Genomic DNA, 71925 nt, shown 5'->3' on the forward strand with positions numbered 1-71925 from the left:
AAAAAATATTGAAAAGTAGTTGCATTTTTTATTAACTACGGTGTTTATTTAGTTATTTAATTTAGTTTTACTGAAAACAAATGCAAATTAATTTTGTAGTGACTAATATGCAAAAATAAATGATGAAAATACTGAAAAAATACTCATATGCAAAAATTACTGAATAATAAAGAAACTCAAAAATCTAAAATCCTAAAACTTAATTAAAATACTGAAAAAATACTCATATGCAAAAATTACTGAATAATAAAGAAAAAACGCCAAAAATTAATTAAAAACTCAAAAATCTAAAAAACCTAAAACTTAATTAAAATACTAAAATTAATTAAAAATTAAATTAATTTTATTTTATTGCAAAAAATACTGAATACTAATGAAAAAATAATGTATTTTAATTATCAATAGTAATATAATTAACAATAATTATTTTTAAACTGTAATTAACAGTAATTATAATTTAAGCTATAAATAGTAGAAAATTACATTTAATTACCAAAAAGTTATATTTAATTACTAGAAAATTATATTTAATTAGTTTTAGCCAAGAAATTAACAATATTTTATATTAAAGAGTACAATTAAAAGTATTTTATTATTAAAAAATACCAAAAAATATTACAAAAATACCCAAGCCATAAATTATTTTTTATGAACTATGGTATTTATTTAGTTATTTAATTTATTTTTACTGAAACCAAATAGAAATTAATTTTGTAGTGACTAATATGAAAAAATAAATGATGAAAATACTGAAAATTATTGAAAAATACTCATATGCAAAAATTACTGAATAATAATGAAAAAAAACACCAAAAATTATTAAAAATCCAAAATTTCTGAAAAACATAAAGCTTAATTAAAATACTAAAAATAATTAAAAAATTAAATTAATTGTATTTTATTGCAAAAAATACTGAATAATAATGAAAAAATAATGTATTTTAATTATTAATATCAATATAATTAACAATAATTATTTTTAAACTGTAATTAACAGTAATTATAATTTAAGCTATAAATAGTAGAAAACATACATTTAATTACCAAAAAGTTATATTTAATTACCACAAAATTACATTTAATTAGTTTTAGCCAAGAAAGTAACAATATTTTATATTAATAAGGGTACTTACTGAAAATAATTAAGTATTTTATTATTAAAAAATATAAAAAAATACACAAGCCAAAAATTATTTTTTATTAACTATGGTATTTATTTAGTTATTTAATTCATTTTTTATTGAAAGCAAATGCGAATTAATTTGTATTGAATATGCAAAATTAAATGATGAAAATACTGAAAATTATTGAAAAATACTCATGCGAAAAATTAATGAATAATAATGAAAAATCACAAAAAAATAATTAAAAAACCAAAAATTCTGAAAAACCTAAAGCTTAATTAAAATACTAAAAATAATTGTATTTTATTGCAAAAAATACTGAATAATAATGAAAAAATAATGTATTTTAATTATTAATAATAATATAACTAACACTATTTATTTTTAAACTATAATTAACAGTAATTATAATTTAAGCTATAAATAGTAGAAAATTACATTTAATTACCAAAAAATTACATTTAATTAGTTTTAGCCAAGAAATTAGTAATTTAATAATTATAATATTTAATATTTAATATTAAATATAGTAATTTAATAATTATAATATTTTAATATTTAATAATAAAAAGTAACAAATCGTTTATAACTTAACCTAACCCGATTAGATTTATAAATTTGTAGGTTCAAACAACTATTTTCTTTTGATTTAGGTCTAGTTGAGATATGCACCATGCCCACACATTATAAGGGATAATCAAATTCAAAGTCTAACTGGGTGTCAAACTTTTGGAGTCCAATGATGGCTTTAGCAGATAGGGCCCAAGCTAAACAGCCCCTAATAAGCTCAACTTGGAAGTTATATGCATATATGATAAATATTATTATATAATATTTAAATAACAAATTTTATATTAATATATATAGAAATGTTATATATTTTTTATACTAGACTAGAATTAAATAAAAAATTTAATTTGTAAAAAATCATAGTTTTATAATTAACATGGGCCTCTTTATCAACAGAAAATGTGTAAACCCGAGCCCAAGACTAGTTCGACCATCGAGCCTAGATCTTGAGCCCGAGCCCAGCCCTTATATAAAGCCCAAAGCCCGATCTGTACACAAAATATCTTATTTTCATTATACTTTTATAAACTAATATTATATTAATTTAGTAATAATTTAATAAATTAATAAACTAATTTATATTTCCTAATAGTAAATTGATATTTATTAATAATTTAAGAAGCATATATATATGTATATTATATTTATTATATATAACATAAGTACCTTTTTATATATGTAATAGTATCGGGCTAGGCTTATTTGAGAAAGCTCGAGCTCGAGCTCACGAGCCTAAAATTTTGTCCAAGCCTAAAAAATAACGGGTTAGGCCGGGTCATCAGGCTACCTAGCCCATGAATTGGTCTAATTGTATACATAAAAAATCATATGAAATAAAAATTTAAACATATTTTTCATTTTTTTTTAAAATGGGCCTTTCATAGGTTGGCCCAATCCGTGGTCTGGCTTGGCCCAAGGCTCGGTCCAGCACGACCTAATTTACACCTCTACTTGAACCCGCAATATTGGGGACGGGGCAGGGAAATTCAAAGATTCCCCATCTTTGATGAGAAGTGTGGTGCCTTGCCCTTGAACTCGCCCGACATTGAGGAGTGATTGCCTTGCCTTGAACCCGCCTAACACTGGTGACGGGGTGAGGATGGGGTAAAGTGTCTTGACCATGGGGCAGGGACAGGGGTGGGGTGCCCTGCCCTAAACCCACCCCGTTGTCATTCCTATATAATTGTTAATTATTAGTGAAATTAATAAAAATGTTCTCTTTTGTAATTATTTTTATTTATTTAAAGTTAATCAAAATTTCATTTAAAAATAATAAAAAAATAATTATTAAAATTACTATAAATTATTAATAAAACTAAATTTATTAAAAAAATATTTATTCATATTAAATTAACAATAATTATTTTTTGTAAGTGAACATTAAATGAAAATATAATTGTTAAAATTTTAGATATTAACAATAAATTTGAATACGTTTAGTTAATTAACAACAAATTTTGATTATTAATTTAATATTAATTAATAGTAAATAAAATTATTAAATCTTTCAAATTTTTCCGTGCATCGCACGGGTCCCCACTAGTATGACTAATAACATGTAAATTTGTTGAGCTATAATTAACAACAAAATTTAATTATTAATTTAATATTAATTAATAGTAAATAAAATTATTAAATCTTTCAGATTTTCTCATGCATCGCACAGGTCCCCGCTAGTATGACTAATAACATGTAAATTTGTTGAGTTGTGCAACCTAATAAAAGACCTGATAAGCTTGACAAGCATAAGTGTCAACTTAGCTCTGGGCATAGACTAGAAATTTTTAGTTCATGATGGACAAGTTTGGGTAAGGAGTGATGCTACTACTACCAAATGGAAAATTTTGATTTATAAATACATTATGTTTTTATTAAGAATCTAGAGATATGAAAACTTTAAAAATCTTAAATTAAATTTTCCATGAAAGGAGTACTTGGTAATTTCTTATTTGGTGCACTTACAAAATTATGTATAAGTGAAATAACTGAAGAAATGATAAAAATAACATGCAATTTTTTTTGGTAGAACTATAATGAACATTTAAAAGGAAGACGCAACAAAGTGTGACAGCTATTATGTAGTCCCAATTTAGAAAACCAGTCTGATGTTCCCATAAACATTTGAGATGTGACCTTCAATTTGGACAGTCAAAAGAAGTATAACAAAGGATTTAATGGAAGATCCTCTGGGGGAGATGGTTATTCGTCCTTGAAAAAATGTCACTTTGAGACAAGTTGTCCATCATACAACCTGCTGAATGATGGGTTAAACTCTCTAACTTCCAAGGCGCATGTGTAGGTTAGAAGCTGTTGTTGACCATAAGGAAACTGATATCCACTTTGTTACTCAGATGTCATACATGAAATAAGCTGGTTAATATGATTGTCAATTAATTATTAAATAGAATGGAATGGTGAAATGGGATTCATGTAGCCAACACCATATAGTTGGGATAAGGCTTGGATGATGATGGTGAATATGATTGTCTACTTAATATTGTTTGACTGCAATCCTTTAGGTCGTATTTGAAGCTGTGGTAAATAACCCAAGTTCTAATGGATGGAAGTTATTACCAACATTGGGTAATGGCCCTTATATGAAGTGACAAGACCTGGTTTATATTTCAGATTGATTTTGGAAAGCTTTTTGCTCTTTCTTGGTCAAAACAATCCAAAAAAATAAAATAAAATAACAGTGGAAATATATGGCTATTGATGTTCGAACTATGTTTTTGTTAAGAAGAAATAGACTCCACTATCTTGGCAAAAAATAAAAAGGGAAATAAAAATATGAAAGAAACAACAATTCTGATTTTCTGAGAATGTTGTATAGTTTAACACCAGAGATAAATTCATCTTGGTTCATGTCTCAATCGAACACAGATAGCTGCATGGCATACACTGTACAAATTACAAACTACAAATGGGTTTAAAAAAGAACCATATCTTCTTCATCAATAACAAAACCATGTCATGAAATAGAAGGCATTATATTCATTCAGCTTTGTCTAAATCTATAAACAACATAGCTTTAATAATCTCATAATTTCACATTACCAAAGTGAAGTAGCACCTGAAATATTAGAGCTCTCCCAGACCTCAATGCCTTCCACATCTTCTCGACTGACAAACAATCTATCTCCTCCACCTTCCATCCTGTTTATGATCCCTCTCTTTGAGTCCTCTACCTTATCTACAAAATTCCTTCTATATGACCCTTGCTCAAATACATTTTCTATCATTCCTTCTCTCTCCTTGATGCGAGACCATACCTCCAGCTCTCCATCTTTACTCACAAACACCTGGCCTCTGTAACAGTTTATTATGCTATTCCCTACTCCAACTGAATTTCTGATACCTGGATTGTTGTCTTCCAAATAAACCCAGGGATCATCACTCAAATTGCGTAAATCAGCTACCCCTATGTCGCCTGACTTTGAGCACACCTTGAAGATGGCAGACTTTTCTATATCAACATCCACATCAGCAAAGGAGTCCACAAACCTGTTGCTTCGACCTGAGCCTGGTTCATTTGTTTCCCAAACCATCTCGCCTGATCTTGTGTCCCAAAGCTTAATGTAACCAGAGAAGCCAAACGCACCAGAACTTACTGCGCTGGAGACAATAACACTAGACTCTGGGAGATAAATTAATTTTCTTGGAACCATGTTTTTGGTGGAATTCCCAGATAGGCGACCAATCTCCGACCTGACCTGGAGTGTTGATTTGTCTATCACAAGGATACAATTCTCTCTGTGTTGGCATTCGAACGAGGCAAAGACTGAGTTAATTGAGTCAGCAATTGCAATGATTCGCCCTTTGTATATGCGGGGATCTGATGGATCTGTCCAGTGGACTGACCCAACATGGCGCCCACCAGAGAAATCGTAGAAGTGGAGGCCAGCGGCAGTCTCAGATCCAATGGCAGCAGTCTCTGGCCATACATGCCGAATTGATGTGATCTGCTCGAGGTGTGTCCGTACGGTTCCGGTGTGTGTCAAATTCCAGTCGTAGCTGGAGATCTGACCACCATGGGCAATCCAGACAGAACCATCACCGGCGCCAGCAGTGAAAGAAGATGAAAACCCATCGGCAGCGGGTCGGATTGTGGCAACGAGTGAGGCATCAATTCCAATAAGTGGGGATGGCGCCATCACTGATTTGAGGCGGGACTCAATGCCATAATATAGTGCTTCGTCGGCAAGTTCTTGTTTGGAGAATCGACGAGCAGTAGAAGGAAGCCGGTTGGAACGGAGAACAGAAAGAAGGACTGAGAAAATTTCAGGGTCCCGATCTATAAAAACTGGGTTTGAATCATCAGCCTCTCGAGCTGCTAGAGCTGCAAGAGTAGAATCGGGACCACCGGCTTGGATTGTTGAAACAGTGGTTTCAAATAGCTTACCACCAACATTTAGCTTGATCTTCCTGTTATCTGGTCCAATTTCTGGGGTAAAACTGGAATGACTCTCTTCCATCTCTGGATAACACTGAGGATACGATGAATTGGAAAAACAATGAAAGCTAAAAGGGACCTCTTTTTATTCTTGCAGGTTTCGTGCTTCCAGTGCTAACCCTCAAAAGTTTCTTTCTCTTTAGCACAGTACGAAGAACGAGCATTTCTTCTGAATTCAAGAAGATGTTTAAAACATGAAACCAATCCCCAATTCCCAATTATAGAGAGGGGGGGAAATATAAAACAATAAACCAATAAGTGGTACCTGGAAGAGTCGCCATGTTCGGCCTCTGGATCCGAAATTGATACTCTTTCGGTTGCAGAGAGAACAACCCCAGACACTCCCCCGATTCTTTCATCAGATGCAAACGTATCCAAGATTTTCAAACCCTAGAATCTCATTCCATATGGCTGCGGACCTGCGGTTGGTTGCAATGCAAATTTTATTTGCACTGATGCAAAATTACGGTAGTGCAAATGATTAAGGTCCAAATTTTAATCTATTTTTGTTTCAAATCTTAAATAAAGTAAAGGGTAAATTACAAAGTTCCCTAACGAAATATATTTAAATTACCAAAATACCCATCAAAACTTTCTGTATTTTCTGTTCATTGCCTTTTTCTCTTAAAACAACCTGTTTTTCTAAAATTATCAACTCAAATCCAATAATTCTTAAAAACATCCGATCAAAGTAAACCTTTAATATCCATTCGATCTTACAAAGCCGAGTTCCGTTATTGTACCAACCGTTAATAAGAAATTTATTAATTATGAGATCTTTAACTCTGAAAACGAAGCAGGAGTAACCTAACGTTTGCAGAGTAGTGTGTTATGATTCTAGGACCCCCTTTGAAGCTGCTTGGACTACTTGAGCTACGCTCCAAGTTTTGAAAACAATTTTGCCTAAAGAAATTTCTTCTTCCATCCGCAGTATACAATTTGAGTAGACAGGTTAAAGTTAAAAACACAGCGGCAATGGCTTAAAGTTTCTTCCATCTTCAGGGATCACCGACAATGGGTTCATTGTTCGGGATATGACGTTCGAAAACATAGCGAGACCTGGAAGCACCAAGCAGTTGCCCTCCGCTTAGTACAAGAGTATATCTGATACTCTCTCTCCATGGTATCCGAGAAAAACCTGGTTTGGCATGATGAATGAATTACAGTCAAGAAAATCAGCGATCGGGCTCCCAATATATCGGTCCTCTGCGGCACCCGGCGACACTTCTCCTCCTCTCTCCCTTGTTTCTTCTCCCTCGTTTCTTCTCCCCCTTCTACTGTATCCTAACCACTGTTCAAGATCTAGCAATCAACAGTGTTACCATGTGGGTGATCTCTTCTCACCGTTCTAATAAATATGGAAAGGGTAATTAAAGAATTTAAAAAAATATAAACAGTTAAATGAGAATCTTTTTTTGAGTTGATTGACAGACAAGGGGTTTTTGTCTAATGGCCAAAGTACAAGGGTGTCTTTAACGCAAAATAGATAAATAAATAAATAATTAATTAATTAATTAAAAGGGAATTGACCCCATAATACAATTAGGGTCTTTGTAATTTACCCTAAAGCAAAACAAAATTAAACAAGAACTCGCATTCTTTTCATTTGCATTTAGGTTAGTGTAAATAAAATTGCATTGCAACTAAACGCAGTCTATGCAAAACTCATTATACCCGCTTGGATCGGGTTTGGAGGATCAAATGCAGGTTGCAGGGACGGATCAAATCCCATTCCAAAGGCTTTATTTGGAATTGGCGTAAAACCTCATCGGTGTAAAAGTACATCAATGAGGTTTTACACCAAACCGTAAAAAAGTGATCGCTAAGTTTGAAAAGCATGAATTCAAAAAGTGTGGAATAGCATTTACATCGATTGACGTAAAACTTTACAATGTGATGAGATTTTAAATCGATTTATGAGGTAAAACTCCACTCCCCAAGTACTGATAAATCTAAATCGAGTGGAGTTTTACGTTGATCTTGATTTACATTCCTTTCAAACGCCAATAAAATTAAACTAGCATAAATATTTATGTCGATCTTGATTTACATCGTTTCCAATGCAGCCTAAGGCTGCAAGTGGACCTGATCGAATCAAATCTTTTTTGTTAGGTTTCAAATTAAATTTGGGTTGCAATCGGATGTTGAACCGACTGTTGGCTTTGCGGTAGTGGAGGGAATTACTGTCGGTAATATTAGTAATACATGTTGCTGGTATTGCTAGAACTATTAGACCTATTGCATTTTGACTTGAATGGCCCGCACGTAGTGTGTTAGGTCGTCGAATTGGGATTGCCCGACTCCGGGGAGAACCACTAACGGTTCAGCGAAGGTTGCGTTCACCACTGGAGGGAGCGAGGTGTTCACCTGTGTAGCGTTTTGTGGCGCGGTCAGTGTTGGGACCCCAACCGTAGTAAGCGGTATGGTGAACTGACCAATGCACACTGATGGAAATTGAGATTGCCCCCCAGAGACGTTCATTTCAGTGCTCTGTTCGACGTGACTGGAAGATGTCATTGATTTCAGATGAGTTGTTGATTGTGAAGAAGGCTTTTTGATTGTCACCCCACAGACGACGCCAATTGATGTAACGCGATCTGACTGCTCCCTACTGGAGGGTGATCTGGCTTCCAATCGGACGATGAGCTAATCAAATCTGCAGAACAAGATCAGAGAACCCGGTGTGGCTAGCCCGGCGAGGTCGCTCCGATGCTTAAGTTAGTAAGTTGTTGCGAGTTGAATAGCTTTGAGAATGTAGAGGGCTAGAGAGCTAGAGAGCAGAGAAATCACGCGTACCTTGTGCCCTCGAGGTTGGAGCCTTTATATAGTTGAGTCCTCACGGGTTTTGCGGGTCGGTTCCGTGGTCTCCGTTACAATGGGATTCGTTTCCGCTTTAGTTGGGAGATAACGCTATCAACTAATAAAGCTTATCAATTCCTCCCGAATCGGGCGGGGAGGAGATAAGGCTTGCCCTTATGCGGTGTGATCCCGCGGGGTTTGGATTCTGTTGGAGAGATTTCCGGGGTCGTCATGTAGTGGTCTGGATCGGTATCCCCTAGCTGATACTTTTTAGTTCCGAACTGGACTAAATGCCAAAGTGACCCTGTGTCGAGGTGGTTGGGTGTCCGAGCTCAACTGTTGTGAACTAGGCATGTCAGGCTGAGCTGTCATCTCTTAGTCAGATAGCGTCCACGTGTCCCCTTTTCACTAGGTTGGGCCAAATCACCCTTCATCAAATACCATTAATAAATAAATTAAAAAATGATCAAAATATTATATACTATTAATAAGATTATGAATTAACAATTACTTTCACATTGTAACTTTTACAAACTTGAATGAGTATAGCACAACTACAACATTTAAACCAATTTTAGTGATAGATGTAGGGATGCAAATGGGTTGGGTTAAAGGTAAACCGGTTTGATCCAATCCTATATCTTAGGTCAAGGTCAGCTAGGGTTTTGTTATACCAGTTCTTGTGTTTTGAAGTGTGTTATAAAAAAATTTAATTGAAAATTGTGAAATTGATTGCACTCCACCTCATAATTCTGAATTTAACTGCAGACCTACAACAATTCAAAATTATAAATACCTCCACCTATAACACCCAACTCGTAAATTGGCATCAATTTTGAGCTGGCACCTACCCCAATTGTACGATAAAACTAAAATTTCTGGGGGTGGACTAAACAGTAAAAACCCTATAAAAATTTGTGGGTCGAGTTAGGTTTGGTATTGAGTTGAATCCTATAATGTTAGGGTAGATTTAAAAAAAATGTATATTATTAAGTCAATCATATCAGATCCGGGTGGGTGCATTGGAGGCTGGAGGGTTAGATTAGGGTGAAGGCAAATTCATACCAAACCTGATCCATTAACATCCATAGATAAAGTTGGATCCATATTCGAATCAGGTTATAATAGATCAGATAGGGATGGACCCATATTTGATCCAATTATAAATGGTAATGGTATTAAATTTTGAATTCAAATTCGCAAAATTTAATACCATTTGCAACCCTACAATTTTTTTTGTGTGTTGTCCAAATGGAGTATCTAACTTTCATTCTCCCTCCCATATAATTATTACTTGTTAGTAGACCTGTTCATGGGCCGGGCCGGGCCGGGCTCAAGCCGGGCTTTTGCTCTTTATTAACATAAACTTTTTAGGCCCGAGCCCGAGCCCGGTCCGAGCCCGGCCCTCAAAAAAGCCCAAAGTCTGGGCCCGAGCCCAAAGCCTGACTCGGGAGTCTGAGTGCCGGTGCCGTTTGAGAGAATGGTGCCTGTTGAGTTCGCCGATTCCTAGGAGTCTGAGCGTGAGAATAGAAACCCAGAAAGTGAGAAAATAGAAGATGACAACAGTGCCGGCTAGAGAGAGAGAGAGAAAGAGAGCTCACAACTCGAGAGAGAGAGACGATCTAGATCTGGTGATGCTAGCCGCCGGTGCGGCGGTGCTTGAGTTCGCTGAATGAAAACGGTGCACCTGGGTTTTGGTGGCGCCGGTTGGAGAGAGAACTGAAAAGATAGAAGACCTAGTTCTAAGAAGAGAGAGAACTGAGAATGAAAAGAAAGAAGATGAAAACGGTGCCAGCTAGAGAGAGAGAGAGAGAGAGATCATCGCCAAAGAGAGAGATGACTAGTTTTGGTGGAGTCGGCCGTCAGTGACTGAGTTCGCAGGTGCAGTTGGGTTCACCGGTTCTGAGAGTTGAGAGGGAGAAATGAGAGCCGCTTCTGAGAGTGAGAGTGAGAAAGGAGAATGAAAAGAAAAATTTTAAGTATTTAGGATTAGGGTTAGGTAGTTTAGGAAAAGTCGGGCCGGGCTTGGGCCGGGCTTTTTTAACAAATCCCGAGCTCGGCCCGTAAAATAGTCAGGCTCGGGCTTTTAGGCCCGAGGTCAAGCCCGCAGGCTAAAACACATGCTCAAGCCCGTCCAGGGGTCGAAACGGGCCGGGTTGGCCCGTCGGGCCACCCGACCCATGAACAAGTCTACTTGTTAGAGGTTAGGGGTACAACTTGGATGGGCTCAGGTTGAAAATTTGCTAGGCCCAACCCAAAAGCTTGGACTTGATGTAATTTAAATTCTTCATTTTTTGTGGGCATGATATGTCTAATATGGGGCGTGTTGTATCATATCTACAAGCATGGGATGGGGCACAAGTGGTAGCTTGCTAAAATCTTCTTATTGCTAGTATAGGTCAATGACTTGGTAGTATCCATCCAAACTTTTTGACAATTTTCATAGGCTGTCCAAATAGTTTGGACCACTATGATATATCCAATTACACATAACTTCTATATGTCTATGTTTTTTTTTTTATTGAAAATTTAGAAAAAATCCAATAATTATATAAACAATAACTTCTATATGTCATAAATGATTTTCAGTGCAAAAAAGAACTATAATATGGACCTATCAAAGATCGATTAAACTCATTGGTCTAAAAACAATTTATTGTCAAAAATGAAAGTTTTTCTTATTTTTAGGAAAATTTAAAAATCAAAATTCTTGTACATATTCTAAATTATTTTCATGGTAAGAGAGAATTATAAGATGGGCTATCAACGATCCATCTTGTAAAGAAATTTTAGTAGGTTGGAAGCCCAAATATTATTTGATGTAATATTATTAAAGTTATTGTATGACATTTGTATGTTGTATATTGCTGGTATCGTTGGTTGTAATGTATTTCTTTATATAATATAAATTATTAAAATGTGCATTTCAACCTTAAATTTATTATTATTGATGTATTTATGAAATTTATAAAAATTTTCAAAACGTACACATTATATTTCTACATTATCTATATATATACCAAACGTATCCATATCCAAGCATCTCAATTTAATGGTATAATACCTATATTTTGAACCCTGATTACACACTAGGGTACTACAGAGCTGGGTACATGTTAGGTCCACTAACCTTACCACAGAGAGCTTACAGTTGTGCGTATTCAATCCCATGCCTCCATAGGAGGGACACCGAGTGACCATCTCAGCTACTGAGTCATTGACAGTTACCCAACTTGTACCAAGTTGCCTGATTTGGCCACAGTGCTAAATCTATCTTCATAGGCACAACGGTTCAACAATTACCACACTTAAATTGTTGAAAGGAAGAAGATAGATCAAACATCATTATAGAAGTACATCTCACATGAACCTACCTGAACTCCAAACCTGAAAACTTATAAATGTCAGAAAGCATAGTTCAAGCAGCAGGAGAATAGTCAGTGGATTTTCTATTTACAACATTAACCACACTATGAGAGTCACACTCAATCAACAACCTAGGAATACCAAGCTCCAAAGTAGAAAAGCAACATTCTTTAATGGCTACAACTTCAGCATATTCTGCTGATTTTGCCTTACAAGGGCCACATTGCTAGCAAAAAATAACCAAATATAATCATCCTTTATCAAAAAACAAAAGCCACTGAAGCCTTGGTTCGAGGAGCTACCATTAGATATATAGACAGACCTGCCACCAAAAAACCGCTTATCTGGCTGAAACTTCAAGTCATTAACTCATTATAGAGGGAAGTAATGGCATTCTTGCGGGGAAGCTTTTCTCACTTCCTTCATCCACCTGTCCACATATAACAGAAAAAGAACATAATCAGGCATAATACATCAAAGGCAAAATCATTTTTGCCTTTCCAAATAGACCACGACATAAATAAAGAAACAAAAAATGTTGTCACCACCACCACCAATCTGCAAATTAAATTAAAGGACTGAAAAAGTTCAATGTTTTTGAGAGTCACTCCTTAGATTACTTCCAAACCAAACAGCCCTAGCATGCTCACAATAAAAAATCACATGGGCATTGCTCTCTTTAGCATTTTCACAAATGGGGCATAACTCTGAAATGTCAATCCCTCTATAAGCCAGAACTTGATTATTTGCAATTCTATTATGGCATCATTTCAAAATGAAATGCTTGATTTTTGGAAAGACTTTTCATATTCCAAATCTTCTTCCAATGGACCCTATCTAGCTTGTCATAGGTAGGGGTGGATTTGAGTCGAGCTGAGTCGAGTCGAATATTTGGTTCTTCGAGCTTGGTTCGTTGAAACTATGTTAGGTTCGATTCGAGTTAGAGACTTGAGCTCAAGCTCGTCTCGGTTCAAAACTTGCAAGTTCGAGTTCGGCTTGGCTCGAGCTCGATTGCAAGCCTTATTTTTTTTTCTAAAACATAAAAATCATACATATAAAATTATTTTTTATTTTACGTACAAAAAATTAAGAATTATAAAAATTATTTATTATTATACATATAAAAAATAAAAAATATACATATAAAACGTTTTATTTTACATACCAAAAAATAAGAATTATAAAAATTATTTACTATTATACATAAAAAATAAAAATATTATATATAATAAAAATTATTTATTATATATATATGTATGTATATAATAAAAAAATATTTATTTATTATACTAAACGTGTGAGCCTCACGAGCCAAGCTTTATTGGACTTGAACTCAATTTAAACTGAGCTGAGCCAAACTTTTCATGGGCCGAACTCAAATAGCTCATGAGAAGCACGGCTCATGACCACCCCTAGCTAGAGCAACCCGAATTGATCTGATCTGCCAGCATACTAGAAGGCACATGATAAGCAGATTTGATTGAAAATTTTCCTCTGGGGTCCGAGGTCCAAATCAGCTTTTTTTCACCTCCCCCCACCCACCCCAAGCCTTGGGAGGTTCATATCACATATCTTGCTTACCATTATTGGGTAAAAAAGTTCCTTAGATCTTCCACTCATTCCAACATATTGGGTTTGAGGGTCAATCAGATCACTCACCCATTTAAGGTTGGCCAAATTTGTTCTGGGGCCCATAGGCAACTCAAATATCCACATATCTTCGCACTTCGCAGATGTCCATCTTGTCTCCGTTTGCATGCTCTTTCTTTCAAAACATCCCTACCAGCCATCAAGCTCTTGAAACCCTACGAGCAACTCGATGGAGGCACTAAACTCCAAAAATTTTTATTTCTCTAGCCAACTTGGGGAGCAGAGCCAAATTAAAGGCATGTGGATGTCTGAAGTCTAAACTACCACACAATTTGCTTTTACCAGCTGATCCAATTTATTTTCTGCCACCACATAGAGATTGTCCATGTAGGTTCAGCGGGTAGAGAATTTGTCATTGGGCCACGGCCCATGGGTCAATGGTCCGGCCGCCCCATTTGCCTGGTCAATTCCTCAAATAAAATTTGGAAAACAAAAAAATAAAAAAAAAATTGAAAAAATATGTCAATTTTTTATAAGATATCTTGCCTAAGATAAACTTAAATCAATAAATATTATAGGTTACGACAACCACAAACACATGTATTTGGGGTAAATTTGACTTGACAATGTCATAATAACAATAAGAAGAAGTTCAGATGAGTAAAGTAGGTCAGGGCTATTTCTATCATTTAAAATTATTGATGAGTGACAAAGACTTGACATAAGGGTAGTAGTTTACAACATCCAAAGCAAACTAGTAGGGATCCAATGAGGTATCCAAAAAATAGGGAGAATTGCCACAACGATAGCTAATTGTGTGTTGAGGGGATTTACTAGTCTTCAAACCAATGAACAAAGGCATTAATGGTTTTAAAATAACTTCCTCATATATGTAATGCCAGTGGTCGCCTTTAGTCGTGTAAAAAAAATGAATAAATTTTGAATGTCCTTGAATCCCCAAGAAGAGGAGAGAGAGAGAGAGAGCTGGGACACTAAAACTTGTTTGGGCACAATAATTTCAAAATTTAGATGGAGAAAGTGGTGAAGGAGATTTAGTTGCTATCTCAAAGTATAAAAACATCATCAAAATTTTAAAGTTGACCTAATGGGTACTATTAACCCAAAACTACACAACCCATTTAAATCTATCCAATGGGTGACTCACAGACTCAGCCCATCATTAAAAGGCAAAAGGCCAGTATAGGTGGATCGGTGAAATGGGTTGCCAATAAATTCCTACCTTTAATTACATATTATTTAATTATAAGAAGAAAAACTATGTAGAAGATTAGAGAATGTCCAAAGTATCATATCGAATAAGATCTGTTTGGTTCGTTGGAATAGGGGTCTAGAATCAGAACCAATCATTTGGTTGGGCGGAAAGGGAATCTTATCATCTAGGGATGGATTTGAATTAAACTAAGTCAAATACCTGACTATTCAAGCTTGGCTCACCAAAAGAAAATGAGGTTCTAGTTCAAACTCGAATTAAAGACTTGAGCTCAATTTTAGCTCGACACAAAAGCTCATAAGTTTGATTTTGGCTAGCCCAAAGAATATGAGCTCAAACTATAGATTTGAGTTCAATTTTTGCTCGACACAAAAGCTCACATGTTTGAGCTCAGCTTGGCTCGAGTTCAATTGTGGTCCAAGCTTTATATAATATGTGTGTGTAAACATGTATTTTGTCACTAAAATAATGTGTAATTATTTTTACATGTAATATATGTATATAATTATTATTTTATGTTTAATTTATATTTTTTAATTATGCTTTTATTTTTTTTATTTGTAAAAAAATTTAAATATTATTATTTGAGGCCAAAAGTTTTTTTTAGAGAATAGTGTGGGTAAAGAGCCATTGGCACCTTGGGATACATAGATTTCAAAAAGTTACCCAAAATTCAAAAAAAAAGGATCACTCCAATAGAACATCTAAGAACAAAGCTATGGCTTCTGGAAGTTTGTATATACATTGAGTATGCAACTAATAACCTAGTGACCAGGGGCGGAGGTAGAAAATTTTCATGAGGGGGCCAAAACCTAAAGTGGCTTAGGGAGGGGGGAATAAAAAGCTCCCCTGGGTCCCCTTGGCTTTGCCCCTGCTAGTGGCCAAGTCAAATAGGTCAATGGTTCAATGGCCCAAATCAGATAGTCTTTTTACCAGGTCAATGATTTTGACCAAAAGATGGTTTCATGCAAACTAGACTTGGAATCTTGACCAAATGATGGAATGATTCAATCATCCAGGCCAATGATGGATTTAAAACACTAATTCTTATTCCAATTTTGATTTCTATGTGAGTTAAACAAGCGGGGGAATAAAGTATTCCAATTCCTATTTTAGTTTTGACTGTGAACCAATTGGACCCTAATAGATTTATTTTTATCAACCTAAAATATATTTTTGTCTTTACTTATATACATGCATAGCAAATGCGGGAAAAAGAAAAAGAAAAACTTGAAAGGGTAAATAAGAAGAGAAGTTAAAAAGAGAGAAATTTGAGAGATGACTAATGAAGGTGTATAAGCTAAATTTATAACTTGTTAAATGTTTTTTTAAACTAGAAGAGAATCTATGCAGAATTTATTGCTTCCTAAAAGCCAAAGAGAAAGTGCTTCATTTATGTATAAAAAAATGAGGGTCACTCAAATCAGCCCATGCCTCTAGAAAGAAAACCTAAAACATATACACATGGGAATATGTATCAAGTGTAACAGTCATAAATGCAAATCTCAGCAAAATCTATCTCTAACAGCCAAATCTACAAAAAACTTAGTCCACGTGGCATGCCTATGCCTATCTCTCTTTTGTCCACGTGGCATGCCTATGACTCGAAAGACTGAAGGCCCTAGAAAAAAGAATGGGTCAGCTCTTATAGGTGTTCCTCACGCCAACTTCACAGCACATTGCACGTGGGGAATATCCCTTGTATTTGTATATATTGTCATATTCATCGAGAGAAGAGCAAATCCAAATCCCCCAGAGAAAGCTTGGCTACTACGGTTTAAACTCTACTTTGAGGCCTCACATTGCTATTTCACAATTTTTTTTTTCTTTTTTTGTTTTTATTTGCTTTAGTGATTTTTTTTGGTAAACCCATTCTTTCCAAACAATGCTTTAAAAAAGGCATTTGGGGTGTGCGCAAGGAGGTGTGCCTCTGGGTGAGATGCATTTGGGGCCTCTAAGGCATATGACTCAAATGCATTTTGCATGAAGTATATGTTTAGATATAATCTCATGCATGTCTCATAAGAACAATCACATTATGCCTCTAAGGCTAATCTTCATTACAACCAGCAAGAGACCTTACCAACTAATTGATCGACATCTTGCACCTTGTGATAGTAGAAAAATCGCATTATGCCTCTACATTTTACAACTTTATCTCAAACCTGAGCCTTGAGAAAAGCTTGGTCAAATAAACTCACTTAAGACATCTCTTACTTGTTGGATAAACGACATAAACTCTTGCGGTTTAGGGTGAATAAAAGGTTCTAAACCTAAACAGATCAATCAAATCAAAATTAATAAGGGATGGATAGATTCAATTGATTTTCCCTAATCACCATAAAGACCTTTACCCAATGTTGGGTCCCAATTCTCGGGGTGTTGGGACTTGAGGATGGGGACTGGACAAGGACCTACCCTCCAGCTTTTTTTAACATAAAGTGGCTCTCTTGGGCTGAAACCAGCATTCTGACGACACTAGTCAGCCTGGCCCTCTAATTACCCTTATAGGTGGGTTCTTGCCCTCTTGGTACCTAGATTACAAATTAATGTGGAGGACCATCTAATAAAGACAACTACCTCCTTAGAGTAACTGGATTTATCGATTTTTCTCTTAAATTAAGAATTAACTATGTTGATTTTGCAGCTAGACTGATATATATGCTGTAAATAATTCTACTCGTATATTTTGATATAAAAAAGTAAAACCGCAAGAGTGTAAATGTTGCACTCTAACACTGTAAGTATTATACTTTATCCATGCAAGATTTATAGGCAAATGTCTCAGGGTGCAACGTTTACAGCTCAGAGTCTAAGATTTACAGACCTATAGTACATTTGTAATACCAGTACCATGGTACATGTTTCTGTACCAGAAAATTTCTGATATTTCTATAAATGCTATTTTTCTTCTTTACAAGGTATGGTATCGATTTAATGGTGATGGCTAATTGTGATGAAGTGTCAAACATAATACCAGTACCCGTGCTAAACACGGTGTCATTAGCTATCTAGCATATTTATTGATTCTGAGCTGTTTAGGGGCTACCCTGCCGGATTTCAAACGTTACAATATTCTCCTTTTTTAAATTCTACTACCCAAAAGTGATGGTATGTGCACAGCATGGTTTTATTACAATAGATCTGACATACACCCATGAATCCTGACCATCCAAGTGCTGATATTTATGCGCAGTAGTGTTTGATGATTGGTTGGACGATCAGGATCAATGGGTATACATGATTTATTGCATGGTGAGCACACAGCCTTGTGCATGAGACTCCAGGCTGCCATTTCTTTTGAAAATATTGTTTTGTGCTTGACTGGTTTCTAGTTATAAATGGGCACCATTCAAGCTTGAAAGAATAGGACAGAAAGTAGAGAGAGAGAGAGAGAGGGAGGAAGGAGAAAAGAAACAAAAAGAATGGAGGGCATTCAGATCTTTGTCTGCAGTTGGGTTGTTGCTTGTCTGAGTGGCTTCTGCGTTTACCTCTATCATGTTCTCTGGTTGAGAACTGAAAAGCTACGAGAGAAGCTGAGGAAGCAAGGTTTCAGAGGTCCTCCTCCTTCTTTTCTCTGTGGGAACTTTTTAGAGATGAAGAGAATCGAGTCTATGGTGGCCATGTCTCCCAGAAAACAAGATGGCTGTCTAACGGACGACTATGCACCTTCACTCTTCCCTTATCTGGAGCTCTGGAGAAAGGAATATGGTATGGTTCAGTTTCACTTTTATTTGATTTTCCTTTAGGCTCCAATTTGTCTTTTGCTTTGGCTTATTCTATTTATCTGTTGCTTCTCTCTACCATCTTATGGTTAGTAGTGGTTTGGGGCCCATCACATTTTGTCAGATTTATAAAGCCTTCTCAATTGGGGAAGGGTAAGCCTTCTGAATTGGGGGAGGGGGGCCCATATCCTACAATCTCTCTCTCTCAAGTTGAACAGTTATTTTGAACAGACTGGTCTCAGAAAAAATGTTATCTTTAGGAAGTTTAAACATTAATTTTGAGATTGAAATTGGTCAAATTTGAAATCCTTAGGGGAGGGGTGGTGATGTTGAAATCCCTCTTGTGGGGGAAGTAGAAAACGTGTTGGGTTCACTTCTATTTCCACAGAGTGTTGCAAAATGGAAGAGGATCAAGCCGAAGACCGTCAAGATTTTCCGATTCCCTAGACATAGATGCTGGGCTTTGATCCATTGAAGTCAATTTGAAGCGACAAAAGCATGTGCTGCTGCATGTAGAATAGATAAATAAATTAAAGATAGTGCATTTCTGCCACACAATCTGCACTCTAGGCCGGCACGGGATGGGGGATTTTTAAGTTTCCACAACCCTTAGGGTTTATGGAAATCTACTCCTTTGACCTATAATTAAGGCCGTCGTCCTTGCATAAAAAATAGGAGAGAGTCAATGCTTGGTTCTCAGCAATAATAAAAATTCGAGTCTAAAAGCAGTCACTCCGGATCTGTTCCTCAGAGTGTTCTTCACACCAATTTTACAGTACATTCTAGTCGCATGTGAGGAGTATTTCCTATACTTATGTGTTGTTATTCATGGGAAGAAGTTTTCAATACACAGTGGAATGTGTTATAGATGGTGGATTAAGTAGTAAGCTTCTCTATAAAAACAATCTAGGCCATCCATCATATAGGAATCCTTTGGGCTGGACACGTCGAATCAACATTTTTCGAGTAGGGCATTGCCCTAGAAGAGCTTCTATATTTTTGCCACTTGGAGGGATGATATGGGCAATCCAACCTGCCCATCAAGTAGGGGACCTTCAGACTGGTCGCTTGTCCAATCTTCCAGTTTCTGCACATCAGCATGTGGTTCATCTTTTATTAGGGTTTAATTTCTGCAAATAATTTCAGCAGGTGAGAGTTTACAACTTGTCTGAGAAAAGAGGGGCTTACTCTGACCACACAGAAAAGGGTGTTTGGGCTCAAATTTGCCCCATTGATGGGGGGATGGCAAGAGCAACATCTGGGACCATTCTGGGCCCAAAACTAATTTGTCACATGAAAGATTCTTTGTTCATTAATAGGCTATAGCTACATGCATTGTAACTTTATGCCAGGCTCTCAGCATGTGGAAAGCAATAGATTTAATTAACAGACAAAGATGAATTGGCCCCAAGTCTGATCTGTTTTTGTAGTTAAAAGACTCTCTTTTAGCTTGTTGCTGTGGAAGAAAAATGGTTCAGGGTAGCTTGCCTTTTGATAATGACTGAATTGGCTTAATTGAATGAGTTATTACTTTGTTTTTTTTAATGAATAAGTCATTAAGTAGGTTGCAAGCTCGAGCTCCTCCACCACTGAATGACATCTGGGGTCACTATTATACCCCTAAATTTATCTTTATGTGACTAACTTATTCACTAAATAGCAGGCTTAAAATAATTACTAAGAACAAATTGATAGGCCAGCCAATTCAGCTATCATCTGATTACCCATGGTTGCATGTCAACTTTTCAACAGTTGAACTCTGTACGCATTCCTCTGTCATTTCCCATTCAATTTTCCTGACATGCATAGTCATTTTCTGGGCAAAAGATCATAACACTCACTGGGTTACAGTTTTATCGGTTAATCAGCCAAGAGTTGTCAAAGAACCAAGGCTAAAAAAGGCTCATGGTTCGACAGTCTGGTCTGGACCAACGAAAGCTCAGTGGGTTACAATTTTATCGGTTAATTAGCCGGTTAGATCATCCAACCTGTAAGAATTGTCAAATAATCGGGATTCAAGACCCAAAAATCTCACCGGTTCAACCATCCGGTCTGATCCGAGTCTGACAAAAGTTCTGTACATGGGCCCGCAGAAATCAGTTTCAAGTTGTTACTGATGAATTAAAGAGTTTTTTTTTTTTTTTGCAGGTTCAGCATTTATGTTTACAACAGGTAACGTTCAACATTTGTACATCAGTGATCCAAATCTGGTGAAGGAGATAAGCCTGTGCAAATCTTGGGATTTAGGGAAGCCCTCTTATGTGATTGAGCAACTTGGGCCTTTGCTGGGCCGTGGCGTTACACTGTCCAATGGACATCTGTGGGCCCACCAGCGAAAACTAATAGCATCGGAGTTCTTCATGGATAAAGTGAAGGTGAATTTGAATTCCTATTCGTTTAATTAATATGCATTTTCTTAACTTCTTGGGTCGGTGGGGTGTAACTTGGGCCGGCCTAAGTTGAGAATTTGGTGCATTTGGAAGGGCTCGGCCCAAATGTTCCAGGCCCAAAGCAATGGAAATTCTTGAAATCAGGAATTAGATTTCCACCCCTTAAGGCTATGTTTGGTTTGAAGGAAAAAGTAGGAAAAGGAAGGGAGAGGTAGTTTATAATGGTCACTCGGGCCAGGTTGGGAAAGAGTATAAATACAAATCTGTACAGTACAAATATATACAAAATACAAGGTTTTGCACTATACATATCTGTATTTCTACTCCTTCCAAGCTGAGCCTCAGTCACAAATCAAAGACCATCAGGGTTTCAGTTTCTAAACCTGGTTCAAGTCTGATCTGAATCTGATGGATAAAATTTGATCCAGGTTCAAATATGAACGCATCAAATTTGGATATAATCCCCATCTGATCCATTTGTAGCCCTAATGCAAATTAAAAAACCATTGACTACAATTCAGGTCAGGTAGGGGTGCAACTTGAGTTGGGCCAACCAAACCCAACCCGATAAGTTAGGGTTGGCTTGGGTTGATAATTGGGTTAGGATAAGGGTTGAAAAATGGGTTGATGCCTTAAGATGTTACACTTTTAATTGTATATTCCTGTATGTTAATTATGATACACATATTCATTCATGTAAGTATGCTTATGGGAGAAAAGGAGAGAGGATGGTGACAAGGGTGGTTTGTTATATATAAAATACTTGTTGAGAGCTTGTGATGCATGGGCTTTATTAAGCAAACTAATATAAAATTAGCTATTTATACTAATTTAAAATTAATTTTAATTATTATAATATGATTAAATATTTTTTTATTAATGGTCACAAAGCTATAAACAGACAAGCTTGGGAACCTTCATAAATACATTAATGTATATCAACTAGTTACTTGAAGAATTTCGGAGGCTTCTGGTTGATTGGGTTTCTTGGCCCTAAATAAAGCCCTGAGGTGCAAACCATTCACTAAGGTTTCACATATCTTTCTTGACCCAGAAGTCTATTGATTTTTTTTTTCTTTTCCAATTAACCAATTTGATTCATTGAAGAAATTGGGATTGAAATCTCTTGGCTGGAACCCTAGTTTTCTTCCTTTCTCATAAAAAAAAAACTTTAATTTTGTTGGTTACAATAATCAAATCTTAGGTAATGGAAAATGAGTTGGCTCCATGATTTTTCCTACTAACATAAATTAAACTTACAATTTGACTCGATGATTTTTTTTCACAGTACGAAATATTCACTCTTGGTGGGGTTTCAAATGCTCTCATAAACCTAATGATATATCATTTAACTTATGGCACTTGTATGTAGGGAATGGTGGGACTAATGGTTGAGTCTACCCTGCCACTGTTGAAATTGTGGGAGGATTTGGTTGAAGCTGAGGGAGGGCTTGCAGACATTAGAATTGATGAGGACTTGAGAAACTTATCAGCAGATGTAATCTCAAGAACTTGTTTTGGGAGTTCTTATTCTGAGGGAAAGGAGATTTTTTCACTGCTTTGGAAGCTTCAAAAGACCATGTCTCGCACAACCATACTCATTAGGCTTCCAATTCTGAGGTATTGCTTCTAGGACATGAAACTGGTCAAGTTTGGAGTTCTTGTCAGCTCCAGCCCAGGCCCAGAAATGAAATTCTATGGTGGGTCCATGTATGGCCCAAAATCTATCCAGATCAACATTATAACAATTACAAGATGGTTTGTTAACTTTTTCTAAGAATTACAAAAGCATTTATCTGTATTTTTCCAGATATCTCCCAACCAGAAACAATAGAGAAGCTTGGAGGTTAGAGAAAGAGATTGAGAAATTGATTTTAGAGGTAGTAAGAAAACGTAGGGAACAAAATGTTGCATCTTCTGAGAAAGACCTATTCCAGATGATCCTTGAAGGTGTCTATGCTGATCAGCTTGGGCAAAAAACAGCCAATAGCTTGGTTGTAGATAACTGCAAGAACATATATGTCGCCGGCCATGAGACCGTCGCTTCTGCTGCTACATGGACCTTGATGCTACTTGCTTTACACCCGGAATGGCAGTCTCGAGCTCGCAAGGAGGCCATTGAGGTGCTTGGAGGTTGCCTGCCAAACGCTGATATGTTGCACAAGATGAAAATGGTATGTTTGCTTCTTTGTTATATGGCAGTTTCTATGGCGTTGGAAAGGTATGGTATCTGAAAAACTTTAACCAATTAGAGACTTCCACGAAATTGAATGAATACCAGTTGATTGGTTCCCAATTGGGTGATACTAGTCGAGGAAAATTGACAACTAGCAGCTAAAAGTCACTTGGGATCTGCTACCCACAAGTTGTTCCCACATCCCTACCCACCAAGCACCACCATCGTGTATTGGGAACATCTTCCCATGAATGACAAGGGAGATATTGCCGATGCACAACTGTAATGTCTCATGGGTAGAGATGTGGGAACAGCTCGTGAGTAGAAGATCCGAGCCCACTAAGAGTCTGGATCTGCTACTCACAATGCTACCTACAACTAAAAGGCATTCTACAGCTGCACATTGAGAGCATCTCAATTGCCAGCCATGCGGAGATGTTCCCGATATGTGGCTGTAGCTGCATCGCACTGCCGCATAAACAATGGATCGTCTTGTTAGTACGTGTCAGTAGAAGGTTTGAGCTCGACTAATAATAGGGCTGGTTCTGGGTCAGAAAGTCTCGGTCTGAACTGGGCTTAACGATTAGGAACCAGGTCTACCTGGACTTGACCCAACTAATTGACATCCCTAAAACTGCTTTTCTTTTAACTGATAACCCAATCTTGCAGCTGACAATGGTGATTCAAGAGGCACTGAGGCTGTTCCCTCCATCCTCACTGATTGCAAGGGAGGCCTTTGAAGAGATTCACTTGGATGAAGTCTGTATACCAAAAGGCGTCAACCTTTGGATCCCAATATCCACAGTGCATCGCATGCCGGAAATTTGGGGACCAGACTCAGATAGGTTTAAGCCAGAGAGGTTTGCTCATGGCATCTTTGGTGCCTGCAAGCTTCCACATATGTACATTCCATTTGGGCTTGGGCCTAGGGCATGTTTGGGTCAGAAATTTGCCGTGGTTGAGTTGAAGATTCTTCTTTCTCTTATACTTTCTAAGTTCTCTTTCTCACTCTCTCCCAATTACATCCATTCTCCAGCATTCCGATTTGTTATACAGCCCCAATATGGAATGCCTCTCCTTGTACAAAGAGCATGATTTTAAAGAATTGAGTACATGTAGATAATATAAGGATCATAAGGGCTTTTGTAGTCATTTCTCAGTTTTCACAACTAAGTTTTGATTTCTTTTGGCTTAGCACAAGTCAAGAAAAATTCATGCTTCTGGTTAGACTAAGAAAATAAGTAGGTTTTTACTTGGAAAACAAAACATAATGATTGAAAAATATACATGTTGGAAGATATGAATAGAAAAGACCAACCTCAGAAAAGTTACAAATATTAGTCTTATATTTGATGTGGTTCCATAGCTTATCCCCATATGGATATCTTATGCATAAACTTGATTTGTTAATTGGTTCTTTAGACTGTGTTTGGTTGCAATGCAAATAAATTTGCACTGATACAAACTCATGGCAGTATAAATGATTTGAGTGTAAATTCTGACCTATTTTTGTTTCAAATTTTAGCTTATTTTGTTTGATTGCAATACAAATGAAGTAAATTAAGACATGAAACAGAATAAAGTAAAATCCAAAACAAAATTAAACAAGAATTTGCAATTTTTACATTTGCACTCCCATGCATTTGTACTAATGCAGATAAATTTGCACCACTGCAACCAAATACAACCTTAGGCTCCATTTGGGAAGAATGCAAATAGAGTTCTAAAACAGATATGTAGAATGCACTTTGATCCATGTAATAGTTTTAAGTTGATAAATTCACTTTCTTTCCAAACAATTTTTAGTTGTAATGGGTGCAAACACAAATCCCAAGACTGGAATATACATTTTTAACATTGATCTAACTTTGAGTGCAAAACTTGCATCCTTTTTTCTGATGTAAACTTTGCTCTCATTTTGGATGCGAACATGCCTTAAAATTTGTGAAAACTGCCGCTTTCAATACATAAGCGCATTCTTACCAAACATCTGCAAAACTAAATGGAGTTATACTCAGTTTCAGAGTGCATATATACACTGAACCAGCATTTACACTCTTTCCAAATGGAGTTATGCTCAGTTTGGGAAGAGCACAAATATGTACAGTGCAAAACCTTGTATATTGTATTTATTGTACAATAAATATTTGTTTTTGTACTCTTCCCAAAGGGGAGCCTTAAAAAGGTGAAAAGCTATATTGGCCATTTAAAGTTGTAAAATGACAGTCCATATTTTTTTTAACTGCAAGGGTTCATATATGGCCAATTGGCCATAAAAAGTTGTCATATATCATGTTTGCAGTCTTTGAAACAGGGCTGGAGATCATCTTGTATGGTTATTCTAAAGTGGCAAGGCTTTTGAGGTCCCCCTAGGTTTTTCTCAATTTCAGATTTTTAGCAACAAAATTCCACGCTGGTTGCCCCTCCAACGGGATGAAGTTTGGGGTAAAAAAAAAAAAAAAGATAAAAACAAAACAGGATGTACATGAGATCAACTGACCTTTACCACGGGGAGCCTGCAAATAATATGGACTTTATCCTGCACCTCTATACTTGAAAGGACACCAAGTGACCATCTCAGCTATTGGGTTGTGGGGTACTATCAGCATTTTCTGAATTTCAATAAAGTTTGAATTACCCCACATGTAAATATAAGTTTGATAAAAGGAGTGTTGCCTTAGAAGGGATGTCATTTTCCTAAAATTAGTGCTTTGTGAAAACCATTTTTTTTCCTTTGCACCATTGTATATGCAACCAGACACCTTAAATTACCAAATTTCAGGAAGCCATTTGTTCTCTTTCATTTTACATGCAACCAAACGGAGCCTTTGTGGAAAACGAGAGTTAGTTAAGAAGCAATACAATCATCTAGTGAATTTTCCTGATTTGCTCTCTTTCATTTAGGAAGCTTTCTCCATTAAACAATGAGATAGATCTTCTAGCATGGTCACTTAGCTTCCCTACCATAACCCAACAATGGGATTTACGATGAGAAATTCACAAGTTCATCCAAAATATGAACTTAATTAACATTTCTTTGGATTAATAGAAACAAAAAAAGGATGTTAGATTTTCATTTTAAGGCTGCCCATGAATATATAGCAAATTCACATACAATATGTGTACTATACATGTACGGATGGATTCATTAACAATACAGCTTTTCAAAAGCATGGGAAAAAATATGGGAAATTTTAATTTTGTATATGTTTTTAAAATTGTTTAGACTACGATGCCAGAAAGACATAATACCGGAAAAACTTATAACCAATCAACCAGCATCATAAAAGTGGTAATACTAATAATACACTGAATTTTTAACTCTAAACATGGCTTTTATTTTGGAAACTTAAGCTGTTATTTCATGCAATTTATTGGTGACCTTCCTAAAAACAGAATTTTACATAGTTTAATGAAATTTGACCAATATTTCTGAACACCTTAATGAGGAAGCATTAAGCATGAATTCCTATTGGATTGATCTTTACTGTATTACAATTATTTGGCCAAATTTTTTGCCATATTCTTGCTTCTGAATTGTACACAAATGTTTTCCATACCATATTCTTTATGCCATACACGTATTACTAGCTATGCTCAGTTGCTCACTACCAAGTGGGTAGGGACATGGTTCATGGGAGTTAATTTTGATGGAAAAAAGTTCCATTCCAGACAGAGGTTGGCCTCCACCAAGAAATTGATCTATGAGGCTATGACACCTACCTACACATGAAGAAGATAGGTTTGGTGAACAAACAAGCCAAGCACAGACAATGCTTTATGCCAAACTAATTGTTAGTGTCCTACCCATACCCTTGACTAGGTGCAGGACTGCAGCTAAGTATACATTTCTCAGTTCTTATTGGTCAACCTGAACTTGGTCTATCTTGCAGTACCTGGTGTGGGCTCCAGAGAAATAAACGGAACCAAGTCCAACCATCAACAGAGGCCTGGAGATAAAAGATAAATGGCAAACATTGCCTTGGTTCAATCCAGATGTTAATTACTTGGTGCAGTTACGATGGTGGAAAACTCTAAACTGGTGTATAAGCCACCTTGCTTCTGCAATGGCCCATTTTGCTTGTTTTCTAATAATGTGGTTAATTGGCCCTTACAATCATCAAACATAGAATTCCTTGTGACAGGTTCTGGTTTCAAATTTAGTCTGCACTCTTCAGTTATTCATCCGGAAGAAACCCAACTTTGCTGCATAAATTACAAAAGGCCTATGATTCCAGGAATTATTATCAACAGGCAGACAGTTGAAATGTTCAATATTTTACTAGAATATTTTTCACATAAAGCATACATGTACAACAGTTGATTATATAGTTAAATTTTAAGAGAAAAAGAAATAAGGAAAAATAGGAGCATACCTGTGGCTCAACGTCAATTTGAGGGTTCTAAACCCCCAAGCACTTCTAGGGACGAAGTTTTCTCAGTAACCACTTCTTTCTTAGAGTTACATCCAAGGCCAAAAAGGTCTTTGCCTTTTTCTCATCCTCCAAAAGGTCACAAGCATCCAATAAGAGGTCATCATCTATGTCTGGTACAGCTTGAAGTGCGGCAATCACATTTTCAATGGAAACATTTTCTTTCTTATTTGTGAAGGATGTGACTAAACCTGTCATCTCAGAAATAACATCCAGAACTCCTTCACTAGTTCTATGTACTTTCCTAGAATGTTGAGAAACTGATTGTATCACAAGTTGACGCTTATTATGTTGGTCAGACATTTCCATTTCCCTCCCTGAATTTGATAACTCCTGTACATTATCAACCAAATCTCTTGGGAAAGTAGACATAACTGGAGATTGCAAACTCTCAAAACTTTCACCATTCATTTGTAAAATGTCTTGACTAAAGTCTACATCTTGACATGAATGGTTGTCTCTTTCATCAGTGGTTTCATTTCCACATATAGCAGACAAGTCATTATAGTTTGCCAAGATTTGAGCTTTATATGATGGTGCATCTGGGTGTTCCTGCAGATAACATAGGTAAGCTATCAACATCGGTGCCAAATGTAAGAAATTTTGACAGAGAAAGCAAAGTACCTTGAGGTAAATATTCCAGATGTCATCATCAGCTGTTATCATTTGTTGTGCAATATCCCAAGAAAACCCACTCTGGTTCAGAAGAATCTTTATATCATTGTATTGCTTCTTCAAGTTTCTATACCGATTTTCCAAAACATCTTTGTCATAGTGAGACTCAAATTTTGCATTGAACATTGCAAGCATGTGTCTCCATGCTTGTTCATTGAAGGTATGATCAACTTGATTCCCTCCATGCACTTGGTCCAGCATAAGTTCAATGAAATAATGGTCCATCTCCGATGTCCAATCTGTACTTGAAAGATCACTGCTAGATGGAGCCTGCTGATCCAGTCCTCCTACAAGGTGAATTGCCATTTATTCATCAAAAGTATTATTTCTGGTATACACTTAATCATATTATTTAAACCAGTCAATGTTCATTAACCACAGTTCCCTTTCATCTCCAAACCCATTCACCCACCCACCTGGGAAAGCTGTCCCTAAGTTTCATGAAATTTGTCATAATTCATTGAATAAAGAGCATTTAGGATCCTAAAATAAGCTGATATTTGCACTACACGTTCATTTCCCTTCCAATAGAAAACTTGACCCATTGAGAAAAAGGAAAAAAAAAGGGAAAATTATAAAAAGTAAAAACCTCCCCTAGGTTTTCTGACAATCCTATAACCTTCCCTGTTTTGACCCTAACAAAAACCTCCCCTATAGTTTTGAAAAAAAAAAAGGTGCAAATACCTCCCTCCCGTTAAATTTTCAGATGGAAAACGCTGATGCAATGCATTAAATTTTTTTAAACACCAGATTTACCCCTGACCAATTTCATTCAGGTGTAAAAAGGGCAGACCATTACACAAGGCTCCCACCAATATGGGGTCGGGGGAGGACAGATATACACAGCCTTACCCCTACAAATACATAGTGAAGTTGTTTCCAAGATTTAAACCCTGGTCACCAGGTCGCAACTGAGAAACCTAACAGTTGTGCCAAGGCCCACCCTCAACTTCATTAAGATGCATATTTACTAAAATACTCCAAAAAGAACAGATTCTCTTTTCTTTATTTTGCTTCAACCTTTTCACCTTACCCTGTTTGAGAAGAGTAGAGAGAATCACTCTATTGAAATTTTAAATTGTGTATGACAAAGCCTTAATGGTAATAATGGCATTTTGGTAATGTTAACATCTCCATTGTGAAAAGCTAACAAAAGGGATGTCTTTGCACCTTTTTTCTAAACTATGGGGGAGATTTTTGTTATGGTCAAATTTTCCCAAAAATAATGATAATGCATGACCCACGCATTGGAATAAGGTGAACTCATGATATAAAAAGCAAACTGACCAATATTTACTCCTAGGATGTCATCATCAGCATCTATATCATGACCTGAAAGACTGTTCCCTCCATCAACATTTGCCCTTCCATATATCAGGCATAGATCACTATAGTTTGGCATGGTTTTAGTTCTGTATGATCGTGCATCAGGATGTGCCTGCATGTAAAATATATGAGCTAATTGAATGACAATGTTATATGTACTTTACAAATTTAAATAATTATCAACAAACCTTGATATAAGCATCCCAAGTGTTATCATCAGCTATTACCATCTGTCGTGATTCATCCCAGGCAAACCCAGTATGGTCAAGAAGAATTCTCATGTCATTGTATCGCTTCCTCAAATTTTTGTAGCGACTTCTCAAAACATCTTTGTCATGATAAGAACCAAATTTTGCATTGAACAATGTGATCATATCATTCCATGCTTGCTTACTGAATTTATGATCAATCATATTCCCTCTATGCACCTGCTCTAGCATAATGTCAATAAAATAACGGTCCATTGGCGGTGTCCAGTCTGTCCTTGAACGATCACTACTTGTAAGGGATTCATTATAATGTCCTAAAAATCAAAAAAAAAAATCAGAGAATACATTTTTTGAAAACACATCATGTGATTATGAGTGATCTATGGTTGAAAATGGGTATAAGACAAGAGAGGGAGAAGAGAATAACACAGAAAAGGGGTGTTTCTAATTGGTTGACCCCCACCCCCAGAGGAATCAATATTTATATTAAACGTAAAAATGTACAATTGCAAAACAGTCCCTAAGAGGGACCAAAAAGAAATTACACGAGTTTAAGTACATATGATATAATACACTTCATACATGGCAACCAAAAAAAATATGCTCTAGACAGTAGGCTAACTTTTATCTTCACACATTACACTCCTAGACATAGTAAATACATGCAATTAATTAAGGCACATAAACCAAAGTTATCTTTAACAGACAACAGTGAATTAATTCCTTAATTAAGTCCCAGTATCCATGCATCACTTTAACATTTTATTAATCGCATGTCTCTAGTTCATATTGATGCATAATAACACTTAATGCTCATTAGCTTCCTACAAGAGTTCAGAGGTACTTCTAGTCAATTTGTTTACCACTAAGGTCCAAAAACTTAGATTCCAACCGCTAGGCCCATTTATTTTCATACAAGGCTATCAGAAATAAAAACTCACCACTCCTTACTCCTGGGGCATCATCATCAGCATCCATAATGTGTCCTGGATGCTTTTGCCTTCCATCAGTAGATGATTTTCCATATATAATGCACAAATCACTATAGTTCGGTTTGGTCTTCGTTCTGTATGATCGTGCATCAGGATGTTCCTGCACATATTTTGCATAAGCAACTTGCAGTAAACAATGTCAGGTAAGAACATGGTTCAAAGTATTGATACACATCGACGTGGCAGAAGGGGTGTATCGGTACTTTTTTTTTATGAATGAAGATAATTTATTAATTCAGAAAAAAGGAAGTACAGGAAACCCTAAAGAGGCACGAGCTGTTACCTCTTCAGAAAGTATTACATCAAAATAAAACAGAATTAGCCATAAATAAAATTACAAAGCAGCCCAAAATAACTGCTCCCTTGTAGCCCCTGCTTAGCTAACCCATCAGCTAAGGTGTTTGCTGATCTTCACCCAAAGAGAGGTAACAGTCATATTTCTTGTAAGCCAGTTGACTTTCTTAATAAATCTCTGTGTTGCCACATGGCTGAAGCTGGGTCTGTCAACCATCCCACAACAATTTGAGAGTCTCCCTCGACTACCAAGTGCTGAACTCCTAATTGTTCTGCAATCTGAATACCTTGTACCGCCGCTAAAATCTCAGCACTATTAGTCTCCTATTCCCACGGGGCCTGAAAACAAGGCTAATATGTTGCTCTCCGTATCTCTCAGCACCCCTCCTATCCCCAATGGGCCTGGGTTTCCTTGGCTGCTGCCATCAAAGTTCCAACTTTACCCATCCTTCAGGCGGAGGGGTCCACACTACAGATTCCCTGTCCTTCCTTGTATGGCTGTTAGTCACCACTATCCAATTTCTCCAAATATCATCAAAGGAAAAGATATGAAAGAAGTCCAAAGTTCTCAACCAGTGGATGGCCCTAGTCAAGATACAATCCTCAACAGCCTGGATGCTTCTTTCTTTTTCCTTGAATATCCTTGCATTCCTTTCTTCCCAAATTGTCCACAATGCGGCTGCTCTAATACATCTCCACATCATTTTTCCTTCTTTTGTAGGCTGCACAAAAAAAGGAAGGATCGAACAGTTGGCTTAAGTCTGTGGACAGATTCCACCAACACCCAAACAAAGAAAAAATCCAACTCCAAATAGCTCTAGAAAAGGAATAAGATACAAGTAGGTGGGAGCAATCCTCACCACTAGCCCTACAAAGTACACACCAATTAGGGGACAAACACATGAAAGGCCTTTTCTTCTGCAAGCATTCCAAAGTATTAATCTTTCTATAAAACACCTCCCAACAAAAAATAACAATTTTAGGTGGAACAGGTCTAGACCAAATCTCCTTGGTTGGAAAACCCCACTGACTCGGGGAAGAGCAAAGAGACTTAAAAAAAGGAAGCACAAGAGAAGTAACCTTTTGGATGAGGGGACCATAATCTCACATCCACACTAAGAGGGTCCAAAAAGACACTGCCAAGAAGAGACGGTGTATCGGTACTTTGAACCCCATGTTTATATATTTTTTAGTTTTTTTAAACCTTTTCAGAGGGGTTGGTTTAAGGCATGCCTACCCTGTGAAATTGGTACTTTGAACCCCGATTCAGGGCGTATCGTGTCAAAATTTTGAACCTTGGGTAAAACAACAAATAAGAAACATACCTTAATATAAGCATCCCAGACATCATCATTAGCAGTAATCATTTGTCGTGTCTCATCCCAAGCAAAGCCACCTTGGTCAAGGAGGATCTTCATATCATTGTATTGCTTCCTCAAATTTTTATAGCGGCTTCTCAAAACATCTTTATCATGTTGTGATCCGAATTTTTCATTGAACAAATCAGTCATATCAATCCATGCTTGTTTGGTGAATGTATGATCAATCTTGTTGCCTTTATGTACCTGCTCTAGCATAAGATCAATGAAATAACGGTCCATTGATGGTGTCCAATCTGTCCTTGAGCGGTCACTACCAACAACTGCTTGGATATACCTTTCTTCTCCTACAAATTAGTAACTTAATAATCAAATTATCACTTGTTCAGAAAGGAAAAGGAGGAAAAATTGATTTATGTTTAATGACATAAATTTGCAGCAATGCTATGAAAATGCATTAATCACATTACCTACTAGCTACAAGTACTATATTAACAATATGATGCACAATAACACTAGCTCCTTGACTAAAGTTCATAGAGGTTCATTCTGCATATGACATTTTTTAGATGGTCCAGTTGGCTCTATGACTAGAGGCACTTGCTTAATCCTAAATCTTGGACTAATAGAGATTGGACCATACATAATAGAAATAATTATCTACTTATCTTAATTTCATGACATGGTAACTCACCACCAATCTTCTTTCCTGGGTTTTCATCCTCAAGATCTGTGTTACGAGCCAAACGGCTGTATCTTCCATCCACACTTTCTTTTCCATATATCAGGCACAAATTGTTATAACTTGGCACTGTTTTTATTCTGTATGATCGAGCATCAGGGTGTGCCTGCATAAACATATGAAAGACAATTCCAATTGAGAATAACTAATGCAATAAAACTATTAAACTGAAACACATCGGGCGTGTTAAACAGGTAAACCAGAATATAAAGGCAGTGGGTTGTGGCACAAAGGAGTATCAAAATAAAGGATCTAGTTTGATAATTGAACCCTATGGAACTCTGTGGGCCAGATTGAACAATGCAGTCCAGTTCATTGTATTTATTTTTGACCAGTATGGTATTTCTATACAAGGTGAGCATGAAGGGACCCCAACACTAGGTCCCAACGAAAATATCAAAAGTGTCTCAAATTGTACAAGATCCAATAGGAGCTAATAACTGAAGATCCACAATACAACTCTTCTTCGGAGTCCATCTGTTATGGACGCCTTCCTCGGGAAGACATACCATCGCCGCCGGCAGCAACAGGCACCTGACCCACCGCCAGCAGCAGCAATGATTCAGTGATACTCATCCTACCCAGTTCGGCAACAGCAGCCTTATCTAGATTAGATTAGCTCATTTGCTTGTTCTTATCTTATTGTTCTTATCTCTCATCTTATCTTGTTAGTAGCTTATCAAATTAGGATTAGCTTATCTTATCCTTAGCAAGATAGCACTGGAAGTCTCCCTATTCAGCAAGGAGACTCCCTTTGATTAGGACTCTTGTAATCTCCTATTTAAGGAGACCCCATTATTGAATGAGATATCGAATATTCAGTTTAAGGAGTGAGTTAGGAGAGTTGGTGATCTCTTGAACAAATCACCAGAGGTGCCAAGATAGGTTCATCAAGAGCAGGAAGGAACAAGGGAAAACAGGAGGTTTTCCCCGTGACGAGATCCTATTCCCGGGCCCTCAACAACTTGGTATCAGAGCAAGGCGTCATGGGTGATCTGGAGCAGCTACCATCCAGGGTCCACGACCTCGAGCACCAACTCGTGGAGACCAGCTCCAAAGTCCGTGAGATCAAAGAAGAAGTGAGGGAGCTGCAACGCCTGATGGAGCTATTCCTTTCTAGGGAAGGGAACTCTGAAGGAGGGACAGCCACCAATGGCCGCCGACCAGATCTTCCAGAGTCTTCCGGCGAGCAGCAGTCCGTTAGCCAAAGAACCGCAGTCGTCCCCAAGTACAGCAGGCTGGAATTCCCGTCGTACAATGGCAACGGAGACCCCTTAGGCTGGCTGTATCGCTGCGAGCAATTTTTTCGGAACCAACGGATAGATGACCGGGATAAGGTAAGTCTAGCCGCCTTTCACTTAACAGAGGAAGCACAACTTTGGTTTTATTGGTTAGAGAAAGAAGAACCCGGGCTCAGTTGGCCCCAGTTTAAGTCCTATTGCCTTCTTAGGTTCGGACCCCCACTGACCAGCAACCCACTGGGTGAGCTGATTAACCTTAAACAGACCGGCACAGTGGCTGAATATCAGCGACAGTTCCAAACCCTCCTCACGAGGGCATCCTCCGTGCGACCCGACCAGCAAGTGGATATGTTCACGGCAGGGCTATCAGAACCCCTGCGGGTGGATGTCGAGATGCAGAATCCCCCAAATTTGGTCACAGCCATGAACTTAGCCCGCGCGTTCGAGCGCAAACTGCAGCTCAGCCACGGAATTTTTAATGTGGGTCGGCTACCGAACTCATGGGTACCCCCAAGATCAGCAGCAACGACCCCCCTTCTGCTACCAGCCGAGAACTGAAATCTCCCACCACCACCGCCTCTAGACCAATGACAAGTACAGGTAGCAACATGGCTGCTCCACCCATTAAGCGTCTGACCAGGGCAGAAATGGCAGAACGCCGAGCAAGAGGCCAATGTTTCAATTGTGATGACCTCTACTCGGCAGGACATAGATGCAAGAGGCTTTTTTGCCTCCTCATCGATGAACAAGAGGAGGAGGAAGAAGAACCAGTCACATTCGAGCCAGAGATCTCTCTCCATGCGATCACCGGCATTAAAACTTCTCAGACCATGCAGTTACAGGCACAGATAGCAGGCCAACCGGTGCACATTCTCGTTGATTCAGGGAGTACACACAACTTCATAAGTGAACATGCCACCCTTCAGTTAAAGCTGCCAATGGAGCTTCGACCGCGACTACAAGTAGCCGTCGCAAATGGTGAGAGAGTTCACAGTCCAGGAATTTGTAAGGACGTGCCGGCACAGGTCAATTCTGAATTGTTTCTTGCTGATTTATTTGTACTTTCATTGGATGGGTTCGATATTGTTCTAGGGGTCAAGTGGTTAATTACCCTAGGGCTGATTTTGTGGGACTTCAATGCACTCACCATGACCTTCCACCTAAATGGAAATTAAGGTTCATGGCACGGTTGCAGGGTTAAAGAAAGGACACCACAGGTCCATGCACTTCAGACAGAACCGGCAGCCATGGAAAAACTTCTCGCCGAGTTTTCAGATCTGTTCCAGGAACCCAAGGGTTCAGCATCCTTTGGTGGCGGGTTCAGCACTAGTCGTTGTCCGGCCTTATCGCTACCCCCACTTACAGAAGGACAAGATAGAGAAACAATGTACAGAGATGCTGAACCAAGGAATCATACGCAAAAGTCACTCCCCCTTCTCTTCGCCGGTTCTGTTGGTGGCGAAGCAGGATGGAACGTGGAGGTTCTGTGTTGACTATAGAGAACTCAATGACCGGACGATCAAAGATAAGTTCCCTATTCCCGTTGTGGACGAACTGCTGGACGAGTTGCATGGTGCCCAGTATTTCTCTAAGTTGGACCTCAGGTCCGGATACTTCCAAGTTCGCATGGCTCCCGGTGACGTGAAGAAGACTGCTTTTCGCATCCACCATGGCCACTTCGAATTTTTAGTCATGCCATTCGGACTCTCCAACGCCCCATCTACATTTCAGTCACTAATGAACGAGGTATTCCAGCCCCATCTGCGCAAATTTGTTTTAGTTTTCTTTGATGATATCCTCGTTTACAGCAATTCATGGGTAGAGCATGTCCACCATCTGAGGACCGTTTTCGAGCTCCTACGCCAACACAAATTATTCCTGAAATGGTCCAAGTGCTCCTTCGGGGAGCGACAGGTTCTTTATCTCGGCCACGTCATCCATGGGCAGGGTGTGATAGTTGATAGTTCCAAGATTCAGGCTATAAAAGAATGGCCCAAACCTCAATCAGCCAAGGCCTTACGCGGGTTCCTCAGTTTAACGGGTTACTACCGCAAATTTGTACAAAACTATGGAGTGTTGGCAGCCCCGTTAACCAACCTGTTGAAGAAAAACTCCTTCCGGTGGGACGATGCAGCAGATGAAGCTTTCCTAACACTGAGAAATGCCCTGTCTTCCACCCCTGTCTTGCAATTACCTAATTTCGCCCTCGAATTTACAGTCAAGTGCGATGCTTCCGGAGTGGGTATCGGGGCCGTACTACAGCAGCAAGGGCACCCGATTGCTTTCTTCAGCCGCAGACTGGCCGACCGGCACCTAAAGCTTCCAACCTATGAGCGCGAACTAATTGGCCTAGCCTGAGCCGTCCAGCACTGGAGGCCATATTTGTGGGGGCGGTCGTTCGTCGTCAAAACTGATCATTACAGCCTCAAATACCTGTTAGAACAGCGTCTCACCACTTCCCCTCAGCAGCATTGGGTTAGCAAACTGCTCGGGTTTGACTTCCAGGTGGAATATAAGGCGGGATCCTCAAATCGCGCAGCTGATGCCTTGTCTAGGCGAGATGAAGACGCGATGGTTCTGTGTAGCATTTCCCAACCTCGGATCTCTCTGTTTGACGACATTAAAAAGGCAGCACCACAGTCCCCGGAATGGTCGCTCTTGCTACAGAAGATCCAGTCCGGCACCGCCGACCCCAATTGGTCACTTCAAGACGGGTTGGTACTGTATAAGGGACGAGTCCATCTTCCACCAGACTGCCCATTGATCCCCACCATCATCACCAGCATCCATAACTCCACCCACGAGGGCATTCAAAAAACACTACACCGCGTTCGGACTGATTTCCATTGGCGAGGTATGAAGACTTTCTATTCGAGATTTTGTCTAGAATTGCTCCACATGCCAATAGAACAAATGGGAAAACCTACACCCGACAGGCCTCCTTCAGCCCCTCTCCATCCCGACACAGATCTGGGCCGACGTCTCCATGGACTTCATTGAGGGACTACCCAAGGTAGGTGGCAAATCAGTTCTCTTCGTGGTAGTCGACCGCTTCTCTAAATACGCCCACTTCATTCCTCTATCACACCTGTATAGTGCCACTTCGATTGCTCTCGCCTTCTTTACACATGTCTTTTGCTTACATGGGTTACCAGAATCCATAGTCAGCGATAGAGACCCGGTTTTCACTAGTGCCTTCTGGAAAGAGTTATTCCGGCTACAAGGCACCACCCTGGCCTACTCATCGGCTTACCGGCCACAAACCGATGGTCAGACGGAAGTGGTTAACCGCACAATCGAGATGTATCTCCGCTGTTTCGTAGGCGATCAACCACGACGGTGGGTGGATTGGCTCCCTTGGGCCGAGTACTGCTACAACACAGCTTACCATTCTTCTCTCGGCATGACTCCCTTTCACGTCGTTTATGGTAGGGATCCTCCCCGCCTACTGTCCTACGAGCCGGGTTCTACTCGTTTGGAAGCAATTGATCACTCCTTACAAGAACGCGACGCCCTCCTCGCCGACGTCAGCCTTCGCTTACAGCAAGCCCAGCTCCGCATGAAGCTCCACTATGACAAGCACCACCGAGAACTGTCATTCGACCCAGGACAATTTGTTTGGTTGAAGCTCCAGCCCTACCGGCAACGTTCCTGTTACAGTCTTGTATGCCCTTAGCTTCAATCCGATTTGATGTACTTTTGTTATTTAGTGGAAATAAATAAAGTGCATGTTTGATTCATGTTGTTTGGTTTAATTCTGTGTAAGACCCTAAAACTGGACACTTACAGAGACTCATGTTAGTTTAAAATATTCACAGCCGTTGGATAAGTCTGGGGAGATTTATCCTGCCAAGACTGATACTGGTGTGCCACCAAGTGTTGGGATGGCCTGTCTCAGCCACCAGGGTAAGACCCGAGGCACATGCAGTATGGGATTACTTGAATCCTTGAACCGGACCAGATTTCCAGTGTTGCCCTGGACCTTGGAGACAGATGGGCAAAATTGAAAAGTTACACCTGACCCCTAGACTCGATTATGACATTTCACTAGGTGTCGGATCGGGCTGTCTTTGATATGCCAATCAGTGAGATCCTTGGATGGGGATCAAAACCTGGGTATGTTGGGACAGTCTGAAAATTCATCTGAGTGGGTGATCATAGTGACAGGATCAGCCCCTTTGTCGAACAAAGGGTAATGATCGGGAATGCACTCTACCTGATGGAAACCAAACTGCCGGCAGTTGATTTCAATCGTTGGAATTTTGTTTTGCAAAATTAATATATTTATATATATATGTACGGTTTCAAATTGTTTGCAAATGGTTTTAATTCCCGGGATCCATGTGAGTGGAGAGTGCGGCACTGTTCCTTGCAGCCGAGGGAGAGGTCCTCTCTTGTCGGGCAGTGCTTGATCATTAAGGGCTGAGAGGTTAAGTGTAAGACCATTTAGGATAGTACCTGATGGGCTAATCTTGCACCTGCCCACAGTCCCTGGGTTTTTATAAGATGGCTTGGCTCAGGGACCACTTAATGTAAGTGTTGGGCCCATAGGGTCCATATGATGGGCTCAGGGGTTTACTGAGTCTTTCAGTGAATTCGGCTGGGCCTTGTATTAAAGGCTGGGCCAAACCCATGTGGCTGGTGTGTAGATCAATGCTTGGGTCCCACGCCATACAAAGAAGCCCAATTGGGCAGCAGATTGGAAACTAGTTAAACACTGAACATCTAATGGGCCAAAAGCCCATTTCGAGCTGGGCTGATATGATCATCCATCTATGGGGCAAATCTGAGATTAATGTTAGTAAAAGGATTGGGCCTTTAACCTTATCCACTCCAGGAGACCAAATTCATATTAGATTTGAATCTGGTAACCTCCTGATAAGATCAGGAGTAAACTAACTTAATCTGCAGATAGGATTAAGATAATCCCCTATCCAAATACAGATTTGGATTGGGATAACTCTTGATTAGGAGGTTTCTTAATCAAGAAGAAAAGAGGAGAAAAAAAAAGAGGAAATACATCAGAATTCGAACTAGGGTTTTTGGTGAAAAGAAATCTCCCTGCGAATTGAGATTAGATCTCATTCATACTCCAGAGAGAGAAGAAAAGCAGTTCAGCCTTTTCGCCCTTGGAGTTCTCCTCCTGCCGCCGCCATCTACCTTTGCAAGATTCGATCTTTGCAGAAATAGAAAGTCAAAAAATCTGTTCTTGACATCAGTCTTGCAAGAAAGACTAAAAAAGACTTAGTGTTTAGTGCTTCCAGAGGGTTCTTGCGAAGGATCCAGTGTGTAGGACGCACCCTGCTGGTTCTGTTCCATCCACAGCTGTGTCATCTTCAGCAAGAACGAATCTTGGTGCATTCTTTGGGCGTGAACACCAACTTTGGGAGTTACTGCTTCTCCGGATCAGGTATATTCCTCCCATTTATCTTTTGGTTCAGATCTGGTTTGATTATGGTTCAAGTAGGATCCTTGAATATTGTATTCTAAATCTAGGGAATATGATTCCCAGTTGGGAGAAGGTAGGAAATTTTTGAAATTCGCCCCACCCATTCCGCAACCTTTATGGCATCCATTAGATGGATCCTACCATTCTTTCAGTTCCTTACGCCACAAGGCTGCCCCGAAGCTGGCCCCTAAGTTCTATGGGCCCTACAAGGTTCTAAGACGGATTGGCAGTGTGGCCTACCAGCTGGAATTGCCTGAGACCAGCCGGATTCATGATGTCTTCCACATCTCCTTGCTGAAGCCATTTACGGGTGTTCCCCCGGACCAAGTTCCCTCCCTGCCACCCTTGAAAGATGGGAAGTTGGTCCCCCAACCGAAAGCTGTTACCCGCTCCCGTTTCAATCGTGGAACCCTTGAAGTCTTGGTGGAATGGTGTAATTTACCATCAACAGAAGCCACATGGATCCCCTTGGCGGAGTTCCAAGCCACATATCCAGAGTTCGAGCTTGAGGACAAGCTCGTAGTCCAGGAGGGGAGTAATGTTATGGACGCCTTCCTCGGGAAGACATACCATCGCCGCCGGCAGCAACAGGCACCTGACCCACCGCCAGCAGCAGCAATGATTCAGTGATACTCATCCTACCCAGTTCGGCAACAACAGCCTTGTCTAGATTAGATTAGCTCATTTGCTTGTTCTTATCTTATTGTTCTTATCTCTTATCTTATCTTGTTAGTAGCTTATCAAATTAGGATTAGCTTATCTTATCCTTAGCAAGATAGCACTGGAAGTCTCCCTATTCAGCAAGGAGACTCCCTTTGATTAGGACTCTTGTAATCTCCTATTTAAGGAGACCCCATTATTGAATGAGATATCAAATATTCAGTTTAAGGAGTGAGTTAGGAGAGTTGGTGATCTCTTGAACAAATCACCAGAGGCGCCAAGATAGGTTCATCAAGAGCAGGAAGGAACAAGGGAAAACAGGAGGTTTTCCCCGTGGACCGACCCGTGACGAGATCCTATTCCCGGGCCCTCAACACCATCCCTAGACAATCTATCTGCCAAAGACTTTTCCGATCTCAGGTCCAACTGAATGAACTGTTGACCGCACAGATCTCTAGCCTCTCTAATATGATGTTCTAAGGTCCATAAGCCCATGAAGCTATCAACCATTCACCAGTTTCTGATGGCATATCCATACCATTCTCCAATTGGAAACCCTGTGGTAACCATGTTTATAATTTCCTTGTCCACCTAATCTACACACCTTATGGTACATAGTATTTGTTTCCTACAAATAATTTTTGTAGGACTATTCCATTTTTTTAATGGATAAGAGTATAAAAATAAGCCTCTTTTTGGTGTGTGTGAGAAGGGGATACTCAACTAAATTAAAGTACCTATTTGAAAAACAAGATGGATAAAGTGGAACTGTTTCAAGATGCCACCTCAGTCTCAATGTGTAGAAATCTTTCTATGAACAGTGTTCCCTTTCCCTTGCTTTCTCTAAATGGTGATCCGCTATATATATAGAAAGATTTCCATGATAAGATTCATATTACCCTTCCTATTATTAACAGGATTCAATAATCCATTTTTCTTTATGGAAGATAATTAGGTGTCTAAAAGACTGTTCTCTATATTACTATTAAATATTAATAAGCCAACAAGTTTTCTATATGGGAGTATGCCCTTTAACCAAGGAGAAAGGAAGATATTTTTCCCCATTGTAGGTGGATCTTCACAACCTTTTTTTTTATATGTCCCAAGAAGATAAACTTCATAACCAACAAACATGATAACTTCATAACCAAGAAGATAACTTTACTATTAAATCTAGTGTACCTTGATATAAGCATCCCAAACATGATCATCTGCAGTTACCATTTGCCTGGTTTCATCCCAGGAAAATCCACTTTGCTCAAGAAGTATGTTTATATCATTGTATTGCCTCCTTAGATGTTTGTATCTGTTTTTCAGAACATCTTTATCATGACGAGATCCAAATTTTGCATTGAACAATGTGACCATATCTATCCATGCTTGGCTAATAAACGTATGACCAATCTTATTTCCTCTGTGGACCTGGTCTAGCAATAGTTCAATAAAATAACGGTCCATTGGGGGTGTCCAATATGTCCTTGAACGATCATTACTAATAGGGGTTTGGCTCTCTATTCCTTCCCCTGCAAAATGAAAAGATCCATTAGTGAGTGAAATCGTCCAGCACAAGACATTACAATTTCATATGTTGATCTATATAGCAATAACAGAAAATACAGAAACTAAACACTAAACCTAATACCATAACCACAACCAAAGCTACAATTACCTAAGCTGCTCAAATCAACCTCGGTTGAAAGCATGGGTTGGATTTGGTTATTTTAGCATAAGGTTGAACATTGGTGCCCTAATTCCTTTCTATGCAAGTTCTTTCTAAAGCTCTTAACCTCAATATTATGGTTTAAGAATGGATTCTTGTCCAAAAAGGTTTGCAAATCAATTCATGTAAAGAACTTTAAATGACTTAGGAATTTCATCCTCTGTTATGTCACTCTAATTATCAATAACATCCTAATGATTAAGTTGAAAAATATATGATTAGAGTTAGGTGTGAACGTCTCATTCTGCTCTCAGTCCTTCTCCCTTCTCTATTTATTTTTTTCTCTATTAACTCCAGATCTATGATATCCAGATACTTGTACATGCTTAGCCAGTTTTTAGGAAACTGGACCGGCCAGTCAGACCGGTCGAATCATGACCCAGACCTATATCTGGTTCGGTCATACCATAGAAACCAGAATAGGTAGAGAACTGCCCAAAACCGGCTGACTGGCTGTTTTAACCGCAAAACTGGAAAACCGGTCCCCGTTTCCTATAACCACCCCGGTCTCAAATGTGTAGAATTTTCAAATTGTAAATGACAAGATTCAAATCCATGACCTTTTTACCATGCATATTTCCTTCTTACCATTAACCCACTTCATTATTTGTGTCCATTTATGAATAATATACACATTTTAAAGAAAATATAAGTTAGGCTGTTTGAGCCCTGGTCAATTACTTTTAAAATAAAAGAACTAATCATCTATCCACCACATCCAAGCATAACATTATTGTATAGTATATTATTTATAGTATTTATGTGACCCGTGGAATATATATATGCCACATCATCACAATTTGACCTCTGGTTTGACCACGGTTAAACTTCTGATCCATGAACCTCTCCCCTTTCTAGTTCTATGTTCGGTTCAGTTCTTTGAACATTGTTATTAGCATACCAGTTTCAAATGCAATACTTGTCAGATACGACACTAGATAGTACATGGATACTTCTTGTTGCTGCCAAACTTGGAGTCGAGGGCAGCGAGGTAATTTCCGAGGTCCAAGGGTTGTGGGTTCCACCTGCTAAGAGTGAAAGGGCGTCAGAGGCCCTAGGAGTTTTCCTAGTGGCGAGGACTCTGACGGTCAAGTTAAGTTAGCTGAGGGCTCAGAGTAAGCTAGATCACCACAAGAGAATAAGTGATAGCTCAAGTATGTGTCGTACCTTTAGTTGTAGTGTCCCTTTTATAGTCGGAGTTGCCCAGGTAGGGAGTAATGAACGACGAGTAACCATCCAGTGGATTGCGGTCACGTAGGGGGACTTAGAGAGGTCGACCGACCACGATCCCATAATTAGCAACTCAAGAGTAAATATGCCAGGATCGTGCACCCACATTAAATGCTCCACAACTATCAAGGGCGGGAACCCCATTGCCCTTGGGAAACTATCAGTTAACGGAAGTACCACTAGACGAGGTCACATGTCAGGGTCTGGTGAGCCGACCCAATATGCCTACATCATTTACCCCTCACTCTCGAGGCTGAGGTCAAGGCTGTTGGGTGATTTGCGTTGAGGCTTCAGCCTCGGCTGATGAGAGTAGCCATTGGCTTTGTCATGCCTATATGTTGTTCGTTGTCCGTGAGCGAGATGGATCGATGTGGTCTTGGCCAAGTCACCATGGTCTGTACAGGTGCTTGCTTCCGTTGTCCGACAGTCGTGTCCGGGACGGGTGTTGGCTTCACCGATCAAGGAGTTGTGCCCAAGACGGGCCCAGCTTCAGCTACCCAGGAGCCGTGTTTGGGACGGATGGTCGTATGGTCAAACCGGTTCGAAATATCTTGAGCTGGGGACGATGGGCAAGCCGGCTTCGAGCCTCAATGTCATTCCGTCTTTCGAGGTTGATGCCACATGGAGGTCGTTGGCACGGGTTGTTGAAGCAGTCCGATTACGGCCATTGGATGGAACGAATCTCAACCGTCCATTTTCCTTTAAAAAAGGGGAGGAGATGGGGGAGACTTCATCATTTGCTCGTAGTGCATTTGCCTGGTGTTCCTCAAACCACCTCGGCTTCTAGCAAATTGTTTCCCAGTCCTTTCTTCCAAAAACCTTTTCTTGGTAAGGCCTCGCCTTCCGTGATGTCAACTTCCGATTTTGGTCATCAGGCCTATTCCTTTCCCAACTGGAGTGATCCCAATAATATCTCTACTCCCAGCAGTAGGGGGAGCAGTAGTAGTAGTAGTTCCGAGGGCACCTCTCGGACTTCTAGTGTAGAGGTTCTATGAGAAAGAGTCACGACTCATGAGGCCGAATGTGATCAACATAGTGTGGACTTCATGAACGAGAGTACCAGATCCACTAGGCCAAGGGGTGACGTCCCTGTGTGTCCCTCTACCAGGCCTTTGAGGGGAAATGCCCTAGGGAACTTACCAGCGCTTCCCATGGTGGTAGATGTTGAGGAGGCTGGGGGGCCGATTGGCGAAGAGGAGATCGAGGCCGAGGGTCAAGGTGTGAGACTGGAGTGATGTCCTCACTCAGACTTAGATAGCATTCTTGACCGGTAGTAGGTTAGGGCCTTGGCCGAGAAGTATTTCATTTTGGGGGACTATAGGATTAGAGTCCCCTATGTCGGCGATAGGCCATAGCTCTGCCCCGAAGGGGAAGTGTGCCCACGAGCATTATCTTCACTTTGGGTTGTGTTTCCTTTTGCACCCTTTGATCCCTGACTTGTTGAATCATTACAAGTTAACCCTCACTAGCTTGCCCCTAACGTCGTCAAGATGATAATAGCCGTCTTGGTGATGGCTCGTCTCCGAGGGGTCTCGGTAACAGTGAACCTATTTCGGAGCTTGTCCGATTTAAGGAAACAGCCCGATGGTGAAGGGTTATGGTACTTCCAGGGCCAATGGGGAAAGGTGGTGGACAACCCGTCGTTCGTTCACAACTAGAAGAAGTTTTTCTTCGTAAGTTGTCCCGAGGGTTGGTCCTTCCATACTGGCTGGAGAAGCCCAGATACGCTAGCCAAGAGGATCACACCACGTAGCAATGACGAGTTGAAGGCCATGATGAATCAGCTTCGTTGGGTGGGACGATTCATGCCAAACCCTTGGTGAAGGAGGAAGCCTTAGTGATGGACGGCCTTAGTCCTGCCCCCCTTGGTATGGGCACTCCTATTACTTGTTGATTATAGCTTTAGTCAAGCTTTGGTTTATCTTTCTAACATATTGTTGATTCATTCTTGCAGAGATGGAGGGTGACATGAAGGCCATGTTGCTGGCAAAGGCAGCCACTTCCAAGAAGACTATGAGGAAAGGTGTGGCCGAGGGGACACCTCGGAGGCAGCCAGGACGAGGGTTGAGGTTGAGGCTGAGGCGGCCAAGAAGAAAACCATTGCCCAGAAGCAACCTTTCGAAGGTACCCAAGACCCAAGGGCCACCAAGAAAATGTCAGTCAGGGATCGCCGGACCGAGGGGCCTTTCAGTTGATCTCGGTAGGTTACCTCCCGCTCCTTTGATGATCAAGACGACAAGCCCCTGGTCAATCGTTGGTTGTACAAGCCAATTTGGAATGTCAGAGAGGGGGACAACCTATCCGCCACTAGCATCGGCCACCAGCTTGCTATAGGCATGGTTCTTCATGGGGATCGTCAGTCTTGGACCTAGCATTCCATCAATTCGATCCGAGGCACTTTGCTAGACAAGGCGGCCAAGGTATGACCTTGCACTTCATGAACTCCTTAAGTACTATTATTAACTTAAATTCAATTTTTTTATAATCTGACTCATGCTTCTCTTGCATATGGTTTCCTGCTCCACTAGCCTCTGCGACAAAGTGGAGGTCTTGATTCAACAACTACGACAGGCACAGGAGGAGGTCGACAAGGCCAAGCATTAAGCAGGGCGGGAGGTGTTTGAGATCAAAGCTCATGAGGAATATGAGCATCGTAAGAAGGCCAAAGCCAAGGTCATAGCCAAGAGGGAGATGGTGAAGGACCTGAAGTCTTCCCTCAACTCGATGGAGCGCCAACTCGAGGAATCATCTACCCAAGTTGTGTCCGACTATAAGGCCTCGAATGAGCACAAAAGGGATTTGGCGTTAAACAATTGGATCCCGAACTTTAACATTAATCAGTTGGATCCCTTCCCAAAAGGCCAACAGTCAGTCAAAGTTGTGGAGACAGCCAAGGATCAAGGTGGCCAAACTGTTCAACATGTTGGCGGGTAGGAGGTGGTTGTTGAGGGGAACACTGGGGCTGATGGCTAGACTGGGGATGCCCAATAGATTCTTTGTCTTTGTGGTTTCTTGGGTCTGCGTGCCCTTTCTTGGAAAATGTTCTCTTTGCTTTTTTTTTTGTAAGTAAAGGGGTTGATGCCCCCTTGGAGCACTTTTTTTTAGAAAAGAACAAGTATTAATAGAACACTTCTTTTTTGAAAACATGGGCTTGCTTTGTTTTAGCGTATGCTTGTTCTTGTACTTAGTTAAGTGAGTAGTTAGCTTAGGCTCTTTTCCTTTAGCCAAGGTGTCTTGACCTCTACCTGGAGTTTGATATTAAAGCCTTTAACCACAAGTCACTTAGTATGGATTGCCAAAGTCTCGAGGTCATGTGCTTTAGCCAAAGAAGGTTCGTTGGGCATTTAACCTTTGTATGGTTGTATGCCACGGGTTGGGGCCTGTTGGGCGTGTAACCTGTGTAAGGTTATATGCCACGAGTCGAGGCCGACGGTCGAGGGGATTCTAGCAACAAAAGAGGCGAGAGTGTTTGCACACAAAATTTGGCAAAGTGAATAGAGAGGAACTTGCACTTTTGCTTTCATTAAAATTCTCTAAGTACGTATGGCTTCACTGATAGTACATACGGAGGTTCTCGATTCTATAAGGCCTTTCCCAGTTTGGGTCGAGCTTCCCGACACCAAGCTCAAGGACGACGACCTTCTTGAGGACAAGGTCATCTTCTTTGAAGCGACGCTCCCAAACTCAAGAGTTGTAATATCTTGATACTCTTTGTTGGTAGGCGGAGACTCTGATCTGAGCTTGTTCCTGGGCACCCTCTAGCAGATCAAGGTTATTTCTCAATTCTTCACTGTTCTCGGCTTCATTGTACGCTTTTGTCCGAAGCGTTGGTTGGCCTATCTCTACTGGGATGACAGCTTTTGTTTCGTACGTTAAATTGAACGGAGTTTCACCTGTGGTCGTCCAGGGTGTTGTCCTGTATGCCCATAGTACATTGGGCAACTCATATGCCCATAGTCCTTTAGCTCTATCCAATTTGTCTTTCAGTCCATCTAAGATGGTTATGTTGGTAACCTCAGCCAATCCATTAGTTTGCAGATAGCAGACCGAGGTGTACTACTTCCTTATGCTTAGGCTTGCGCACCATTCCCTGAACTTGGAATCATCAAATTGGCAATCGTTATCAGTGACTAGCATGTGTGGAATGCCGAAGCGACAGATGGTGTTTTTTCCAGAAGAAACTCTAGATAGTCCTTGTTGTTTGTAATGGTTGCCAAGGCCTTGGCTTCTACCCACTTCGTAAAGTAATCCACTGCCACAATCAGGTGTTTTTTGTTCCTTGTTGCTGGAAGGAAAGGTCCAAGTATGTCCATCCCCCATTTGGCAAATGACCAAGGGCTGCTGAGTAAGGGTGTACAATCAGTCAGTTCGGTTCGGTTCGGTTAGAACCGAGGACCTAACTGACTATTCAGTTTGACCATTTTCTCTAACCGAACCAAACCAAACTGAACCTAACCGAATTCGGTTTGGTTGGGCCCTAATTCCACATAAATGACAAACATTGATCGATAATTAATAAATAATTTATAATTAATAAGTGTTATTAATTAAAAGTTAAAATGGCCCCAAAACCCAATGGTTTTAAATATTTGACTATTATTATTAATTAAAAGTTAGAATACCCCAAAGCCCAATGGTTTTAATTAATTAGCTATTGTTAATTAAAAGCTATGCCCAAAGTTCAATGCCAATGGGGAATTGGCGAATTGGGCATTTTTCAAAAACAATTAATAATTAATGAACAATTAATGATTAGTCTAGTTGTTACGTTTTGTTACATTGCATTAACATCACTCCCACTTGGCCTAACTTCTTGCTAATGTGGCTTCCTTCTCTTCTAAACCTGATACATAGGCTGGCTATTCCCCATACATGGGCCTTGGCTCACCATAGGTCTTAGTCCTAACATTAGCCAAGGCTAACAATCCAAATGGTTGTATCTTTTCTCATGTACTTATTTAAAATCCTAATAAAATTCTGACACATCTATTCATCCAAAAAAAATTGCAAGTATGGAGTGGAGCAACATGTCTCCCTACCATAGATGCTCCATGAAAAGTTATAGCATGCACATATGCAAGCTCCAATGGCAATTCCAAGGATCAAATGTTGAAGTACATTTCATTTTCTTTTTTACATTCACTTTGGTGCAAAGTCCATGGTTCGCAACTTTGATACCGATGGACATTTCACCATGAAGAAATTGGAAGGTTTCAGGGATATCTTGCCGGTTTTGCTAAAATATTCGGAAAATCTAAAGAAATTAGGGGAATTACTAAAACTATACAATCTATTAATGAAATTCCGTGGATTGTCAAAATAAGTATAATTGCACATTTAAGACTCGACCATAACAAGCAATTATGTAGAACAAATAAAAGAATATTAAGAGAGTTAAATAGGCATCTCTTTCTTATCTCCTTTTTAGTCTTTTAGACATCTTCTCTCCTATAAATAAGTCATTCACTTGTCATTTGTCATTTTATTTCCATCTTTTTTATTACCATATGTTTTGATTAAATTGAAAAAATTCTTTTCCATTGTTTTTGTCTTTTCTTTTTCACTCTCCTATGTAATTTCTTCTTTCCTTTTAATAATTTTATTTTATTACCAAAAAAAATATAGCCTCATAGAGAAATGGGCAGATTTCAAGAAAAGTTTGCCAAATCTTGCAAATATTGCTAACCATACTTATTGCATGTTTTGCAAAACATGCACACAGACATACATATGCTATGAAGGCATTAAAAGTGTCTCTTTTAAATAAGTTAGTTCTCCTACTCTCTATCAGACATTTATTTCAGCTGGATTAATTGATCTAGGTTGAACTTGGATGAAGTTGGACCTGTAATGGCAATCAAACTCCTCATTAAAGCATAGAAGTTCATTAATTTATATGTTAAAGTTAATGGAATCATTCAAATATGAATTATCATTTTGTACATCTTCATGATTAAAATCACTTCATGATCATTTGTTGCCAGAGATTTTACATCTTATTAATATGAAATTTCTGCATGGTGCAAATAACTTAATCCTAGGATAATTCTGGATAGTTGAAACATACCAGTTTTTGCTGCTAGAACATCATCTTCAAGGTGTTTATCTTGACCCAACTGATTGTGTTTTCCTCCAGCAGTTGAATTTCCATGTATAATGCACAAATCATTATAGTTTGGAAAGGTTCTTGTTCTATATGAGCGAGCATGTGGATGTCCCTACATGAATTGTTTGTGAGCTATTCCAATCAACACCATTGCAGATTTAGTAAAATATTTAAAATAATGCACCACACCTTGATGTAAACATCCCAGATATCATCGGCAGCAGTTACCCTATGTTGTGTATCATCCCAGCTAAACCCATTCTGCTCAAGAAGAACTGTGATGTCACTGCAGTACTTCCACAATTTCTTGTACCTATGTCTCAGAACCCTTTTACCATATTGAGAACTGAACTTCTCATTGAACAATATAACCATATCTGTCCATGCTTGTTTACTAAATGTATGATCAATCTTGTTCCCTCTTTGCAATTGGTCAAGCATGAGATCAATAAAATAACGATCCATTGATGGTGTCCAGTCTGTCCTTGGACGGTCTATACTTGTAGAGGCATGGGCACTTCCACCTATTACAAATTGTAGATCACTAGCAAAAATAATCATACATTCATCAGACAAAACACATCCTCCACACAAATTGTGGTGTAGCATGATCAGGCCAACACAACCCGGTACAAAAGAAGGGTAAGGTTGAACATTGGGTTAGAATTAGGGTTGGAAAATGCCAACACAAGGTAAGGTTGAGGTCTCAAGGAAACCAATATGTGTAGCCAGGGGGAGGTTGAGAGAGGAAGGGCAGTGTATCCATGATAATGTACATAAGTAATGCCTTTCCATGATTATGTACATTTAATTCAACACGACCAACCCGCTTTTTTGACTGGCTTTGATTAGGGTTGGATTCAATTGTTTCGTATAACATTATTAGGTGGTTATCTAATGGATCAGGTGTGGATTGGGATTCAGGGCCAACCCATTAAACATCCATTTAAGAAGATGCAAAATGGGTGTAATCCAACCCAACTCATTTATCTATAATGCTTACAAGTTATTAATACTTATGGTTTCCTGACATCAATGCTATATGATCTTTTCTGTCCAAATTGGTGTGCTAAGACCAATGGCTATCCAGGGGTACTTCTCAGAGAGAGGATCAGAGCTAAACAAAAAGAGAGAAGAAGATCTGAACAGAGGATCAGGCTTCTTCTTTTGCTTGGATAACCCATGGCGAACCCATTAAAGAAACACCCATTGGGTTCTGACCTGTGAATGGCCTATAGGTAAAATCAGTCACCAACCCAACCCTCAAATAAATTGGCAGTTGAACGGTTCTGGTCAAGAACCACCACCCTTATATGATGCCTATGTATTATTTGCATATGTAGTGTGTGCATGTGTGCGTTTGTGTGTGCAATTTGGTTATGAATATCCTAACCTGACTAACCTGTTTTCTTGATTGAATTGGATTAAGGTTGAGTATATCTGGTTTGGTTACAGCTACGGTTGAGGGTATCAACACAACTAGCGGTCTAGGATTGACCTCAACCTAACCCAACCTAGCCTAAATTTCCCTTCTAACACAAAATTGATCATCTTAGCCATATTAAATGGTAGAGAAGATGCTCATTACTTAGAAAAAGGAAAAGGAGAGGTTCCCTTATACAAGATTTAAATATTGATTTCAAAGAACAGCTAAAAGCAACATATATAAATTTCCCCAAAATTAGGATCATCTTAGCCATATGAGAATTTTCAAAGGCACTGCATGCTTATCTGTCTCCTAATAATATCTTAATTCTCTAAGTCATACAACTTGAATATTGTAAAAAGAGAAAAAAAATCTAGATTTATAATGCAGAGGAACGATTATTACCAATTAGTTAGAAGATTGGCTAATAGGATGGTTGACACACTAGCCAAGCAAGGGGTTAATGGGGATCATTTGTATTGGGCTCAGTTGTGGTTTAATCTTTATATTTGTATTTTTTGGGTGACGGTGCACCTGGCACCTGTCTAAGGGATGCTTGTATTGTTTATGCATATTGCTGTTTTATTAACAAAATTTATTAAGTCACTTATCAAAAAAAAGTGATGGCTATTACCAATCTTCATAGATGAGACATCATCGTCAATGTCTACATCATGGCTTGAACGACTATATCTACCATCAGCAGCAGTGTATCCATATATCATGCACAAATCGTTGTAGTTCAACACAGTTTTGGTTTTGTAGGACCGTGCATCGGGATGTATCTGCACATATTTTTGTTAGTTAAATGAAACAAAAATGGCACAGATTTCTTTAGCAAATCTGAATAAACAAGGCACCTTGGTATATGCATCCCAGACATAATCTTCAGCTATTACCATTTGCCGGGTTTCATCCCAAGCAAACCCACTCTGCTCAAGCAAAATCTTTATATCATTAAATTGCTTCCACAAATTTGTGTATCGACTTTTCAAGACATCCTTATCATATTGAGATCCAAATTTTGCATTGAACAATGTAAGCATATCTGTCCATGCTTGTTTGTTGAATGTATGACCAATCTTATTGCCTCTATGCATCTGGTCTAGCATAAGGTCAATGAAATAGCGTTCCATTGTTGGTGTCCAATATGTTCTTGAGCGATCGCCGATAGTTGGGTTTTGGCTACCCATCCCTTCACCTATGATTAAAAGAACAGTACAAATAATCAGTAATTCATCAGAAGGAACCATTATTCCAAATATCAATTTATTATGGTTAGAGAAACTTCATTCCCTTTTTCTTTTTTTTTTTTGGATGAGGGATAGTGAACTTGTTTTCTTTTTTACTTTACAAATAATGGACTTTATTAATAAAAAACAAAAAAAAATATACAAGTTGTACACATTAAGGAAGAGAAAGGACGATGATATAAAAATAGCCATGAACCGAACTCTCCAAAGAGAAGCCTATCTACCTCATATATACAAAATAGCCAGACAAGAGCAAGGCACAACCCCCTCCAACCCGCCCCCCCCCCCAAAAAAAAAATAAATAAATAATAAAAATCAAGCATTTTAAGTCATATCTCTCTCAGAAGAAGAGATCAGCACTCAGAAACTAGAAAAAAGGCAATAACAGACCATCAGCAAAACAATCCTACTTGTTCCTCCCCCCCTTCCAGCATAAATAGCACCATCAGTAATTAGAACTCCAAAAATATATATTAAAGATTATTGAGAATAGAATTTCCCCTTCTGTCTTCTCTCCCTCTTCCTCTACTTACAGGATACCACCACCTCTTCCCCCTTCCACTTAATAGGAATCTTCTGCCCATCTTTCAAGTGGTAAGTCTCTCAACATTAAGTAACATGTAGGAGACTCTTGAAACAAATTTTCAACCACAATCACATTCACCAATTTAATATCTCTGTGGTCAATTCCAAACCATTCAAAAGATGGGAATCATGTTTGGACAACCCACACAAATTTAATGTCATTTCTGAAAGTTGTGGCACCATTAAAGAACCCACATAAACATTCCCTGTTCAGAGCTTGAGTTTCCAACATTATACTGAAGAATTATGTTGGTTTTCCTTCAGCATGCATAGAGATCACATGCTTTATCATGATCAGTGCCTTGGACACTGCAAAAATCAATGTTGGACAAACTTTTAAATGGATGAAATGTCCATGTGGGACACTGATCACATTCCAACATTCGATGGATTCTTGAGGGACACTTCTATTTCTATGTATCATTTCCCATTCTCTCCCTGCTTTTTTGACATAACTGAACAGCTAAAGTATACAACAGATACCATGTTTCCTATTAAATTTTATTTGTAACAAAGATAAATTTATAGACCTTTTCTTCTGCAGGTTATAATAAAAGTCAAAAGAAAGCATTGACTTTTTTCACAGTTTATACTTCCCTATAGACATATGTGCCAGTCTTGTTTTTTCATATTACTGAGTCAGACTTCTCAGACACTAGTCAGATTATTCTCAAGTCTATCCATGCAATACTATGCAAAAATAGACTTGTTGTGGCTCCTGGTAGTTGTTAATGGCTTTGTTTGGTCCATTGGGCCCTTTGAATGTGTAAAGTTTATTTGGTGGAAACAATGCTGAATGGAAAGTTGTAGAAGATTACTATATGCTCTGATGCAGTACAAGTGTACAACTAGATGCATACCGACTCTTGTTTCACATACGATGGAAATACAACAGGAGATAGCTTGCTGGGTTGCACCATTATGTCCATAACAATGAGGATAAAGCTTACATGCACTAGCATTGCCATTCTGTTTTCCTTGAATGTTGAAGTGCCCTATAGAGCATGTGAACAAAGCAAAAAAGGGACACTAAGAAGGGATGGAAACTACAGATAAGGTATCAAAAATCATGATGTCAACACTGCAATACTAGCATAAACACTTTTAGGAAAAGTACTTTTGGCTACTAGGTTCTAAAGATGATGATTGTGGCCTTTCTTCAGCATGATTCAGATGATTTTATGCATCATCAGTTATCGTAATGGTACCATTGGATGCCCTCCTTTGCACTATAATATAAACCATAAGTTGGGAAAAATGCACATAAGTAGAGTTATTGGCTACCTGGAGAGTTCATCTCAGGGAAAATAATTCACAAAAGAGCACATAATTATTGCACTTCTAACCATATCCAGTATTTGGCCCTTCCTTAGCATCTATGCTACCCATATATTTCTGGGAGGCAACTCATTTTTGCACTTTTCTACTTGAAATTGGACTGTCAGACACAAGCATGGTGTCTGTTCTTAAGTATCCAGGCAACATTGCCAATTTAGTTGAGTCACAACAGTATATAGATCTTAAGCCAATAAATTACATGATATATGACCTACCTATATTACATTAACCAAGCAACTAACACCTGTTCACTCAAGTATTTAATGATTAATTTGACAAACTAATTCAGAATCGAGCCTCTCGACTTGACATGATTTTATGTCTAGCACTCTAGGTATTACGAAAAGTTATCATCATTTATTCACTCCACTGAGGACAATACCTGTGATTTTGAATTTCTTCCTTAATGTCTCAGTTAATTGGGTAGTGCCATATAGGAACATGTCTAGATAAATAGTGGACAGAACCATCAGACCCTCAAAGTTCAGGCCAAGTTAACCATAGACTAAATCAAGTTCCACAGCCTGAAGTGAATAGGTGGACAAATAATACATTGAAGAATAATATAACATCATCAAGTAAGAAGACAATCTAAATCCACCGGAACTGGCAAAAATTCCTTCTATTACTCATGGGCACAAAAACATTCAGCCACTAAAATGTAAAAGGATTTTTTTCTGGTTTTGATATAGAGATGGCAATTTTGGACCTCCAAATTTTAGATATGCGGGGAACATCCTTAATTATGATCCAGAAGTGTTTCTTTTTTTCAAAGATAAAGGCACCCTAATGAGTTCACCTTATTATTAAACTTATGAGTACTAGTATCTTTTCTCTTTTCAAAGGGTATTTTTCCCTATCAGCACCATTATGGGCCTGCAAGAAGACAAAGAACTTCAAAATTCAAGTAGAGTAATTTGCTATAAATCTACAATTATAAGCTTAAAGAAACCTATTTGACCAAGCACTCACAAAGTCGAATTTGAATCCTGTAAGTTTAACTTATAACATTAGGTCAATCATGACACACCACATAAGCTTCTTACACATGGGGCCCATGTGTCAGGATGACATGGCTTGCACAGTATCCTTCAGTTCCCATAGAGAACTTGGACACCATAATGTCAACTTCTAACTGCACTATCATTACTGTTAGTATCATTTTCTGAAGATATCAAGACTGACACTTTGATTTATGCCAAAACCATGGGTATATACCAAAGACATAAAAAATGACACTCCAAAAAATGCGGTCTATATTTCATGAATTTGCACAGACGACACACCCACACTCCAGAGAAAAGGTGACAACCCTCAGATTTTCTAGTACAGATCTAACAATCAGGAAACTTTCTCGATGGGCCAAAAGGACTCATGCATGCATCTGTATATGTGGAAAAAATGGTTTTCTAATCAGGTAAATCAGGGAAGAGCTAGATGACCCATCTATTTGACCATGTATATTCTATGGCCCATCTAGATCATCCATCAGAAAGAGGAGCCTCTGGATCAGTTGTGTTATATTCACTCATGCACTATACATCAGCCCAGTATTTCAAATAGCCATCGAACTTTTCATTTTCTCAATTTATTTAAAAAGGAATGTCTTTACAGAAAGGTTTATTTTGCAGACTTGGCTAGGGTTTTTGCGCTGAAATTTAACTTGTCAATAAAAGGATGGAAAGAGGAATGCTTGGGTTTTTTCACATGGGAGGTTCTTGAGCCGTTTTAGACACACAGACACATGTATGTAATGGGTTAAAACATTTGTTCCTCACACCTGGTACATGGCTAAGAAAATGCAAATGATCAGACCCCAGAGGCTCAAACATTAGTTAATGCCTTTCTAAGAAGCACTTCTGTCTAGTGCATAAATTAGTGGTTAAAACAGATTCCACGAGTCAAATCCAACAATTCAATGGCCTTTTTATCTCATGCACTGAAGTATACTACCACTTCTACTGTTATTTAACACCTTAAAGCATGCCTATTCTTTTCCAATATGCAGATGACATCCCCCTTAGCTGAGACAAGCTGTTAGTTATATTGCATAAATGGATATCTTGGTTAACAGTTTTCTCTGAAGGAACTAGGCAAGCTTCAGTGATTTCTTAAATATAAAAGCTCACCAATGCTCATCTACTTTTGAAGTTGATAAAGTCCAATAACAGGCTTCAAACCTTGCAAAACTTTAATGTCTCTGCTTCTAACTCTCATGCATAATCGTGCCCTCTCAATGATTTAAGGATTATCAATGCATTTGAGCATCTTGGTTAACAGTTTGCTCTGAAGTAACTAGGCAAGCTTCAGTGATTTCTTAAGTATAAAAGATCACCAATGCTCATCTACTTTTGATGCTGATAAAGTCCAATAACAGGCTTCAAACCTTGCAAAACTTTAATGTCTCTGCTTCTAACTCTCATGCATAATCATGCCCCTTCCAATGACTTAAGGATTATCAGTACATTTGAGCATCTTGCATGCTCAACTAGACATTACCTATGTAGTGAACCAAGTTTCCATCTTATGACTATGTCCCATATTCAGGCTACCAAATGCATATGCCATCAAAAAGTGCAGTTAGTCTGCTTAGATCTTACTGCAATATAAATATCATATTCAGTTTTTTTTTTTTTGCAATTATTATTGGTTTAATTGTTAGATCAATATGATTCTACAACATGAATGTTCATAATCTCTGGCAAGAGCCCATATTAAAAAACAGCTTAACTGCAACATAGTGTCAAGCCTAACTGACAAAAAAAATGACAACAACAACAACAAACAGACAATAGGCATTCATAAGGATGGATACAAAGCACTAGTTGTTAAGCTGCTGTCACTTCTTTAGCTATCCTACGTTCTCATAGACATAGATGTTCTTTTCTCTTCATTTGTTTTGTATGTGAAAATAATTGTGTTACCCTCATGCCCATCAATCTGGAACTTAGTGAATGTGGAATTCCGTGCCTAGATGAGACATATCAAAATCATTTAATAAAAGCCCCTCAAGATGGAAATCAGAAACCCTTTTGTTGCGATATACCAAGAACTGCTGTGCCCACCATCAGTTGAAGTGGAGTAATAGAGCAATCATCAATACATGATTCTTTATTTATGTCGTTTCTTCATTTACATCTTTTAAGCATTTACATTTATGTCATGGATATAGAGTCAAGATCAAACACTGGTTTGATGTTTGAGTGTTCCAAATCTTGACTATTTCTCATTCTTGACTTGAGGCAGGGTGTTCAGATTTTTTGTTCAAAATTTTATATCTTTATTTACTTTATACTTTGCATTTGTTTCTTAATGGGTCCAGTTGGTTTCTACTGGGTTTACAGAGCTGAAACAAAAAAGCCAATATTAAGCAGACACCCGTACTAATACTATGATTTGGCTATCAAAAGAGACACTCAGAAATTCACGCTCGAATACTTCTGCGTGTTGGTCTGGATGTCTGGATTCTCAAATTTACAATTTCCATTAGAAAAACAGAAAAAAAAAAAAAATCAAACTTCGTTTCATTTTACACTCTGCAAAACCAGCCAAACATGCGAACTCTCAGCTTAACAGAAGATTCTTCTCATCGAAACACACATTAACACAAAATAACAAATCAATGCTCTGCAATCAAGCAGAGGCTTCAAACCCAGATGGGTTTCAAGCAATGAATAAGAAAGAGACACTACTAAAACCACAAGCCGGCTTCACACAAACACCTGCAGAGACAGTCCAATATAACCAGAAGAGAAAATTTAAAAAATAATAATAATAATAGAAAAGCGCAACAAAACAAAGAAGACAACGTTTAGCGGTGGAATGGAAGGATTACTGTTCACCTCTGATTTCAAGTTTGGCGCCGAGAAGATCCGAGAGGGCGAAGGCTAAACCTACTCCAGAATAAGGGGAAAAACTTTTAGGGCGTGTTTGGTTGCAGAAGAAGCACGAAGCGTCCGATTGTTCGTGCGGGCCGTGCCAGATAATAACACAGCGAGGACGGATTTGGAACGACAGCGTTGCCGCTTGGCTGTGACCTGCGAGATCTTTGGCCTTTGGGAATGGTGAACATGGGCCTCCTCATGCTAAAAGCCCATTTTGGGCCCATTATCAAATGGCCCTCGTAAGCTCGCAACTACCCACTTTTGGGCATGGATTAACCCATTAAGAGTAAATTTTTGATTTTTTTTTCAATTGTAAAATACTGAACTGAAAAGTTTGTTGTTGGAATAAGATTTTTAAGGGGGTTGGGGCTCCTTAGTGGCTGAAGTTGGGTTAAGAATGGCAAATACAGCAATGAGAAAGAAGATGAGTTCAATGAGAGATAAACCCTCTTTATAATTGAAAGTCGGAATTGGAAAGATAAACATAAATGGCAAAAGGTTGGAGAGAAAGGCGTTGGGATAGGTTTTTCTTTTTTGTTGTTTTTTTTAATTATTTTGATACAAATAATAAAATAATAGGTAATTCCTAAACGGCACAAAAATGTTAAGATGGAAGGAGCATTAGTCGGGACAAGTGTCACACAGCTATTCGGTGCTCACTCATAGTGCTTACCTAACGTGCCTACTACATCCGGACACAAGATAGCTTCTTAATTTACTGTATAGAATAGTTGATCGTGACACCATAACTATCTGTCCCCTTGTTCATGCTCTCCATGACCCAATCACTACTCGCTTTCACTCAGGCCCTTGCCGACTTCGACAATCTTTAATTAGTTGTTGCCTTTGAGGTCTCAACAATAAAATACAAAATAAGATTAACTAGACACAACTACATCATCTTTGTGCTCATTCCACAATCAACAAGGATGGGCACCTCTGCAACAAGCCATGGGGCAAGACCCAAACATAGAGCATGCGCAGTACCAAATATACGATAGTTTTCATTCCACAGTGGCTTGAAGTGGATGGTCAAGTAGATTTTCCCACCTCTATACATCTTATATATGTGTCTTTCCATCGAACTGGGGGAGCTCGATCTCCGACGCCGTGGAAGGGTAGGTAACGAGAATGTCGAGTTGAAGATCGAATTCGTATTTGAGGAGGTTATGGATGTACCAACACTTGCCAATCTACCTCGTCCCCTCAAGGTTTGCAACAAATATCCTAAACCAGTCATTGTTGTTGGATTTGTTCATCCCCGTATATGCTATCAACGCCTTGTACTCCTCCTTCAGCCTCTGCACACATGTTGCTCCATCCCTTAAACCCGTCTTCGTCATCAATAGAGGGATCTATGTCAGTGTCGATTTCGTGTTCAGATCCCAACCTTCCATCGCTAAAACCCTCTCTCCCACTCTCGCTTGCTCGGTTGCTTTCCCTTTGGTGGTCTCACTACCTAGCTTGACCATGGGCATCTGATATTCTTGCACCATGTGCTTAACTTCATCTAGGCAGCTTCCCTTGAAAGACTTGGCAACCATTTTCCAGTTCAATGGGTCTTGTTGGACACAGAAGCTTTTGATGGTGCCGTTGCTATCGCAATTCTCATGGGTGAATTCAATTTTCTCAGACAGAAAAGACTAAGTGATTCCAATGAGAAGAGTTGCTCCTGTTCAGCCTTTTTGTGAGAAATGCATATTAATTAAGTCGGAGGTGGTGGTGGGGAGGAGCAACAAAGTAGAAGTAGAGAGCTTATGAGATTTGATTTGAGTGAAGAAATCTTTCCTTTAGATAATAGCCTTTTCCATCTAGATTGAAATAGTTATGTTCCTCTTCAGACGGTGGAGTTCAAGGATTAGGAAAAGAGGATAAAGAGGTCAAGGGAGATTTTTTTTTATCGATTTTCAAATAGAGGTATCTTAGAGCATTAGATTGCTTTGAGCGTTACACTGCTCAAGAGAGCGTAATTAAGATTGCTTAGCGAGGAAGCTGCGACATACTTGATGGGAAATCTTGAATGAGACTGGGGATCCAAGAAGCAGACAGATTGGAAGGTTTCAGTGAGGAGGTGAGTATGGAGAGAAGCCTGAAAGCGCTACATAGAAAATGTAGGAAGTCGCTATATGGGAAGATCGTGGCGAACAAGCGAATGAATACTCATGGTGTTGTACAAAAAATAAGGAATTTTTGGATGAACAACCGTTATGAGGTGAAATGGTTAGAAGGAGAACTACTATGAATCAGCTTCCAGAAGGAAAAGAATATGAGAAGGTTCATGCTGCAGGAGCCATGGCTAATTGAAGGATGCCCCCTTCTGCTGAGAAAATGGTGTCTGAATGCCCCTTTGGACCAGCTTGAATTCACGGAGTTGTGCATCATTGTACGCATCCTAAAAGCTCCAGTAGATAAAAGATGTTGGCAATGGGGAGCAAAAATGGTGGTAGTCACAGGTGAACCAGTGAAGGAAGAGGATGTGGAAGAAAACAACAAAGAAAGCCACTGGTGATTGGAAATTTCGATGAGGACGATGAAGGAAGAAGGTGTGGTATAGGTTCCAGTATGAAAAACTATTGAAATATTGTTATAGGTGTGGGATTATCGGACACGAGGAGAGAGGTTGCCAAAGGATCTCTAACATGCAGATGTTGGAGGAATTAGCAAGCAAGATAGCAGAGTACAATCTGAATATAGAAGGGGGTTTGGCAAGCTATGGCCCTTCTCTTCACGCTTCACCAGTTTGGAAGGAGTTTAAGTTCATCAATCAAGTAGGGAATTTGGAGGAGAAAGGCAAGGCGATAGAGATGGATAGAGCTCTGCATGAAAGGGAGGAAAGGAACCCATAATTGGAACGAGGTGGGATAGGTTTTAATTTGGGTATCATAGTGGTTGGTGAGGTCTCTTGCAAGCACATTAAGAACCATGGTGAGAGATCAAACTTGAGTGGATCGTGTAAGAAGAGCCTCTTCCTGGAGGGGTTAAACACTAAGTCGGGGCGGTAGAGGGTTTCTTCACAGTTATCATATCGCTGGAGAAAGCTAGTAGACAACCGAAGTCGGAGAAGAAGCTAGAAGTTGTTGATGAAGGGACAACTGAATGAGGGGCGTGCTCGAGGGGAGGACTGCTTCAGATGGGGGCGCATCAATCACAGGGCACAAATGCATGGTCCCACAGTGAGAGAGAAGATAAAGCTGATGTGGAAGGACAGGTGGCAAGGTTGGTAAGATGTGGTATAGATGAAGGGGAAAGGGACTGTGAGTGTATTAGGGGGAAAGGAAAGAGTAAAGCCTTAAGGAATTTGATGGAGAATTTAGTGGACTATAAGCCGAGGAAAAGACGATGCGAAGGGGTCGTTATCCGGGAAATCGAGGGCTCGAATTCGAATTCGGATCCACAACCAGACCGAACATCAAAAAGGCTAAAATTAGTTAGAAAAAGAGAGTGGGGTAGTATGGGGTGGACTGGGAACCCCAACAGGACTCTGAAGACTGGGAGGAGGAGGAAGAGGATTGCGATATTGATAATTTGCTGGTGGATAATGTGAAGGACCAGGATTTATTCGGGGAAGCAAAAGGGAACAAGAAACTAGCAACTGTGGACATGGATTTGGATGCGATGAGTTGCGTTAGAAAAAGGTTCGGGAACTCCGACCAATGTTGCAAAGAGGTAAGTTGCTGCTCTCCATTTTTATGTATTAATGGTTTAAGTTTTGTCTCTTCTGTTATTGTAACTCGGGATAAGGGAAAACCTATTTTTGACATTCACCAGGCTTTTGTTAAAGGTAATTCTAAATTGGTGGTAAGTTGGGGAAGAAATAAAAGAGAGAATAAGTTGTTTACAAAAAGACTAAGTTTAAAAAAAAAAACCAAAAAGCTTGTTATGGTAAATTGGGAAGGGACTCTTTTTGGGAAAATATTTAGAAGGGTGGAGAAGGAGCCACCAAGAGGTTGGGAAAAGTGTTAGGAAGAAGATAAGTCCATCCAGATGGAATAGGGTTAGGAGGAGTTTAGTGTCAATTGCAGGGGGGCATAAAGTTGGTGGAAGGGGTTCTTAGTGTCACTAAGCCCTGTATTCCTATTTTTGGGCCTCTCTACTAGAATGAGTTTGAGTTTGTTTCAGTATGGTTCATTAAAAACAATAAGTGGGTTAGGGATGTTGTCCCGCAACAGTTTCTAGGTAAAAAATGAGGATTTTAAGTTGGTCCCCTGACAATTCATGCTTTGAGAGAGACTTGTAGTAGAGGTGGAGTTGATGTAATCTTCCTAATGGAAACCAAAATCTCATTTTTTAAATGTAAAAACTATTTCAAATGGGTTAAGGATTGGAATGGTTGGGGAGTAGACTCAGTAGGGCTTAGTGGTGGACTGACACTGTTTTGGAAAAAGGATGTGGATGGGAGGGTCATCTATGCTAATAAAAACATCATTCATGTTAAGTTTAATGATCAAAAGGGTTACTAGCATTGCTCGTTTATCTATGGGGAACCAAAGAAAGGCTTAAGAAGTGCATTTTTGTTTAAATGGAAGAGATTAGTTGGGTGGGTGCAGGGTCCTTGGGCCTGTTTAGGGGGCCTTAATTTTGTATTACATGGCTCAAAAAAGGAAGGAGATAGAGTTATTGAAATACAATAAGTTCTTAGAAGTTTGTGGCTTACAGGAGGTGCAGAGTGATGGCCCAACCTTTATTTAGTCAAATAAGAGGGATGGGGATAAGCTTATAAGAGCAAAATTAGATAGAGTGCTTTGTAACTCTTAGTGGCTTAATCAGTTTGAGAACTGTAGGGCCAGCACTTTAGTTTCATTAGGATCGGACCATCTTCCAATTCTGTTAGAAACAGTCCCAAGGAATCAAAAGAAGAGGGTGTTCAGATTTGAAGAAATGTGGATGGATCACGAGGAATTCCAAGGTTTGCTGGAAAGAGTTTGGGGAAAGAGGAGGATAGGTCCCAGTCAGCTCAAATTGGGAGGCAAATGCAGAAATCTAAAAGAACATATAAAATAATGGAATAGAAATACATTTAGAAATGTGAGAAGGAAAATTTAGGAGGCCAAAGACATGGGCTTAGTAGAGAGGTTAGTAAAATTGGATTGGACATTAACCAAAATAAGGCAAGACAGTTTGAGGAAAATTTGAATAAGTGGATGAGGAGAGAAGAAGTAATGTGGATGTAGAAATCGAGGATAAATTGGTTGCAAATCAGGGATAAAAACCCAAAATTATTCCATTCAATTGCGAAAGGTAGGCAAGCAAGAATAGGATAGTAGCCCTTAAAAGATGTAAATGGGAAATGACTGTCCTTGGAGGATGATATCTCAAAGAAGTTAGAGAACCATTTTATGAGCATTTTCAATTCCTTGAATCCGAAAAGGCAAGAGGAATTCCTTGATTGTGTGAGTCCAAAGCTGAGTGAACAGGACAAGAACTTCTTAGAAAAGGATATAATAGATGAAGAGATCAAAGCAACCTTATTCCAAATAGCCCCCAGGAAAGCTCTAGGTCCGAATGGTTTACCAAATCTCATTTTTCAAAGATATTGGGATATAGTGGGAGGATGTAACCAGGGTTGTTAAGGGATTCTTCGATTTGAGCAATCTACTTAGAGAGTTTAATGAAACTTATATAGCCTTGATTCCAAAAGTAAAAAACCTTGAGGAAGCTTCCCATTACAGACCTATTAGTCTTTGTAACACACTTTATAAAATAATAGCAAAAATACTAGCCAATAGGATTAAACCTATGATGAGTAACATCATTAGTGAAAACCAAAGTGCATTCACACTAGGCATATACATCCAAGACAACATTTTGGTGGCTCATGAAATTATTCACTTCATGAAAAATACCAAGGGGAGAACCCCTTGGATGGCTATTAAGTTAGATATGAGTAAGGCCTATGATAGAGTGGAGTGAAGCTTTTAGGGAAAACCATGAGGAAACTAGTGTTTGGAGCCAAAGGGGTTGGTTGGATTATGAAATGTGTTTCATCAGTCACTTATAGGGTGTTGGTAAATGGAAGACCGGGAAGGAAATTTGTCCTAAAAAGGGGTTTGAGGTAGGGGGATCCTTTGTCCCCCTACCTTTTTCTTCTATGCTTAGAAACTTTGTCATTAAGGCTCTCAGAGCTAGCTACCCAGGGGAAGATCAATGGCATTTCTATTTCCAAAAACTGTCCAACTGTCTCTCACTTGTTTTTTGCAGATGACAGTTACATATTCTCTAAAGTAGAGTTGGGGGAAGGGCAAGCTATTCTGGAAGCTCTCAAATCATATGGAGAGGCATTAGGGCAATAGGTAAATTTTCAAAAATCTGAGTTTTTTTTCAGTAGAAATCTCCATCATAGGCTTCAAAGATTGTTAGCAGGTTTCTTAAAAATGAAAAAAGTTGAATCACCTTCCATCTATTTGGGATTCTCTACTAAAATTGGTAGATCTAAGAAAGTCTTGTTCAATTTTCTTATTGAAAGGGTTAGTAAGCTGCTGTCCAAGTGGGAAGATCTCCTATGAGGAGTGAAGTCACTGACAATGTAGTAAGATTGAGAAAGGACCAGTGGGCCAAAGTTTGAAAAGCCAAAATTGATCCAAAGATAAAAAAAATTTATTTGGAAATGTTCCTAGAATGCTTTAGCTGTCAAAGAAAACCTTTACAAAAGAAAGCTCTTAAATGAAAGCAACTGCTCTATTTGCTCTCACCAAATTGAATCTATCATTCATTGTCTATTTGACTGTGATCATGCCAAGTCCACGTGATTTGGGTCTCATATTGACTGCGTAGGGTCTCGAAGAGGACAACTAAATTCTTTTAACGAGTGGCTTTCGATGTGGTTGGACTTGTGCTCAAAAGATAAAGAAAGAAAAGATATTTGATTTCTTTTTCTTTTCTATTATTATGGAATATTTGAAAAGCTAGGAATGGAAAATTTGTTGACAATGTAGACCCCATTCTGAGAGTCACCTTGGCTTTATCTTAGAAGATGTGGAGAGAGAGAGAGTGATGATTTCCCAAGCATGATTGCGAGGTTCTTCTCTTCATCCTCTAAGACATAGCGCTTGGGTTACTTCTTTTTGGATAAGGATGTTGAAACTAAACGTGGATGGAGTTTTTTGTGCCCAGGTAATTCTGGTTTTGGTGCAGTGCTTAGAAATGATGAAGGGAAGGTTATTGCTGCTGTTTTTGGAAGGTCAACAACTTATTCTCCCATTCAAGCAGAATCAGTGACGATCCTTAATAGCCTTGAAATTTTGAGCATATATAAGGAAGAAAATTTATCAGTGGAATCTGATGACTACCAAGTGTTGGTGCATGCTTTGAAGATAGGAGATTTTGAGATGGCTTTGGATGCTAATTTCCTATGCATGGACATTGACTGTTTGACTGGAGGTCATTCTATCTCTTGTAATCATGTTAATAGATGATGTAATTATGTAGCTCACTTGTTAGCTAAAAGGGGTCTACTAGAGTTTGCAGTTTTTGTGCAAGATCCCCCTAGGTGTGTCCAAGAATTGGCCAATGCAAACTCTAATAGACCTTAAGCGGTTTTTGTATTGTACTTTGAATATAATCTTGCTTACTTTTACCAAAAAATAGAGGTATTTTAGTGGAAAAATATATAAATTAACTTACAAAAGGGTAAAATGGGTATTTAAAAAAATTGATGCATTGGTCTAACGTCTTCCATCTGGATTAGTGACAAAAGGGAGGTTTTTGTTGAATTCTTTAAAAGTTCAAGGGAGCTTTTTGCTAAAGTAAAACTACAAGGGAGGTTCTTATGATTTCCGAAACCTTAGGGGAGGTTTTTGCATTTTACCCTTTAAAATAAGTACTTGAAAAAATTGGGTGCCAAATACAAATAAGTACTTATTCGAATAAGCACTTGTTTTTAAACACTTATTTTTCACATAAACACTCCCAAACATGACCTAAAAACAATAAGTCATTCAATTCAATAACTTTAGTTGTTATTCAATATAAACTGCGGTTTGATAAGAGCTGAAGTGGCTGAATTAAAAATTACTTACTGTTTTATCATTTAGTGAATAAGTCATTAAGGAGCCTTTAGTGAACTCTTTAATTGCTGAGAGTGAAGTTGGGTTAATTTTGGTACCCTTGGAATATTTTATTGTTTAGTTATTTCATTTTTATCCAACAAAAATAATAAGTCATTCAGTTCAATCACTTCAGCGTGATCAAATGGTCCCTAATTCGTGCGTGAGATATACAATTATTTAAAGAATATCTAAAAACTCAAAAAACAGAAAAAAATGTCAAAACCATTATGATAATGTATTACTAGATGAAAAATATTGGACATTTAGGGCTGCGACGAAGAATTTCAATTACATTGGGACCGGGTGCGGTTTTGGGTTTGAGTCCATTGAAAAGTAAACAAATTCCCAACCTGACCCGACCCATTTAAGACATTTTTTGTATTTTATCATAACACGCTAATAAGTAATAACTCTCCGGTACTCTTGGTAGTTCAATAGAAAGAATGGAGAAGACAACTGCTGAAGCTTCCAGTACCCGAATTGGTTCAGTATCAGTGTCAATTTGGGAAGCATTTCGGTTGCATTTGATCTGTGGGTTAGGATTAGCAGTAGCATTCTGGGTTGTCCACAACGTCTATTCTCTTGATCTCATCTCTAACCCTGATCACACCCTATTTCTCATCTGGGTACATTAAGCATACGACCTTTAATGGAGACCCGCTATGCTTTGCATCTGAAAAAAAAATCTAATTCGTTGTTTTTCTTATGTTGATATGAATCTTTTGGTAGGTTATCGAGACACCAATAGTAATCGGAGTTTACAGTATGTCACGATGGGATCCCGAACAATGCTCAGTAACTTTCTAATCTCCTTTTTCTTAGTTTTAATTTGTGTCCTTGATCTGTTCTATATCTCCAATATTTGATAATTTATTAGGGTTTTGATAGTTGTTAACAGTTCTTGAAGGCGGTTGGACATGGCTTACTGGGAATTCCAGCTGGTGGGTATGCAGTCTAAGTTCTAATAGTTTAACCTTTGAGTGTTTCTTTGTGAAATTTGATTAGTAATATATTTAATGCTTGAACTGGTTCTTGTGTTCTACATTTTGGAAACTAGTTTTGAACTTACACAAGATGGTAGACAATTCTGCTCCTTAACCATTCGACAGAATTACTACGTGATCAGACAAAAGGATGATGTGCATTATACTTCGGTAGTGTTTGACCCAGATTAACCCACACTTGTTGCTTATGGGTTAAGAACATCGCATTAAGCAGTTGATTCTGGATTGGAACTTCCATTTTCTCCCCCTAAAACCGGGTATTTTGGTCTTAAGTTAGAGAGGCAATTTGGTTTTTCAGAAAATTTGTTCAAATATTTCAGGGCAATTATGTTTAAAAGGATTATCAATGATCTGGTTTACGAGTCAGTTATTTGGGAGTTTGATTGCAATTAACTTTTAAAGTAAGTATTTGCAAAAGCAGATAGCTGTTCTTGGGGATAGATAGTTCAGTAGTCCCAGCATTTTGTGCTTACTGCCATTTGTCCATTAGCCAAAAACACTCCATCCATAACCATAAAGGACTTTAATGTGACCAAACACAGTTTGACACTCAATACTGTTATATGGCCCCAAGATCTGCTTTTGCCATAAATGCCACTGTAAAATCAATTGAAGGTTTCTTATTCTTTTTGTTGATTCATTTTTTCCCTTTATTGATGCACTTCTTCTTTCTAGTAATATTTTTAAACTTTCACATGTTTTATGCACTTTTAATTTGTGAAGTGCATGCTATTTCTTAATGCTTTATATTTTCTGTAGCATAATTTGTATAGCTTCTGTTCTTGTAGGGGCATTTTTAAATGCATTTGGAGCTATTGTTTTGGGGGCACCTATTGGAATTTTGTAAGTGATGTTATATGCACCCATACAAAATTGCTAGAAATAATACAGCCACTGGGAGATATTTATGGATAATCTCTTACAAGATGCTCTTGTATTCAACTTTGCTAAACTTTCTTTGTACTTCATTTTTTTTTTATGGAGACAGGTATATAAAGAGAACCGTTAACTGGTCCCTGCTCATGTCCTTGTTCACTGTAAGCACCAAACCCTTGTCTTCCTCTTTATGATCTTGATTGAATACCTTATTGTATTTAGTGATCCAAGGGAGTAAAAGAGAGCCATTGAACTTGCATTCAATCTTATGGTTGATCTTGGATATTTTCTGTAGTGAAGAACAATCTTACATGTAAAATAAATGATCTTGGATATTTTCTGGAGTGAAGGACAATTCCCTTACATGTACAAAAAAAAAAGATCCGCAAAAGCCCCAGGTACTGGCTTTACATACAATGACTAGAGGAAAGAAGTTGCCCCTTCTAGAGTTTTTATTCCCTGATGGATAACAATTCACCATATGGTAAAATCTTGGGCTGACCAGTTTGAGAATGTGGTTTGAGTCTGAGAGCTTCAACTTTTTGCAAAAAATGCCAAAGATTTGGTCCATATTGAGTCTTCCCCTTCCATGACCCCAATAGCTAGGACCAACATATTCACCATATATATAGAATCTGCATACAAGGAGGAACCAATGATTTCAAACAAAAATTAAGAACTCATCAAGGCAGTGCCACAGCTCTTTAAAGTATATCCTCCACAGAAGGGTTAAAAAGAATCCCGTCCAAAAGCCTTTATATATAAAATCCTAACAAGGTTGCAATTCCCAGCCAGCCTACACGAAAAAGGAGAGGCCAAGAGCTCAAAACCCATAGATCAGCAATTAGGGATAAATGATCTTAGGGCAGACAAATGCTTATGAAGTAAAACTTCTCAAGTCTCAAGTTCATATCCTTTTTATGGTTTTCTATTCTTCTTGCTATAACTGAGAGTTATAGAAATTTGTGTTTGTGTTTTGTGTGTATCAGTGGATGTGTGATTGCAGTTATCATAGTTTTAAAGGTGCCAAGGCAAAGCTAGGGAATAGGGGGGCCTTATAGTTTAGGGGCTTAGGCTTCTGCCTAGTGATGTCTTTTTTTTCTTTTTTTTTTTCTTTTTAACAAAAATATAAATTCCAGTGTAGTCATAGTCCCTAGGTTTCACGGCAACCGGCAGTCATCTTTCATTAATAATTGCCAATAATTCTTGTGAAATAAGTATAGCCCCATATCAAAACATAGAACATCAACATATTCGTGAGAAGAACAATAAAGAAAAGAAAACATACCTTTGCCGCTATTATGTGTTGATTGTATGAAATCTTCAAGTTCTTTGCTTATTGGTTTAGGTTTTGAAGTCTTCAAGGATTCAAGACAGCATCCATTGATTTGTATGTTGATCAAACCTAAACAAATAAGAAAATAATAAAAGAAAACTAGTATAAGAATCATGAAAATATTATAGACTTACAAAACGAATAATTTAATGTAATAATGCCTATTGTAATAGTATAATATCATAGAATAAAAAAATATAAAAAATATTATACAGTATCCTTGTACCAAAACAACTTGGTGCTTGGGTGAGGCGGCCCTCCATGGAAAAAAACAGCCTGAGCTGTTTTGAAGCTTCCTGCACATGACACATTACCCCATTTAGTAAATTATTGCTTTTTAATTAAAATATTATTGATTGCAATTACTGTTTTAACCCACACCCATGCTAATGTGTCATGCACATGAAACTTCAAAACAGCCCAGGCTGTTTTTTCCAAACAGCCAAACTTCCCCCTTTGTCACCTAGAAATTGCCTTGATTACTATCACAGTTATGAATGCACTTATGAACTTAAGTTCACCCTACAATTTTCCAAATTATACATGAATATGTAATAGAAATACCTCCACATTTAGTTCCCTGTTTTTCTTCTCCAACATGCTATATCTTTATTACATAGGTTACTGAAGTAGATAACCAACCTGTCTCTGTATTTTTGCAGTTTGCACCTGCAGCTTCTGTTTTTGGTTCATCATGGAACAATTGGCAGCGTCTGTTTGCATATGCCAAGTAAGTATTTCGGTTTATTAAGTTTTACTTCCCTGTGCAAAACCATAAATGTCAAGTAATCTAGTTTCATCACTATAAAGCAAATTCGTGGAAGGATGTTATGCAATCATTATTCTCAATTATTGTCTACTATGTGCTATTTGTGATGGATTACATATAAAATTTCTTAGGCCAGCTGGCATTGTTGATTACATGATTTGTCTACCAGCTCATGGGACCGTTATTGGAGCTTGGCTTGGGGCTTGGCCTATACCTCTTGATTGGGAAAGGCCATGGCAGGTAAGATTTTCTTGCTCCTAATTCAATTAAAATTTATGACATTTATTTGTTATTTTGTTTGAATTCCTACTTTTTCTTTGCTAACATCACCAATAATATGCATGTCCTTGAGTCCAGTTATATGTGTAATTGCTACTTTTACCTGATTTTTTAAGGTGGTACTAAATTTTTGTCTAAAATTTTGTTCTACATTATTGGATAAAATCTTATCTGAGTCTAATCATCTTTAATATCAAGATTAGAGAAATTTATACATAGTTTGGGGCACATGTTTCTTTGTTTTAGGAGTTTAGTCATGTTGGGGGTGGTGGTGTTGTGAGTTCTGCTGTTCTTTTTTTGTTTAGCGCTGTATTGATAGATTTCTTATCACCGTTTGTACTCTTTTTTCTTTTAATAAAATTTTATTTTACCTTCAAAAGAATGTTGATTTTTGTTTGTCTAGTTGTGAGGCCTCCCTTATAACCATTTTGTCCATCTGGTATTTCAGAAACAAGTACAAATATGAACATGTATAAGGCAAAATAACTCTCCATTTCTTGACTCTATGGCATGGATACAGATACAAGCAATGTTTTAAAAAATGACCTAGAACTGGAACTGTTTTGGCCACTGGTTTCTGGGTCAACGGTTCAAATGTCTGGTTCGAATGGACGGCCCATTCTGACAAAAAAAAAAATTAAAATAAAAAACGACCAAAAAATGTTGAACAGGTTGACAGTTCGATCGCCTGGGTCAACAGGTTGTTGACTGAATCAACAGTTTTTTGCCAGGGATCGGGTTTGGGGTAAAACGGAACCAGTTGCCTGTACGGTTCCCGGGCCGAATGGTCCGACCGTCCTTGTCAATGGCGGTTCGAAAACCATGGATACAAGTGTCCCATATAATATGATAATGCCATATTTTTAAATTGGGAAAATCTATGATACTGGAAAGTCATGATACTGGAAGAGCTTTGACCATTAAAACATCCCCATGAATTTTGATGAATACCACCGGATTGTCACCTTTTATATGATACCAGTTGGTTGGCAGTAAGTTTTTCCAATATCATGTCTTGCCTTGTCATGGTCGAACCCTTATAAATTTAATAAAGCTTCTAACATATATGGTTTTTTTGATCAATTTAACAATTAACATGTACAAGTTTGTTATATTATGATTTGTTAAAATATACCATATATATTTTAGAGGTATCCATGTGGTAAAATATATTCTAGAAGTGTCGTTACTATTTCTGGTGTCATGTAGGATGCATATCATGCCCAACATGGGTAAAATGGAGATTCTGATTATAATAGCTGACTAACATACTAAGATTTGCTTGGAAGTGATTACCCTGTTAAATGCTG

The 71925-nt window shown here is 38.6% G+C and overlaps 4 protein-coding genes and 1 pseudogene across 14 annotated transcripts in view; 2 read left to right on the top strand and 3 right to left on the bottom strand.

Moving 5' to 3' along the window:
• Positions 1-4485: 4485 nt before the first annotated feature.
• On the bottom strand, positions 4486-6549 carry LOC104612474 (BTB/POZ domain-containing protein). Its single transcript, XM_010279895.3, has 2 exons — positions 6413-6549; positions 4486-6316 (listed from the first exon to the last, which is right to left on the bottom strand). Exon 2 carries the CDS (start codon positions 6167-6169, stop codon positions 4748-4750), a length of 1422 nt encoding a protein of 473 aa, XP_010278197.1. The 5' UTR covers positions 6170-6316; positions 6413-6549; the 3' UTR covers positions 4486-4747.
• An 11707-nt stretch (positions 6550-18256) lies between these two features.
• LOC104612472 (cytochrome P450 714C2-like) lies at positions 18257-24576 on the top strand. The gene is made up of 5 exons (XM_010279888.3): positions 18257-18844; positions 21007-21233; positions 22621-22868; positions 23059-23422; positions 24094-24576. The coding sequence occupies exons 1-5, from the start codon at positions 18559-18561 to the stop codon at positions 24517-24519; spliced, it is 1551 nt and encodes a 516-aa protein (XP_010278190.1). The 5' UTR covers positions 18257-18558; the 3' UTR covers positions 24520-24576.
• LOC104612473 (uncharacterized) lies at positions 23375-58418 on the bottom strand. 10 transcript variants are annotated; one of them, XR_016082638.1, is made up of 15 exons: positions 58265-58418; positions 52107-52447; positions 51881-52031; positions 50010-50344; positions 49782-49932; positions 41947-42287; positions 33367-33520; positions 32679-33019; positions 31009-31159; positions 30047-30381; positions 29820-29970; positions 28482-28819; positions 27801-28409; positions 25925-26036; positions 24715-25414 (listed from the first exon to the last, which is right to left on the bottom strand). XR_016082638.1 is itself a non-coding variant. In XM_010279892.3 (15 exons), the coding sequence occupies exons 3-14, from the start codon at positions 52437-52439 to the stop codon at positions 27846-27848; spliced, it is 3345 nt and encodes a 1114-aa protein (XP_010278194.1). In that variant the 5' UTR covers positions 52440-52447; positions 55222-55298; positions 58265-58333; the 3' UTR covers positions 26432-27630; positions 27801-27845. The 10 variants fall into 10 exon arrangements, 8 of the variants coding, with proteins under 8 accessions (XP_010278196.1, XP_010278195.1, XP_019055844.1 ...); XR_016082637.1 differs by lacking the exons at positions 24715-25414; positions 25925-26036 and adding exons at positions 26432-27147; positions 27238-27630; XM_010279892.3 differs by lacking the exons at positions 24715-25414; positions 25925-26036 and adding exons at positions 26432-27630; positions 55222-55298 and having other exon boundaries at positions 58265-58333.
• A 766-nt stretch (positions 58419-59184) lies between these two features.
• On the bottom strand, positions 59185-59703 carry LOC104612539 (ubiquitin-fold modifier-conjugating enzyme 1 pseudogene; annotated as a pseudogene).
• Positions 59704-66749: 7046 nt separating this feature from the next.
• Positions 66750-71925, top strand: part of LOC104612471 (uncharacterized) — a 10538-nt gene continuing 5362 nt past the window's right edge. Inside the window, exons 1-7 of one of the 2 annotated variants that reach the window (XM_010279887.3) lie at positions 66750-66977; positions 67081-67146; positions 67250-67292; positions 68144-68198; positions 68344-68392; positions 70230-70297; positions 70468-70576. In XM_010279887.3, the coding sequence (XP_010278189.1) occupies positions 66795-66977; positions 67081-67146; positions 67250-67292; positions 68144-68198; positions 68344-68392; positions 70230-70297; positions 70468-70576 (573 nt within the window). In that variant the 5' untranslated portion in view covers positions 66750-66794. The remainder of the gene's footprint in view (positions 66978-67080; positions 67147-67249; positions 67293-68143; positions 68199-68343; positions 68393-70229; positions 70298-70467; positions 70577-71925) is intronic. The other variant, XM_010279886.3, reaches the window with a different exon arrangement.

The sequence above is a fragment of the Nelumbo nucifera genome, chromosome 2 (assembly GCF_055504915.1).
Source record: "Nelumbo nucifera cultivar China Antique chromosome 2, China Antique-T2T, whole genome shotgun sequence".
NCBI lineage: Eukaryota > Viridiplantae > Streptophyta > Magnoliopsida > Proteales > Nelumbonaceae > Nelumbo > Nelumbo nucifera.

Bases quoted from the DNA above. Each gene is read 5' to 3' on its own strand.
- LOC104612474 (XM_010279895.3), bottom strand. From the start codon at position 6,169: ATGGAAGAGAGTCATTCCAGTTTTACCCCAGAAATTGGACCAGATAAC.
- LOC104612472 (XM_010279888.3), top strand. From the start codon at position 18,559: ATGGAGGGCATTCAGATCTTTGTCTGCAGTTGGGTTGTTGCTTGTCTG. The intron at 18,845-21,006 runs GTATGGTTCAGT...TTTTTTTTGCAG, and splicing joins GCTCTGGAGAAAGGAATATG to GTTCAGCATTTATGTTTACA. The intron at 23,423-24,093 runs GTATGTTTGCTT...CCAATCTTGCAG, and splicing joins TGTTGCACAAGATGAAAATG to CTGACAATGGTGATTCAAGA.
- LOC104612473 (XM_010279894.3), bottom strand. From the start codon at position 52,439: ATGGGTAGCCAAAACCCAACTATCGGCGATCGCTCAAGAACATATTGG. The intron at 50,345-51,880 runs GTAATAGCCATC...AATTTGTAATAG, and splicing joins TGTCTCATCTATGAAGATTG to GTGGAAGTGCCCATGCCTCT. The intron at 42,288-49,781 runs GTATGTTTCAAC...TTCATTTTGCAG, and splicing joins TGTTCTAGCAGCAAAAACTG to GGGAAGGAATAGAGAGCCAA.